The sequence below is a fragment of the Crotalus tigris genome, unplaced genomic scaffold (genome assembly GCF_016545835.1).
Source record: "Crotalus tigris isolate CLP2741 ecotype Arizona unplaced genomic scaffold, ASM1654583v1 scf7180000024411.593283, whole genome shotgun sequence".
Lineage (NCBI taxonomy): Eukaryota > Metazoa > Chordata > Lepidosauria > Squamata > Viperidae > Crotalus > Crotalus tigris.
Genome location: NW_024100578.1, coordinates 89,456 through 150,403, shown reverse-complemented (window position 1 = coordinate 150,403; position 60,948 = coordinate 89,456). Strand labels below are relative to the sequence as shown.

The window sequence follows — 60,948 nt, the reverse complement described above, 5'->3', positions numbered from 1 at the left end:
CTGTCAATCTATAGTATGAAATCTGATATTGCTAGTACAGTCTAACCAGATTGAAAACCTGAACATTTATATTACAAAAGTGCCTACCTAGTGGAACGCATGATATTTAAAATTGAAATGTAGAATTATATCTTTTACATAAACATTTGCTTTACTACCGGTTCTACCCCCAAGTATGAATGGAATTAATCTTATAATATATAATATCCAAGTATAGATAGTTGGCATCTTCACAGATAACTTCATGAGGATATTAAGATTCTTGTCTTATCTCAAAAAAGAAGTGGCAGCACAACATAAGTGGAACATCTGGTACCAATGTCACACAAATCCCCACTTCTTCTTGCATACAAAGGAAACTAGAAGAAAAGAAGAATGTGGAAGCCAAACATGGGATTTTTGTTTAGCATTTTTCACTCTGTTGTGCAAATTATTTACAATTTAGCTATAGTAAAATAGTGGAACAAGGGAATTTTGCCAACTGCCATGAAAAAAACATTGATGTTAAACAGGGGATCACATCAGGAAAAAAACTAGGCTAAACTTTCTTTTCCTTGGTTCTCTAACTTAATTATATGAATGGTAGCATTTACAACTTTTTTTTTAAAAAAATGTACTTTAAAAGAAGAAATATAAAAAATATTAAGAAATAAGAACATTGGGGAGGGGAAGGTGCAAAGGATTAAAAACAACTCCCAGAATAACTTTCTACATTTTGTAACCTAGTTGCACATTCATGATTGCAACTGCCATCTTTTTTTAACACAGCACATACTCCATGTACAGTCTTTTTGTACCCTTTCCAAAATCCAGATTTTTTTCTCAATTTTTCAGGAAAAGAATTCTCCTCCTTTTCAGAGAGACTCAGTTCTGAATTCTTTGCAGGCTTCATGCTGTCTATTAAAAAGCCCTGTAGCTTTCCCCACAAATTCTTTACATTTGTTTATGTCTATTCTATTCTCTCCACTGATTCCTTCCAATTACATGTCCCTGAGCAATTAATTTTTAACATCCAGCCTTTTTGTCTAGCTTTGCAAATCATTACCACTTTCTACCAAATCCATTTATTTCGCAATTCTACTGCATCTCTCTGAGTTACAATTTGATACTGAAAATATACCCTATTAGGGATAAATGGGGATAGAGACATCTTGGAATGATGGCTGGGCTTCTTTTCCTCTGGGATCAGTTTGAACCATTGTTATGAAATATAGCCCATAACAAGTGAATGATGCTATTTTGTCTCCTGAATTGTATTATTGCTTACAGGACTTCATAAATTGGCTCTGGTTCCAACAATTTTATTCATTCATTCATTCATTCATTCATTCATTCATTCATTCATTCATGTTCTATGATGCCCGTTTTGCAGAGGTAACTCTAGCGAGCAGAGACTTATTTGGAGACTCATTGTGGTAACTATACATCAATGCTCACTTTTTCATGTTAAATCAAACTTATTTTATGAATGCAACATTTCTTGCATTGTCAAGAAAGATCTCAGCATTCTGTCCACTGATAGAAATCACTTTACTGCATATCAGAATCTTATAAAAGAACAAACCTTCTCCAACTAATGTTGGAGATAACATGCAACCATAGCTTCCCAAATAAGTGGCCATGAATGTGTCTTAGAAGAGCACTTTTCATGATTCACACAGTTATTCAAAAGAGTGGTCTGAATTTCCCATTTCTTCCCAAGGTTTAAATAAGGCAAATACTACCAATGGTGAAAATATTCTCTTTATGCCCCTGTAATGGCAAGGAATTCCAAGGTGGAATGGGTATATTTTTAAAAGTCTGTACCTCTGATCTGCAAAGCACATTTTTTTTGGATGCAAGCCTCTGCAAAAGCCAGGATAGGAACAGAACAAAAACTACATCTAGTAACCAACCACATCTCAGGAAGGAAACTAGAAGTGAGATATAGCATCCTAGCACTTCTTCCTGTTTAAGATGCTGACACTGGGAATGAACATCTGGTCCTGTGCATAAAATATAACCCTCATAATTACTAATTATTCATAGTTATGTCCTGACATATTTATGAACATTCTGCCTTTTAGGTTAGGCAGCATTTCTATGCACATACAACTCAAGTTGCGCTCAGTTACAGGAAATACATTCACAATATATTTTCAAAGTTCTAAAACAAGCAGAACACTTTTTGCATTTAAAAAGAATTTATTAATAATTCTTGACAGCAAGATATGGATACCAAACTCAGACATAGGGTCTTTTCCTCTCTGGATTCTGAACAACAGAAAGAGCAATGGATCCTTCATCTCTCTTCCAGTGAAACCTTTAAAAAAATGTACCAAACAAAAAGTAAAGATTGATGCATGGCATCTGCTGTCAGAATTTTAATTATAAGCCATAGCATGGTACCTTTTCCAAGAATCTAGCGCCCTCCTAGCTCCTAGCTGGGAATTCTGAGAATCACAATATAGATGGTGATTGGATGTACATGGGAAGGTTGTTCTAACAAGTGTAAAATCGGAATCTCCTAAAATACTGATGCACCTAATCCATTAAAAATCATCCCGGGTAATTTTTTGCAGTACAACTCCAAGAATTATTATCAATTAATAAGGCTAGTATTATTTTGAGGATGCTACAAATTTTATAGTGTAGCTCCAATCTGCTCCTCCTCCTATTCCTCCAAATTTAATTACAAGTAATTGAAGCAATAAAACCAAATAATTTGGGTGCTCTGGGAAAATATCATTACTTTAATTACAAGAAAGTTGCCAAAAGATATGGAAACATTGTAATGAAATAATTAGAGTAAATTGCCATACCAAAGATGAATGGATCCCACCAGGAAGCTTGGCTGAATTAAATATTTAGCTAGATTTAGATTTAAGTTAACTTAGTTTAGCTTAAATGTGATCTCAATGTTAATTTTCTATCCCTGAAATTGCTTCTACCAATATCAAAACATATTCAGTGGACTATATATGTGCATCTTGGGCTAGTTTAAAGAGTCTAAAACAAGGAATAGAGCCAGGAGGAGGCAGGTCAAGAATCAGATTCTGTGCTATCCAGCCCTATCTAAATACTTATTCAGTTCCGGGGGGGGGGGGAATAACCAATTTATTCCAATAGATTTTGCTAAACTAACTTCTGGCAACTTTTGCCTTTGGTCATGCTAAATGGTTAGACTGTGAATTGTAGATCATCTATATGCAAAAAGCCGCAAATTCTGCAATCCTGCAAAGAAATTATGTAGACCAGATGAAGTCAAGCATTAGAGACTAGCAACCCTTGGCATTTACTGGGGCCCAAGACCTTTAAGTCCTTTTTGCTTATTACCAGAATTATCTTCCCTCCCCTTTCTAAATCATTGAATTGGGCATTGGTGAGTTGTGCTGCCAAATCTAGCACATAAGTGAATGTCTAAGGAACTCTTTGGAGCATTGTTCCATAGTAACGCTTTATTGGGAGATTAAAGTTTTGTGAGTAGTTAAACTGGCAAAGCAACAGCAGAAGCAGTAATGCCTGTTGGTGAGACCAGGCTTCAGGGAGCTACTAGTACAACAAGTTAAGGGAAGGAAAGCAGATGAAATGAAAGGAGCTTGTCTTTGCCTTCACATTGATCAGGTATGGGGCATGCTTTAGTTAGCATAGAGATACAATAGCCTTGCTTGTACTGGAACAGAGCATTACTTCAGCACATTACTTTGCTGAAAGTCTCAGCTAGGAAGATTGTTGAAATTCCTGCTGCTATACTGGATAGAGTGATAATCTACAGAACTTTACATATTAGAAACATGTAAGTCTGCACCTGAAGACTCTGTTCATTTTAATCTTACATAAATAGAAAATGGAAAGGACAATGATGCAGGCATTGATGAGAGTATAAAAGTGCATTAGTCAAATGTGGGCAACAGTGGATAGATGATAATATTTTACTTACTTAGTTTGCACTGGCACAAGAAGGCTGTCTCCGGCCCTTAAAGTCAGGATTTTTCTATCAATAGTAACAAAAGATGCACCTTCCTAAAATGGTGAAATGGGGAAAAGAGGCAGACTTTTAATTCTTTCTGGATTTAAAATGGAGAGGGGATGTAATTTAAAATGTAAATTTAAAAATTCACCAGTATGTCTGCATAAACAAATCTTGCCTGTCTCTTATTCATCTTTGCTCTATTTCATCAATGACAGTAGGCTAATTGTAGATACACAATTAAGCTGGTTGCTTTGGCAACATCGATACATTCTCACTTCTTTCCCAATATCTACTGCTTACAATAATGTGGATAAAAAGTTGGGAAAAAATGCTAGTAAATTTGTTAGTATATTTTTGTCAATCATCTATAACGTTAAATAACTCCCTTCCCCTTTAGGATGCTCTTAAAATTTTAAATTTTGAAAAAAAAAACACCTTCAAAAGATTAAGTACAACCTCCCCAGTTCCATAATAAAACTAGCAAAAAAGATATGCCTATTAATCTGAAGAAAAATGAGCAGAAATAATCAAGCCGGTTGATTCACTAAACTAAGTTTGCAGTACACAGATTGGTCGGTCTGCCTGAAAATAGAAGGGATTACTGCCTTCCCCCAATTTCTTTTTCTACATTTCTCATCTGATATTTGAAAAGACTAGTTTGAAAAGACTTAGTAATGTCTGCACCACAGAGATGGTGCAGACATTACTAAGAGGGAACCATTAATGTGGGAAAAGGCCATCTCGGTCTCATCAGAGAGATGTCATGTCAAGCTAATTCACTTCTGCAAGAAAAGAAGTCTGGCCTGAAGACAGCTGTACCTGATGGCAAGGAGGATCATTAGCAGTAGATGCTCAGGTCCCTGCCAAGCATTCAGAAAGACATTGTTTGGCTAACTTCCTATTTTTTGCAGGGTAATTGCATTTCTTCAAAAGGAGAGAACTGATTGCATACTCAGTGCAGTCAGCCTTTAGGCTTCCTATTTTTTCCTACTTTGGTTTCTCAAAGAGTCTTTTAGCGACTTGTAAGTTTCTGGTTCAGATTCCAAAGTGATCATCAAGCAGGGGAACTCAAGTACTTTAGATTAGAAGACTGCTACTGTCTATTCATGGATGAACTTAGTTTTTGCAGTAACTTTTCTAGAAAGCTTCTCCATTTGCATTCTTTTGCCAGGTTTTCTAGCTTCTGCCTCTGTTCATTCATTTATTGTTATTATTACTGTTACTATTTATAGAGAATTTTTTCCTTAGGGAAACAAGTGTGACTTTTCTGGGTTTAAGGGTCTCATTCAAAATTAGAGTATGTGGAAGGGGTATGCCTATGTACTTACCCACAGGTAGACAAATCAAGCAAGTATACCTATATTTTATTGCACATTAGGATGCAAAAGGTTACTGGGAGAAGGAAAGGAGAGGAATAAGTTTTACTCTCTGAGTGGTAAAACTCAAACAGTGGCCAAGGGCTGCAAGTGAGTAACAACTCAGAGGCTTCCACTTTTTGTGGGGGGAAAAAAAGCTATTTTAATTCTTTACAACACAACAGAATTTGGAAAGAAATTATATAAATATGCTCAGAATTCTTCCATCTGCTGCTCCATTTGTTAACAGGATAACTCTCTGGAAGCAGAACAGAATAGAATGAAATCTAGTGTGGCAAGAGAATCTAACTATAGGATATTCACATTTAAAAAAATAGGCCACGTCTGGCCAGGGAATGTGGGGGGGAAATCTGGGAAAAAAATCTCCTCAGTGTCCCCATTATGGCCAGAAGGCTGCCCTTTGTACTATTCTTAAGCCTCTGCTTCCTTCAGATCACATAACCTAAAGTAGAGCTACTATTAAGGGGTTGGAATAAATTCTAGAAGCCACGCTTGGTATGCATGCTTATGTTACTCTCCACCTCCAGTGGAAGATTGGAAAGACATGATATATAAGATAGGACTAGAAAGTTATTTAAACCTGGAACTGAACTGGATGAAATTTGATGGAGTGGGGAAAGCTGAGTTCAAAACAATCCTAAAAAACATTCCCCAATAGATCATTATCAAGGATGCAATAGGGCAGAAGTTGGGAATGTGGCTGACGGCTCCTGTCTAATGTTGCCCCTCTCTCTTCCTTCTTAGATGTGTGACCAAGAATGGACAAAAACTATGAAAGTCAGGCCACAGAAGAAGGGTAGCAATGAGTAAAATGTGCAACAAATTTCATGTCAGTCCACCTTTCTGCTTACTCAACAATGGGTGGATACAGAAAATCCTTTTTTTAAATTGAGGAAACATCCTTAGTTTCTGGTTAAATTCTCAGGAATGTTTTAAAACATTTTTTTAAAGAGGAAAGTAAACTTTGCAGCAGTAAATAGATTACTGACCAAGGGATCAGATCCTAATGACAAAACAAAACCCATAGTATAATTAAAGGGAAAATGAATATAGGGGTTTATCTAGGACAGTGGTTCTCAACCTGTGGGTTGGGACCCCATTTGGGGTCGAACAACCATTTCACGGGGGTCACCAAACAACACAGTCCGCCATTTTTCCCCTTTTCCTTAGCTATGCTACTACCTTTTATTCTATTGGCTTTTGAAAGCCAATAGAATAGACTCTCTTGAATAGAGTCTAATTCTATTGGCTTTCAAAAGCCAATAGGAATTGTCCAGGCTGTCTCTGCCCTGCTGAGCCTGCCAAAAAAAGTCCCATTCTGCAAATGGTGCTGCACCAGTTGAGTAGTCCTCGACTTACAACTGGTTGAGTAGTCCTCGACTTACGACCGGTTGGGGGTCGCGGCATTAAAAAGGTTGAGAACCACTGATCTAGGATATATGGATTGCTCAGGTGGAAAGGCCACTATGAAGAGGGATTTTTTTCTAGTGATCCTCCATTACTTTGTAATGTAAAGGAAAGATCAATTAAGAACAATGCATGTGTTGGTTCTGGAGGTCTGTTTGGTTTTTTTTATACAACACTGTACATGGCAAGTAAGAAATAAAACATATGTGATATACCATCTGCCATATCCATATATCTGCATTCTTTCCTCCCTCTTCAGTTATTCCTGGTCCAAATAGCATAACCTAAAAGACAACCAAGAAAATATAGTGAGGAAGCACATCGCACATATTCATTATATGCCTGAAATATATAATATTTCTTAGAAATAAGAAACTGTTTCATTGTATAGCAGAAAGTAAAAAGAAATATACCATATACCCTTGTAACATACCTCTCTTGGTTCAGTTAATGCACAGTTTAACTAGCAGCCTCATCAGAGATTATTCTAGACTATTCTTGAGTTATGAACTCAACCTATTATATCCAAAATGTCCTCCTTTCAAAGATTCAAAGGATTAACTTTTGCAGCATTTGTTTTTGCAATAATGGTTTTCACACCATTTCACTTCCCAGTAACTATGCTTACTGTGAGGAGTTTTATCACTTCCAGTGTGCCTGGAGGCTGAAAATAGCACCAAGTCCATGGCACAAGACCTGGTTTCATGCAAAATATTTCCAGGTGACCTTCACAGCTTTATTAGCTAAGAAAGTTTGTTCAGAATAGAAGATCCTGATTTAGACAGTTTTAAGTTGGGGAATTCCCAAATATTTGTTTAAAGGTGAATGGACACCACTCCCCCTTCAAGAGGTTGACGTAATCATTGGATATTTTCCATTGTTTCATTTTTTTTTAATTCTTTTGCTGCAACAATGAGGTTTTCAGCACAGGTGGGCCTGGCACAATGGAAAATTTCCAGAAACATCATTGGAAGACTAACAAAGAACATACCGTAACTTGCCTCTTTGGTGGATCTGAAGTCACATCTGGTACTGTTTTAGTACAAATAGAAAATAAGATGAAAATGTACCAAATACAGCATTAGGAGTTGGAGATCTAAAACTTGCAACAACTCCATTGTAATTATATCTTTCCTTAAGAGAGATTATGTTTCAATTCTTTGAAACTAAAATTATTTTATATAGAGATTTTTTTCAAACTAAAACTGTGGATTTATGGATTTCATTTTGACTTTACTCCAATGGTTGTAAAACTCCTTCCTCCTAGTTTTTAAAAAATCTTGAAATAAAATTTTATTTTACTGACCTTTCAACTCCTAGCTAAGTTATTAGCATCCCACATGGGAAAGGGTTGATTTACTATTTGATTTATTACTACTGATGTCTTGTAATTTGATTTATTACTATTGTTGCTTTTAAAATGTGAATATTTTGCTCACAATCTTTTCATCTGAACAGGCTATAAAAACTATTGAATGAATGTTCAGGAAATGTATTTACAAAAATTATATAGGAAAAGCAAGCACAATAATACAAAAATATTTAGGGTGTAGTATCATCCAGACTAGAAAGTCAGTTTTGTGTAAGGATTAAGGCATTAGGCTAGATATTAGGAGACCATGAATTCTAATCTCATGTTAGACTCAAAGCTGGTTGGATGATCTTGGGCCAGTCACTTTCTCTCAGCCCTAGAAAATAGGCAATGACAAACCAGTCCTGAAAAGTCTTACCAAGAAAACTAAAGGGACTTGTCCAGGCAGCCCCTGAGAACTGCATATGATTTAACGGAAGGGGGGGGAGAAATCATCCATAATACTGATAATACTCAACTTTATATTGCCACCTTGGGCTTTTGGGAGATGCAACTGACGTTTTATCCAGGGCCTTGAGACTCTCGGGTCTGGATGAGGCAGAACAGACTGAGGCTGAACCCTATCAAAGCTTTCTATTGAAATAGTGTTGTTTCTGGACTGGCAAATGCTATTCTAAAGGAGCAAGTTTACAGTCTGGGTATCTTTCTTACTACATAGCTCCTGTTGGCACAGAAGGTAGAAAGACCTTTGCCCAGCTTTGGTTAATACAGTATATAGTTTGCAACTTTACCAAATACAAGAGCATCTCATTACAGCAACACATTACAATCTATTTAGACTACTATAATCTGCTTTTCCTTGGGCTACCTTTAAAGAATACTCAGAAGCAGAACTGAGTTCAAATGCAGTAGCCAATGTGTTAACTGGCACTAATTACTGGGGGGGGGACCCCCAGTGATTTCTGACTGTTTTCAGTGCAGTAGAATATTTTTTTTCTTATTGGGATTAGAGAATTAGCAATCAACAGTAAATAGATTTACCAGTTTCTATCTTTATATAGGTGTAATGGTATGTGAGAATGATTTTGGAAAACCAGGCAAAGAGATGCTGCCTGGGGAACAGCAGATAAGAGTCAGCATAGCCCACAACTGCAAAATGGATAAAGCAAAAGTTTCAGGTGGGACATTCCCTAAATCAGTGATGGCAAAACTTTTAGAGAACGAGTGCCCAAAAACTGGCCCCACCCCTGCTCCACCCCCTGTCCTGCCCCCACCCCACCTACCTGCCGGGCCACTCACTGCCTCAAGGGCCCGCCGCAGATCGCCCAGGCAGCCCAGCAGCACCATGGTGACCATGCCCTCTGCCTGCGCTCCGCAGCCTCAACTGTGCACAATGGGGTGTGAGGAAAGGTCTTGTCTACGCTGCTTGACTGCCATGTCCTTGGCTGTGCTGCTCCACATGAGCCACACATGGGGGCAACTCTCCTCCAGGGGCGCTGCTGGTGAGGAGGGGCTTGTGGGGGGAGGAAAGGCTGGGGCAACAGCCCGTGTACCCATAGAGAGGGCTCCAAGTGCCGCCTCTGGCACCCATGCCATAGATTCACCACCACTGCCCTAAATGATCAGGCTGTAAAGGTGATGGTGACTTGCAAGATTCTGTTAATGTAGCTTTGCAATAGAGCCATGTTTCCTGTCTGGTCTACCTAATAATAGGGTAATGGAAGAAGAGGGTCAGTAGGTGAGTCTGGAGATTAGATTGCACATAAGGGTTAGTATTTATAGTTTAAATAGTCATAAAGAGACATAATGTCAAGTGTCATGGGAAGATAAAATTTTCTTCTTGGAAATAAATGTTTACCATGAGTATCAAAATCTACAGGTAATATCTACCTGTAAAATTGTAGATATTATGCACCTAGGCATAAGTGTGTGTGTGTGTGTGTGTGAGAGAGAGAGAGAGAGAGAGAGAGAGAGAGAGAGAGAGAGAGAGAGAGAGAGAGAGAATGTGTGTGTGAGAGAGAGAGAGAGGGGGTGGGGAGAAGCAGAGCAAAATGTCTTGGTCAAAATAAATCTTCCAACAAGATATAATTTCTTCACTTATAAGAGAATCTTATTTGATCTTTCTAGTTCAGAATTAAAAATATGATTTTTTAACCTCTGTTTCAAAATTGTTTCCAAAAAGACTCAAGGATTGCTTCAGAGCTATATTTTCTTGGTAATCATTCAGCCAATCTTGTAAAGAAAAAGGATTCATGACTGTGACATCATTTAGTGGGAAAGGAATTGCTCTTAAGATTTCATCTACAAACAGATCAAAAACAGAGACAGAAGAGAACAAAGTTATTGAAAAAACAGTGCTCTACATTGTAGTTTTTATTTTATATGATTCAAACAAATTAAGAGAAAATTGTAACACTGAAAGTAGTACCAATAAAAGAGAATATTTGTAGCTCAGGGTTGAAATGAGGGGTCCTTGGTGCTCTCTGAGCTGGGTTGTTTTCTTGCAGATGTTTCATTACCCAAACTAGGTAACATTATCCATGCTAAACTAGAATCCAGCTCAGAGAGCACCAAGGACCCCTCATTGAAAGCAGTTTGATAGTATCTAGTATGAGAGGTGATGGGTTCCCCTTCACTGCATATATATTCAGATGAACAACTATCAGTCACAAATGCCTAATTCTGAATATCTGACAAAGCAAGGGGTTGAATACACAACAGAGTAGAATTGTTTAGTGTCTTTCCAGAATGTAAGAAATATCTATATGTTATGGAGAAGCTAATTTCAACTTCAACTTGACATCAGAAATAATTTCCTAACAATAAGAGCTGTTCAGCAATGAAGCAAATTGCCTTTGGTGGGCCCTTCCTCTCTCTGGTATTTAAACAGAGACTGAGTAACCCTTTTGGGGGAATGGTACAATAGTGGGTTCCAGCATAGGACAGGGAGTTGGCTAGATCAGGGCTTTTCAACCGGTGGTATGCGTACCACTGGTGGTACTTTAGCACTTGGCAGGTGGCATGTGACCACTAGCCAAGTATAGTAGGGAACCAGCTAAAGTGGTGCCACACAGACCTGGAGGAGATCTGCTGGAGCTACAGGGCTCGGCAGAAGCCCAGGATCAGAGCATGGTTACATGCTGATTGGAGTTTCCAGCTCACCCAGAAGAGAAAAGTGGGAGGGGGACGGAGAGAGGAGAAGCTATAAAAGGAGCAGATTTTGGCGGAAAGAGGCTTTTTGTTAGTGAAGCAGTGAGGAAAGAGCGAGCAAGCAGCCTTGGAAAATACGTGGCGGTGAGTGAGCGAGCGAATGGTCTTTGGAAGAGACGGGGCAGTGAGTGAGCAGATGAGCAGCCTTTGGAAGAGACAGGGCAAGCCTGATCCCAATGGGCCTGCCAGCATGGCAGCGGGCAGGAGCGCCGGGTGAGCTGCACTTTGCAGGACGAAGCAGGTGGATCTATGCTGGCAGGCCTGTCAGCATCAGGAAGGCTCCGAAGAAGGTAACTGCAGGGGGGAAGGAAGCAGGAGGCTTTCCAGCAGGTGCCACCATGCCTGCAAACACAGCACTGCCCCTCTGGTTTCCAACCCTGAAATTCCAGAGTAAAGTTGGGTAGCCTTTAAGCACCCCTGACAAGCTGAAAATCTGCTGTAGTCTCAGCTGCTGCCCTCTTCCTTGGCTGGGTGAGACTGGAGTGCACGACCTTTAGTTGGGGATGGTGGCAGGTGGGAGTGCTAGGTGAATGCCGCTTTGCAGGACAAAGTGGATGGAGGTACTTGCAAGTCCTGCCCCAGCTATGGTGAGAAGCAGCAACTGTGTCTGTGCCCTGGGGCCGAGAAGGAACCGCAGGGGCATGGTGGTGACTGCCTTCTGGCCCACTGGATTTGGGGTTTTCCTTTGATTGGGGGAGCATGGCATGACTCTGGCCAAAATGCAAATCCCTCTCTAAGCAGGGATTGGGAGACTGAAGGCCTCTATCTTTGTAGCCATGCAGTTCTAAAATCAATGAGCTGCTTCTGGGGAAGAGAATCAAAATAGGGCAAAACAAGCATAGTCCACCATGGTTTATTGATTACAAAGTTTTCCTCGGGTTTTCCTATTCTTTCCTCGGCTGTTAAAATCACATTGGCAAGGTCTATACTGAACATCTGGCTGCAAACTAGTCAACTGGATTTTAGCCTAGCCCCTTGTGCAATCCCAGGCCACATTCTGGAGGTAAGAGGATGTAGTAACAGGAGAGAGCTGCAAAATTGATTCGTTATTTATTCTTGCCTTTAGCAGCAATAACTATGTTCTTTGATGACTTTGCTAGCAACCTGCAGGCTGTGAACTTTCCTTTCCCCCTTGGAAAAAGAATTCAGAAGTGCTAGATTTATTTTTCCTGCTAATTACAATATACATTGTTAGTTTTTTAAGGAGCTTATGAGAAAAAGATGTATCTGAAAATTAAAATTAAAGGATGTATGGATTGAGTTGTGAGACAGGAAAGGGAAGAACATGGACTTATGCACTTCCAGTTGCTGACAGGTGTGCCACTAATATTCTGACTTGACACCTGTATGCTTTCAGGGCCCAAAGTTTATCTTCATTCTTAATAGGGCTGTGTTGTGGATTAACTAAATTTTTTCTGGGTTCTGATTGTAAGATGAGTATTCTGAGCTATGGAGGCCTTTGATCTTCTTTTTAAATGCATAATAATAAAATAATGAGAACTAAAGGCTCAAAGGGAAGGCAGATTAGAAAGAACAAGACCTTTTGGGGTCTTCAATTCCCTTCCTGTTAAGAGTTCCTTAATGAGGCTTGTTCTTCTTTCCTAACATCAATTAAGGTAGTTTTTCCAGAAAATATGTGCTGTGATTAGTGATTTAACTATGTTTTCATTCTGGCTGTGTTTTAATTTATATATAATGTATGTTTAATCAAGGAGGGCTTGGAGAGATAGAAGTGGCCAATATGGAGGTTGCACCTTGCCCTCCAGATCTGTCTCTCCTGCAGATCTCTGGAGAGGAGGAGGGGTGGCAGGCGAGCTGTGTGAAGGTAGGCTGCCCCAACAAGTCAGCATCCTTACCACACACAATTGAAAATGAGAATTCCCTTTCGAGAAGGGCCAGCCTCCTTTGCAGGACCCAGGAGTGCTGGTCCCCTGCCGTCTCCTCTTGCTCTCCAGAGATCTGTCAAGACAGAAGTTGGACTCAGAGGAAACTGCTTCCTGCAAATGCCCTCCACCTCCTGCTTTGCTAGGAGGGGGCACAGGACAGGAAAACACCAACGATGTCTGAAATTGGGAAAAGAACATCTCTTTAGTGTGCTATCTACACACACACACACACACACACACACACACACACACACACACACACACATTCCAAGCTTAGAGACTTGTATCCACATCTGAGCTAGCAAATTTCCAATTATGCCTGGGCTTGAGGAGAAGGCTCTCTTGTTCTTCTGTGCATAAAAGTCCCCAAACCTGGAATGCAGTGTGTGTGCTTGTGTGTGTGCGCACGCATGCGCTTGGCAGCTAGCAGTTTGAGGAGGCAAGAAGTTTGTGGGGCACCGAGTTGTCCCCACATCTAGTTAGCCAGTGCTACTTGTTCCGTTCCAGCCCAGTTGTCTCAAGTCAGCTGTGTCCACTGAGCGGCGTTGAGCAGCCACACCCACCTGGTGGTACTCAAATATTGTCATATCCTAAAAGTGGTACAATCTCTGAAAAAGTTGAAAAGCCCTGGTCTAGACAATCTCCAAATTTTCCAGCTCTTACATTCCATGATTTTTCCAGGTATGTGATTCTTTTATTATATAGCACAGCTCTGGGAAACAGAATGGGTTGAAAAAATTAAATATTATTTTCCAAGACTTGTTGCTCTTAATACTGCTTATGCAAACTGGTTTTCTTTTATGGCTGAAATGCAATTAAAAAACAACAATAGATTATTCAATGTAGTTTGTTGTTTATGCTTAATGTTAAACGTAGTGAGTCTTATGTTCATAAGGATATGGAGGAGATATGTAAGAGAGTAAAAGAATGTTGTGACTCTAGGGCTTTACTTCAATTGACACATTCTTGATAAGCTAAATATCTCTATCTAAGGCAGGGGTCCTCAATCTTGGCAACTTTAAGACTTGTGGACTTCAACTCCCAGAATTCCTCAGCCAGCACTGGCTGAGGAATTCTGGGAATTGAAGTCCACAAGTCTTAAAGTTGCCAAGGTTGATGACCCCTCATCTAAGGAGATCATTGGACAAAGTGCAATGCTGAAAACCTCCTCAGAGTGTGAGAGGACCGCCATCCCCAAATATTTACAAATATAACCTGGAAGGAACCAGGCACAAGTGGCTATGGGGGAAAAGTGGAGGGGTATGCAGGTAATGGCTACTCTATAGTAGTAGCCTTCCTACGTTAATTGGAGAATGTCTCTTAATGATTTTAGAACTAAATCTTTGTCAGCCTATTTCAAATCACTCAGAAGTCAATCAGAAATTCTTAACTTATCCTCTGTCCACCCATGGCCCAAGCTACTCCATGCTCAATGTAGGAAACCCGCCTTATAGATTCCGAAAAATGGCTATCCAAAGAGGACCTTATAGGTCGTTAGGGACCTAAAGGGGAGAGAACCCACTATTCTTTTAAACTGATGTTAAATAAATTGATTGAAAGGGGAAGGTACAGCAAGAGAGTAAAAATAAAGCCCATCCTCTCTGGTGATGGATAGAGAAATCAAAGTAGTTTTTTGCAGGAATGGTATAATCACTGTTTTGCAAATGTATAGAACATGGAGGATTCCCCTGTTGTTTGGGACTCATACATAATGATGACTGTGGCTTGGGACAACTGGAGACCTCAATCTACCTGCTGAGTTTAGCTTGGAAAATAATTATTCTCCCTTTCTCTGGCACATATTTGATTACTGAATAGAGAAAAAAAGGCAACTTTTCCCATGCAATATTAATTTCATTTAGAGGAATATTAAAAGAAAGTAAATGATAGGGATGCAAGAAAAATAAAATTAAAGTTAAGCTTTAAAATTATTATCGTTTGCTGGATGAAAAATTATTTTAGTTCCAAAATCATTTTACATCACCTGGATTAGGCTTTCCAGTTTGATACTGCATTGAACTGAAAAATCTGAAATAAAAAAGGTTAAGAATTCTAAAATCCATCTTCTCTCACTTCAGATTGTATAGAGGGAAACAATTGAACTAACAGTGGAATCTCTTTGACTGATGAAATTATTACAGGATATACTTATTTATATTCAAGCTTGAAGGAAGTTTGTTATATTCATTTCCAAATGCTTCATATTAATATTTCTCTGCATTCTTTCCAATTTCCTTAATAAGTCAATTTTTGTATCCAATGAGCATGCTCAGTCCTCTACAGGGTACTTTGGTACTCCTGGTCTTTTGCCCATTAAGTTTATTGTATTTTGACAAAACTCAGGATTCTCCCAGAGTTATGGATATCATCTTCTAGAACATTTCTGGTGCTATGTAGACCATCTAAGGCACAGCTCTCAAAGAATTAATACTGGTATTACATGATGATATAGTCCAAGTATTTTACTAGTGTGGCTTTAGAATTAAAATGAGGCATATAGAAAAAGGGGGTAGCACTGAATAAACAATTAGGAACAAAATAAATGGTTCATACACATTACCTGTGGTCATACAGAGCACAGAAAGTTTATACAAGGAGGAACCTGATTAGAACTTGAACAGCAGAAATTTTAGAGAAATTTCAAGATAAACATCCTGAGAGGGAGAAAATAATGACCAGCCCTTTCTGTAGTGGCCAAGAAACCCACATAGATCTTCCAAGAAAGTCCCAGGAATCAAGCTTAATCTGAAGAAGACTTACTCTTGAATTATTGGAATAAGTTGTATACCAAGATCCTCACAGTAAAACCATCTTTCAAAAAGGACATCTGTTGATTCTCCAACATAATATCTGGGAAAAGAAAAAGAATATATATCATGTAGATTTTGTAATAAATATTTGATATCTTTAATATAGAAAAGAGAAGACAATTTGTTTTTTTAAAATAATGTGATATGTCATGAACATGAAAAAATGAGTGTATAATGCTTTTAATTTATTCAGACAAGCCTGAAAGGATGGAAAAACTGGCTATGTGTTATCAATGAGATTAACAGAACAAAAGTTTGTAACAAACTAATAGAATAACAGAGTTGGAAGGGACTTGGAAGTCTTCTAGTCCAATCCTCTACTCAAGCAAAAGACTATATCATTTTAGACAAATAGCTATCCAATCTGTTCTTGAAAACCCCCAGTGATGGAGCTTCTACAACTTCTGAAGGCAAGCCATTCCATTGAGTGATTATTCTTACTGTCAGGAAATTTTTCCTTAGTTCTAGGTTGTTCCTCTCCTTAATTAGTTTCCATGCATTGCTTCTTGTTTTGCCTTCAGGTGCCTTGGACTCCCCTCTTCTTTGTAGGAGCACCTCAAATATTGAAAGACTGTTATCATGTCACCCCCTAGTCCTTCTTTTAATTAGACTAGCCATACCCAATTCCTGCAATTGTTCTTCATATGTTTTAGTCTCCAGCCCCTAAATTAGAGTATATTTAACACACTAGATAACCATAATTATATGGCAGCAAATCTATAATCTCAAGAATGAATAGTTTTTTTTTCTTATGATAGGAAGTGCGATAATTTCCCCCAAGGAAGTGGCAGATGGAAGAGGATTATGAATTCTTCTCCCTCCAGTTGCATTAAAATCAAAAGAACTTAATTAGATGAAGTTTTCTGCCACCACATATATCTTCCTTTAACTCAGCATTGATAAAAACTGCATACAGAGAGAAATATGTCATTTTCTCCAGTATTGGGTTTCTGAATATTTTAAACCCTGTAATGCCCATCAAGGCCTGAATGCTTGTAGTTTGAGAAAGAGAATAAACTCCAAACATCCAAATATGATCCATTCCATTGCATACAACACTGGACCCAGATCCACTAATACATTATGGTTTTCAGAGGTCTGACTGCATACAGAACATCTTTATTTATTTAAATTTATTTGTCATATTTAGAAACCACCTATTTCCCTGGACTCTGGGATGGATAAATAAAATGTAAAACACTTGTAAAATGTTAAAAACATAACTGAATATAATTTTAAACTGAAAATTTACAGTGGGGTAAGAAAATGTGACATTAAAAGTACATTAAAAGGGGGGGGGATTTCAAAGTGTTAGCTAACTCTGTGCTCTTCTGTGAACACCAAGCAAGATGGCAGAGCCAGTTCTTTAGATATTTTTGAAATGTCATGATATTGGGGGCCTGCCTTGACCCTGGGGGGAGAATATCCAAAGGGCAGGGGCAACAGGAGACAACAATGTCTTTACCCCTGAACTGTATCTGAAGAGGGATAAGAGGGAAGAGAGGAGAGGAGAGAGAAAAGAATAAAGGAGGGGAGAAGGAAGTAGGAAGGTTGGAGGAGAAGAGGAGAAGTGGGGAGAAAGAGGAGAAGAGTGGTGAAGGGGAGGAGAGGAAGAAGAGGGAAGTAGGGAAGAGAAGAAAGGGAGAAAGAAGGTAGAGAAGAAGGAGTGTAGATACGGTGAAAGGGGAAATGGGCAAGCAACACCAAAAGTCATGTGTATGTATTTATTTCATTTTATTAAAAATATCTTATATATGAATGTTAAAAGAATGTATGTTAACATCTGATAAATATTACGGTATATGTATGGGGGAGAGTTTGGAAAAATAAAAAAATATTTTTTTAAAAAAAGGAGACAACAATGTCTTTTTGGACCCCACCAGTCAGAATTCTTTAATAGACAGGGTCTACAACCTGTCTGACCTGGGGGACAGGCTGAGGTGATGGAGGGGTAGACAGTACCATAAGTAGCCTGGCCTCATGCTGTGTAAGGTTTTAAAAATCATAACCAACACCTTGAATTGAATCCAGAAGCCAACTGGCAGCCAATGCAGCTCACACAGAAAAGGTGTCACATACGCCATTCTTTGTCCAAAATTGCTCATGCAACTGCAAGCTTCCAAATATTTTTGAAAGATAGCCCCATACAGCTCTTATTGCAATAATCCCCATCAAACCAGGACATGAGTGACCAAGCAGAGTGTATATGCTTAATTTCTTCAGTTGAATTAAACATGTAATACATAAAGTTTGGTTCTAGTCACCCAAGACTCTGTAGAGAAGTGAGAGCATCTCCCACAGATAGAACTGTCCATATGCTCATATAATTTATTAGTGGAGATAAAGGTTTTAGATTATTTTTCAACTCTAGTACCTGTCAGAATGGTTTATAACGATACAAACAGATTTATAACAAAATGACATCTCACCTCAGTCCATCAGTTTCTGTTTCTAATCTTCTCCTTTCAACAACCAGTCCCACAGAGTTTGCATATCTTTGTGGAGAATGTGGAATCCTGGCTGGTAAAAGAAACATCTGAGAACAAAATTAAAGTTGAAACATGTAGCAACAGCAGGAGGTTTGGTTACATCTTCTCTGATATTTCAATTGGTCTTTGTTCTCCCATTCTACTTTTCCTTGAATGCCTTGAATGATTGAATAGGAGTTTAGCAATAGGAGGAAATGTAATGGGAAGAAAGAACAACCTTAAGGAACTGCAGGAAGAGCCCCTACCAAGATAACAGTCAGATAAAAGAAATCAAAGTCTGGAGCAGACAAGACCCTCCTCTCTAATTCTCATGAAGTTAAAGGGGAGGGGGAGGATACATTCAAACCTGTTGTAACATTATAATAAAAACAGTATTAGCATTCATTTCCTAGTATGGTCTCGCTTGAAAGGCTAATGAGGATAAGACAGAGGCACCATGCTTTCTGTGAGATATGCTCAGCTGTGCAAAATGAAAAGTTCACATCTTGAATAATTGCTGGCTCAAAGAAGTATGTGCTGTTGATTGCCCACTCTGTAGGATTGAATCGCTGCTTCCTGCTGAGCAAGCAGACCTTGTACAGAGAATATAGGAAGAATATAAGTTAGTTATGAGGAAGAAAACTTAGCAAGTGAGCTAAGTTTTTAAGCTTTTAGTGAAAAGAGTTGAATATCTATCAAATTTTCCTTCTAAGGGGAAAATGGACATTAGCTTAATCTGAGGGCCTAAGAAAGGAACAAGAATAAATAAATGTTTTTTTAATGATAGTGCCTTAAGAAACAGAGGTGAAGATAAACAGAACATGTTTCTATAATTGTGACTTGCAGTGCTTTTGACATGTTTCTGTTTGTTCATGAAAATAACCTGATATATATTACAAAAGCTACAAACTTGTAGCAATGCTCCAAGAAAAAATTGAGAATTGGAAGAGCGCAGTTTATGAGAAAATAAAAGATTTATTAGGGCAAGTAAAAGAGACACTGCAGTAAAGGCTAAAAGTAGAAGCAACTCTACATAAGAAAAATAATCAAAATAACAAAGAATTGCCAAAGAGTAATAGTTAAGAACAAAAGATATAAAATATATTCTGAGCTTCTGGGGAAATAGAGAAACTATTTTCTCCCAAGGGAGGAAGAAAACAACACACTCCCCTTCCTAGATAACCTCATCAGTGGAGGCAGTAATGGCAAATTACAAGTTTTTGATACAAGTGTATCAAAAAACTACCCACACCACCAAGTGCTCCATTACCAAAGTAACAACCCAGCCTCCCACAAGAGAAGCTGTGTAAGAACACTATTTAGGCAACCATAAATACTCTGCAGCAGCCCTGAACAAATGGAAACAAAGCATGTATACAATGTGTTCCAACAAAATGGATATCCACACAACTTTATCAAAAAGTGCCTGACCAATCAACTGACACAAGCTGTGAAAAGGATAACATTGCCAAAAACATCTCAGAAACCAATAACAGACTATTACAACCACGTGGCATCACCATAGTGGCATCACTAAAGCCCTCCAAAACATCCTAAGTAAACCAAAAGACCCAGCAGCCCCAGAAGAAAAAACCAAGAGTTAGATACAACATATAACAGTCACTATGTAGGACAAATAGGTAGAAGACTAGCAGAGAGCATCCATGAATACCAACTAACAGTCAGAAGACATGATGAAAACTCCTTAAATTCACAACACATGGATATACTCAACTGGGAATCTGTGAGCATCCTAGACCAAGCCAAGTCCAAAAATGCGAAATAATTCCTGGAGCCCTGGCACTCAGACAAATTGGCTATCAACAGGCACATAGAATGAACAACATCTGCATACCATTCAAAAGAGACAATCAAAAAGCCCCAAATACCTCCTCACACAATCAACACCCATATGAGCCGAACAATCATATAAACAATACCCCAATCAAGGAACTACCAACACAGCCTAATACTAAATAACAGCTTGATCAAGGAACACACTAACAAGGCAAGCCACTTGTATGTAAACAGAGAGCAAATCCCACTCCCTTCTAGCACTGATGATGTTACCTAGTTTGTTAATGAAACATCTGCAAGAAAACTACCAAATTCAGAGAGCACCAAGGACCCTACAAACAGAGAAACGGCTGAATAGCAGACAGGAGGTTAGATCTTTGAATACCTGTCCTTTGGAAGAAGATAAGAAGATAAAGTAAGATGGTGGCATGAGGAACAGGAGAAACAGTCTATTGACCTCACCCCTAAGCTTTTATAAAAGGTATCTGGCTGGTCTATAGTTTACGATCACAACAGAACAATTTTAAGACTTATTTCTTCCTGATATTGCCAAAAAATAAAAAAATAACCTCATGGTTGCTCAACAGTTATTCCCATTCATCCTGTTTGCCATGGAAGAAGAAGGGCAAGAAGATAATACTGCAGGGGAATAACAGGCCTTGAAAATGATATTAGTGGGTTTCTAGAATCATACTGAATTATGTAGTTGACAGGCTATTGTCATGAAAATAGTTGTAGTTCATAAGTACTAGTAAAATGCCACTGCTTGGGAAGGCTTTAACATTAATACTGAGGAGACTAAATGTCTGAAATAACAACCTCAAATAAGACTTGTACCTTTAGAAGTAAGTGGAAACCCTCCTGTAAAGTAGCCTAATAAACTATCCAACATCTAGCATTAAATCAAATGAAAATGCTTGTTGAACTATTGTAAAAATTCCAGTAAGAAAAAAAGGGAAAAAAATTTAAGCCAACAAATAAACTTTTGTGAAGATATGAAAATAAAAAAGGAAAATGTAAGAGATTGAAAGAGTTAGCTCATCCTGAAAGTATACATAAAGGATAGCCCAGTGTTGTAGACAGGGTCCATGGAAAACAAAAGGTCAGAATAAACTAAGAATAGGAAAAAAAAAGTTTCTTTAGATATATTCAAAAGAATTGCATCTGAGGGTATTATGGGAATTATGGGTGAACCTTATATATTATCTTTGCAACTAGTAAAGTCCAGATGATTGGAGGACATAAAATATAATTAAAGAAGGGTGGGATGGGAATCTGGGACCTAGAGTCATATTAGATTGACATCAACAATTAGGAAGCTGTAGAACAAATCATAATAAGATCAATCTATAAGCACCTGGAAAACTGTGATAATGGACAGAGGATACCATCTCCAAACGATTTACATAGGAAAAAGAAATTAATCCACAGGTACAGACTGAAGGATATCTGATGATAGAATTCACATACCAGGCATGACAATAAATCTCAACTCTCCCACCAAGCTGAACAATATCAAAGAAGAAAAACTATAGAGATTTCTTTAAAGATAGCCTGGAGTAAATACAGAAACCTGGAAACAGTCAAATACAGAAACTTGGAAACTGTAAAAGGGATTCCCCACTCTCTTTTATAGTGAGTTCATTGGGACAGAGTCTCTTTGAATAATTTGAAATGCTAAATTGCTTTTTATGAGTTATGCTACCAATGGCTTGCCTACTATTTCTTGATTATTTAGGTTTGTTCTCCATTTCATTCTTTTCCCAGCCTCTCCCAAATCTCCAGACATTCAATCTATGTTCTGAAGTTTCTTATAGGAGAAGTTTCACAGACATGACATGGCTAGATAAATTTCACACATACATGCACATCTGCCTATTGAAGAACATACATTAGAAATATATATATTTTCACCAGGGGTTTAAATTTTAGTTCTTTTTTTCCCTTATTGCCGACCTTCAGAGTCAGAATCATAAAATCATAGGGCTAAAAGGTGATGGTCTTCTAGTAGAACCCCTATTCAAGGCAGGAGACTTTGTAACATCCTAAACAAATACTCGTCCAATCTTTTCTTGAAAATCTTGAAAACATTTTTTTCTTGAAAACCTCTCCTCAGGGTTTATATAATGATTCTGAATGGTCCAAGTACTGATTCTAGCTTTACTATCTTCAGCCCTTCTGCTATCTTTTTAATAGCATTTGTGAAAAAGTTCTTAGAATAGCTAATTAAAATTATATTGTGATATAATTTCACAATAATGATAATAACAATAATAATATACTTTTAACACTTCAGATTTTTCATTGTTTTTGTGCATGATGTGCAGTAATGGAAAATATACTGAACTGTCTCATGTAATTATTAAATATATTATTACATGAAAATAATATATATCAAAACAGAAAAATACTAGAATTACAGTTTGAGATTTGTTTGCTAGTTTATACACAAACCTATCTTTACCTCTCCTTCTTTAATGTGGATATCCTTGTGTTTTCCGTTTTCTATTATCTTCAGGCACATGTCTCCCTGAAGCTGGTAAAACAACTGTGTAGGAAGGAGGAAAAAGTTAGATTAAAAACATGGCAGTGTTTTAATATATTGTAGCCTAAGTTCACGCACAGTCATATCTGGAGCTCTTATGGCTAAAGCAAACTTAATGGCTCCTGGAAATATTATTCATAGTATGAACCTGGTTCACCTTATTGTTTTATATAGCATTCTGTATAATATCACAATAAGCCCACTCTGAGTTTTCTCAACTTGTTGATGTGACATAGTGTTGGTGTGACATAATCTAATACCTCGGGAATCATTTTTAACAGTGGATGCTTTATCAAGCTTCTATAGCAAAATGTGCAGCCCTGCAGTTTATATAGTCCAAGTAGATTGTGTTCTTTCTGGAAGCAACTGCAAGATGGGTCTTCCCTCAGAAAACCCATGTAGAGTTCAATTATATATTTTTTTCAACATGAGGATGTTACAAAGGGAAACTGTGGACTATGGGATCAGATAAGTAAAGTACCATATAATGTACATATTATTCTATAAATATATGGAATCAGAAGAAATTTTTGTTCTTTTAGCTTTTGTCCTCATGCAAAATGCAATATATAGAATTTGTACTATATATATATGAAGTCATTTTTAGTAGTCCAATATAAATTTTGCATACATGTTTGCTTTCTTCACTGAATAAATTATTGAGATTGTATTTATTTATAACCAGCTGAAGGAACACAACTTCACTGATGCAAAGAAAGAGTGGCAGGACCAGTAACCAAAGTATTCTTCTCAAATAACTCCTTTTAAGAATATGTTTCATAGTTCCTCTATATCTGCAGGTGGGAGATGCCGCGTTGAATGAAAAGCTGATTATAAATAATAAACTAGAATATATCTATGCTAATGCTTTTTTATGTTTTAATCTGTTTTATGCATAGTTGAATCACTGTTTCTAAAATAATCAGTTTAATTTGGAAACACAAGAGGGTCAGACTGAAATTCTTGTTTACTATTCAGTAAACAAGACTCAGTTTTAAATTTTTAACGTAAATACATTTGTCTTTTCCAACAATAAATAAATAAATGAGAAGATTCAATACATTTCTGAACAAAAGCTGATCTGCCATATCTTCCATTTTTATGTCAAAATGTCAAACTCTAGGTGAATTTTTGGTGTGAATTCATTTCATTTAAGGACACAATCCTTGGACAATGCTCAAGCTTCCTTTATGTTTGGTAGTGAATGTTTTGTCTTATTTTATTACGTATTATAGATAATAATACTGTACACATTATAAGTCCATATATTTTGCTTTCAAGGTGATTGCCGTTCAAGTCATAGAATTATAGCAGTGTAGCTTATTACTGTATTTTAGTCATGTTGTCTATATTTCTATTGCAACAAGATCACAGGAATTAATAATCATAATTCAAATCCAATTATACTATTCATAAATTCAGGAGAATGCAAACTTTTAAATCACTGTCAATTCACTCACCATTTTTCCGAATGCTTGTTCAAAACTAAAACGGCTACAATTAAGTATAGTAAAACAACTCATTTAATCAAAATGGCAAATTAGATAATCAATTTAGAGGAAAACTTAACATTAACATAGAGATAACTGGAGGAAAAATGGCCTATAAAGGAAGGATTTATTAATATGGATTACAAGGAAAGAGGAACTTTTTTTCTTCTGGTGACCCAGTTGTACAACAGCCTAAAAAATGGGTATGTCTGGCGGCAGTGTTTTAAAATTTTACTGTCTAGTATAACCCTGTTTGCATGGATATTTTAAAATGGTTCTTCTTAAATTTGTTGAGGTGAGCTATTTGTTATTTGGTGCTTTTTATTGCTGTAGTTAACAATTTTCTATAGTTTTATAGTTTATTGCATTACACTTTAATTTTAATGATCATTGAATATTAGCCTTATATCATAAGATAGAGGACTTTATAAAAATACTATTATATAATATATTTATGATTTTTCCCCAACATTAATGGATATGTGAATTCAGCTATTATTGAATGTCAGCTGCTGCTCATTTTTGTTCCAGGTTTCCTGGAGAAATTTGAAAAAGGCAAGTTTGGTCAAACTATATTTTTGTCAATGTACTATTCGAGACTCTCATTTTAAACCAAAACCACTGAAGGAAGCTAAAATCTGGATTATCGGTTCCTAAATCAAAGTAGGAGGAACTATGTGGGAATGTACTGTATATCTCTTCTTGTATAAGTGGGATGATGTCCCTTGGATGTTGAATGCATTTATGGATAAATGTATCAAGGATGCTTATGACATTAGGGGTGTATTAGCTGGAGAAATGAATACACAAGTACTTTTGGATGCAGATGATGCTATGTTGTTGACCAAAAAATTAAACTATATCAAATGTTACATAGATTGTATGATAGTCTGATAGGGAAAACAGAGTGAATGAGCAACTTATACATAAATGGTGAAAGATTAGACATATAGATGAATTGTATAGACTGGTAGGTCATTAAAAAGGGGAATTGGATGGAAATGTACAAAGGCTTTTAATAAGGTAGTATGTGATCTGTTGGGGAAAAAAAAAAGAATACTATTTAGTTTCTAGGGTGTTGGCCTAGAAACCAGGAGACTGTGAATTCTAGTTCTGCTTTATGCATGAAAGTCAGCTGGATGCCTTGGATCCATTCACTGTCTTTCAGTCTACTGAGTTGTTGTGGTCAAAATAGGAGGAGGAAGGAATATTAGGTAAATTTGCTACCTTGAGTTATTTATAGAGAACAATAAAGGTGAGATAAAAATCTAAGAAATAAAAAATAGCGAATAAATAAATAAAATGGCTGTGTACAAGATCAGGATTCTAGACATTTTGTTATATGGAAGTGCTGTAACAGTTGGCTTCTCATATCTGCTTTGGAGAAAGTAAACATACTTTGAACTTAACAAATCTATTTTTTTCTGCTTATGAAGATTTCATGAGGATTGACCTATTTGTGATAAAATTTAATTAGCCTACATGTTTATGTCCTTTATACTTGTTAAATCCCTATATAACGTTCTCTCTTTGTTGTAAATGTTTAATTTAACATTCAATTTCAGTCTTATATTTCATTATTGCACTGAATTATGTTTTTAAGAGTTCAAGGAATGGAAAGAAATATACTGACATCTAAGGGATACACAAAAAAATGCAGGCAAACCATGTTTTAGAAACACTAAGTACTTTTTTCTGTTTATTTGTTTATGGCTTAAAAAATAACTAACCATCTGGCTATTCAGGATAACATATTGAATTACTAAATCTAATTTCACAAGTATTTTGCTGAGCTTCAGCTATTCAAATAAGTAGCTTCAATTATTAAGAATGTGCAATAATGAATAACAAATGCTATCACAGACTTTTGGCAACCCATCCATTATAATAATCTGTCTGACACAAATAAAAATAACATTATTTAATCTTTAATGACTGGAGATTTCTGGATAAAGATGTACTTAATGCACAGACATGATGAATATATCAGTCATCTGCTGGACTGGCTACACTGGATCTCTATAGACCATTTTTACTATGATGATTAAGTGAATCCTTCTCCAATTGACTTTTATTTGATGGACGTTAACTGGGAAAGTAGAAAACTGTGACTGCAAGACTCTGCAATTGTAGTAAATGTGAGCTGCTTGCCAAACGCCCAAGTTGCAAATATGTTAATTCGGGGGTGGTGCAATAATAATATCATTAAGGATGGGTCAAAAGTCACTTTTCTGAGGCCATCGTAACTTTGAACCATTGTTAAATGAACAGTTATAAATCGAGGACTATCTATATATCAGCCTTTCCCAATTTGGACTCCTGCAGATGTGTTGGTTTATATAAAGTATTTCATAATTCTCATCTCACTAATTGGCAAGATGGAATATAATGTAGCTGAGTCATACAAAATTGGGAAAAGATCTAATCCAACACTACTTATTCAGATTTTCATGATAAGCATATAAACAAGATATACAAGCAATAGTTCTCATTTCTGCTTGTCTCTGAATTCTGTATTCTAAAACAAGCAAATCTAAATATTACTAGTGGCTATTATCCATTTGTTTTATTATTTTTTTAAAAAATGAAGAAGATACTCATTGCTGTCAATAGATTAATAAACAGCATCCAGAAAAGTCTTTGTATGGAGTGTATGATGAGCTGCTTCTTTTTATTCTATGCCTTGTCTAATGACAACCTGATTTAAGGAATCACTTTTGCCTGCAAACTAGGTGAGGCAGTTTGCAAGCGAATACTGTTATCTATTGCTGCCCAACAACTGAAAAGGGAGAATAGTGGTGAAGGAAGGGACAAATGCAGACAAGACACTTCTTCTGGCCAAAAGCAGCAATTTGCTTCTGCAATGGGTTGCCTCTCATGTCAATAGTCATGAATTTGAACCTATGCATTACCTCCAAGCATCTAACTTCCTGCTGTTTTGTTGTTTTAATTGCTGAAGCAGTACCAGAAAGGTAATAATTCAAAAAGTATTATTTCTTATTTGTGAGAATAGCTCAGGTTCCCTTGTTGGCTTCAGCATCTTCAATATCTTGTTTCAGATTAAAGAATTCCATCTGTGTCAACCATTTCCAGGGTCATCAGATAATGGAATCTAGATCCCCAAAGTTTCTTTCAGAAGAAACGAATTCACGTTTTAAGCTGCCATGGAAATCTATATTATTAGCAGTGGAATAATTAAACTGACATTATTATTAAATAATTAATAATTAAATAATTAAATTCAGACAGCTGAATTTCTTTCTTTTAACAGAAATAGAATATAATTGCAAGGGCAAATCTATAGAATATTTTGGCCAATTTTCTGTCATCTAGCTCATATATCAGCATTCTGTAAAGAAAAGGTTACTTTTTAAATGATGTTCCTTGACAAATCTGCATGTTTAATCAGAATAGCTTTTTAAAACTGGCAGGAATTGGAACAATCATTATGGTAATATATATATATAATATATATAACAAGACTTGCAATCTACATTATCTTCATTTAGATGTAGTAAACATGGACCTCAAATATAATGGGGACTGTTATTACAGCATACTGAATGGGTGATATGACTGAACCTTATACACACAGAGAATTCCAGTACAGATATTTAGAAGTAGTCATAAGACAAAGATGGTCTGATTACCTTATTCAAATTGAGCTAATAATTATAATGATTTGACAAGGGGGGATAGCACATAGAAATTTGTATCACAATATCAAAGGAACCTGATCAATCTTGGCTACTCTACACCATGATTCAAGATGGGAAACCTTTGTGGGTTCTGTCCCTGAAGCCAAACATTTTCTGAAGGCCTAAGCCGGAGCCGCATGGAACTCTTTGAGCTATCACCTGTGGTTCCAGAGCCTCCTCTGCCATTTGCAGAGAGAGAGAGACAGAGAGACACTTGCATGTCCCTTCTCTCTCTCTCTCTCTCTCTGTCTCTCTGTCTCTGTCTCTCTCTGTCTCTCTCTGTCTCTGTCTCTGTCTCTGTCTCTCTCTCTCTCTCTCTCTCTCTCATGCGGACTTCCCCCTCACAGGGCTCCTGATTGGTCCTGCACCCAGGTACCCCAGCCCATGGGAGAAGCGTGACCAGGAAGTCCCTTTCCTGGGCTGGCCCCATCTGAGGCGCATGTTGCCATGGAGCCACACGGGGAAGCCCCGGGATCCCCGCTGGGAGTGGCCTGCTGGAGGCTCCGCTGAGTGGGCCAGCCATCCTACAAGCCACAGCCCAAGGGAGAGCAGCCCCTGCGATCCCCAGTCAGCGGGGCCAACGGCTGGGAAGGCACGCCAGAATCCCGGCTACCAGGAAGGAAGAGGGAGATGCAGCAATCATAGGAGAGGAGAGCCTCCTCCTGGGGCTTGGCGCTGGTGGCAGCTTCCTTGTTCTCCTCCTCCTCCTCCCCTCTTCTTCCTGCTGCCCCATGGGCAGCTCAGGCAGGCGCTGGGGCAAGAGGGGCACCCAGTGGGCCAGCCAGGCCGGCTTAGAGGCTGGCAGGGGCCGGTCAGGCAGAGCAGCCACAGCATTGCGGCCAGGGCCAGCGGCCCGCGCGGCACCATTGGATGAGTGGAGGGCGAGGCCAGGCAGCATGGAGTCCTGGTTGGGGCATGGCTGGGGCAGCATCAGTGGCTTCCTCACCCTCCTCCTCCCCTTCTTCCTCCTGCTGGCCCCCCGGGCAGCTTGGGCGGGGTGCTGGGGCAAGAGGAGTGCCTGGGGGGAGCAGCCGGACTGGCAGAGGGGCTGGTCAAGCAGAGCAGCCGCAGCATTGCAGCCAGGGCCAGCGGCCCGTGTGGCACCAGCCCCCGCTGCGGCCCACCACGGCTACATCAGATGGGCAGAGGGCGAGGCCTGGCAGCGCGGAGTCCTGGCTGGGGCAGTGGCAGCGGCTTCCTCACCCTCCTCCTCCCCTTCTTCCTCCTGAAAAAAATCAGTCTCTAAAGAAGGCATCAGTATACCACAGGATCACCATTTCATGAGATTTGCCCATGGTACAGAAAAAAAAAGAGCAAGCTGCAAAATGAACAGATATCTATCCCAATTGTTCTACCCGCTTAATACCTTCTAGCAAAGTGGCTGTATTCCTGGTCCACATTATTAAATTTTGTTATTTGACAGGACTAAGGAAACGTGTCTTCTCTGTCATGTCCCCCACCCTCTAGAATAGCATCCTCTCTCTTCCCAGATATATGGATGGCACTTTCCTGGGGTTCCAAAAAGCTCTCGAGACCTGGCTTTGGATTCGGGTCTGGGGTTAATTTGTTTGTGTGGCCCTAATTGGAATTGTTTGTTATTCTTTAGCCCAGAATCCCTGTTATGTATGTATGTACTGGTATGTATGTATGTATGTATGTATGTATGTATGTATGTTCTTTTCTCACTGTGTTTTTAACTATGTTTTCTATTGTCTCACTTTGTAAACTACCCAGATCTACTAGCGTGCCTACTGTGATGGATTTAAATAAAATAACACACATGCTGCTGCTCTGTAATGGAAAAAATATGCTTAAAATCAGAGACAAATCTTTAAAAGTCCCCAGTTACTTAGTATTAAGCAATATTTTATTTTACTTATCTCGCAATGGTTTTGATAAGATAGGAAAGCATACTATAGAGCAGGGATCCCCAACCCCCGGTCCATGGACTGACATTGGGCTGTGGCATGCCAGAAACTGGGCTGCGCAAACAAGCAAAGCCCCCATGCGCGGGATGCAGGTAGCCTATGAAACCTCAGCTCCTCCAGGCCACTGAAAATCCTCTCTTTATGAAACCGGTCCCTCGTGCCCAAAATGTTGGGGGGCCGCTGCTATATGGTATCTTGAAGTTTTATGTTTTAAAACCTCATTAGCAATAGTTGTCTACTGCTCTCATTTCCTTTGTCTCTCCGATTTTTCAGACCTCCAGATAAAATCTCCATTGTGGAAAGTAAATAATTTGCTTATTCTGTTTATAACTGTGAAATGTTTATAATTATTTTAGTCAAGTTGTGTACATCATATTGTAGAACTTTTTAATTTATATATTTACAATGAAAACTTTTTCCTAATCTTACGAGGAAGAACATTAAGCTTTAAAAATTATGCACAACCAAGAGATAAATCCAAACCATTACCTCTTCTCCTTCTTCAATATGGTAATCTTTCCGTTGGTTTGGTCCACCAACAAACATTATATTGAGCTGTCGGTGATGCCTGCAGAACAATATTTTTTAAGCATCAACTTTTTAAATACTTTATTCAGTTTCATTGCTGTCCCTTTCTCATAGCATAGAAAAAAGTGGCATATAACAGTAAAAGTATTTTGTTTTAATGTTAATAACCATAGACAGCAGTAACCGTATAAAATACTGAAAAATTAAGGCATAAAAGGATAAAAGTATTTAAAAACTGTTCAGAAAAGGGAAGGATGTGGGATTTTTTGTTTTGTTTTGCTAATAGTGCATTGCTCCATTCAAATCAGAAGTAACTTCCACCCTGAAATTTATTTTCATGGACAACTTGAAGGAAGAAAAAAAATGCTTGCAATATGTGATACTTGCCATATGTAATTCTTTGCTTTTAAGTTCCTTGGGGAGAAAGACATCTTCAGATCTACCCTACCATGTTTTGTTTCTTTTGTATTATTTTATTGAGCATTAATGGGGTATTACCCTTATTGAAAGAACAGAGGCAGGTAAGTGAAGATAATGATGTAATCAGATAATCTACAAGTAAAATTCAACCTATATTGAATTCCCATTGGAATCATTCAGATACAATGCAAAATATACAGGTTTTTGCTGTAACATTCCTATGCTTCCTCTAGCTTATGCATTTTTTTTCTGCCTCTAACTTTTTTGGCATAATTGTATGGACTTAGAAGCTTACTGTATGTGTCTGTTTTTGATTAACTACAGTTAACTATGTTGTCCAAACCAAACAGCAGTTACTGTCAGCCCAAGACTAAGGAACAGTAGTACATAAATGTTATTATGACAACTTTTATAACTTGAAAATTCCATTAATTCAACAAAAAGTATTATTTTGTGTTTGTTGGAACTTATACTGTATATCTTTTTAGGAAACAATACATGCTTATGATCAGAATATAATATTGCAACATAAGATGTGTACATATATATGTTTGCTTTAGTGATTCCCTTCAAAATAGAAGTTGTTTTGCATATTAATTTGTTCTGGAAAAATCATTGTTTGATTAGATCTTTAGACAATATATATTAATTTATACATTTAATTTCTTCTTTCATTAAATAAACTGATTTAACTGTTAACTTCATATGACAATAAATGTAACACAGGTTAATGAGTACATGAATTGTATTTTTATACAGGATCTCGTTTTTATTGTTTAAAATAAATAAAATATATCAGTTGTGCATGAGTAGAAAAAAAAAGAAGACAGCATATGAGTTTTAAGCAGGAGAAGCTTGTAACTCAAGGCTTTTGCTTTCAGATATTTCTATTTGTTATTGTATCTTTCAAATCCCAGCTTATTATCTTCTCCATACTCTACTCTAGATTATATTATAACTTTTCTAACAAATAGTTGAAAAACAGTTACAGAAAACTTAGATTTGGAGCTAAAGAATTACTATAAACATGCACGTATATCGACAGACTTAGGAATTGGCAAATGCGAAGTGAGGAAGACACTAACATATTGTATATATGAAACCCAAGAATGTGCAATTTCTGTTTGCAAATATGTAAGGGCAGTTTTGCTCAAGAACCTCAGTTAAGAATAATTTTTGCATCATCATAACTGAATGTGTAAGTCTAGATACATGCATACTTTATTTATAAGTTAAAACAATTTGTACAATCTACAGACTATTTTGATATGAGAAATATCAACAGCTTCTGGGCTAAAACAGTACTTTAGAAAAGTATCTGCTATGGATTTTTGTTTAAATTAGAATCCAGAGTTGTCATTTATTGATTGATAAGTTTCCAAATATAAAGCAACCTTTAGGCTAGCTTAACAAAAGTTGACTATAATCAAGCATCAATTGCTTTGTTAGAAACAAATTTATCCTTGACTTGTACAAATCTTTGAAAAAATTAGTTGTATTAATAATAATGGTACCCTTCACTTACATAAGCTTATTGCATACTGGAGGCAGAAAGGCATCTTTGTTTTCTTCTACCCATTTCTTCACATTCACAAGTGTGTCCTCCATGAATTTATAGCAATATACTCCAAAGGAATTGGTACACGAATGTACGAGGTCTGGCAATCGTTTTATATGCTATTGCATGAGTATCTCTGTATAATTGGAATAATGGGTGTATGACAGTGCACTTTCCTCAACTGAGTTTAAGATCCAAAAGGTTATTTAGTTGATGACTTAGCTGAGGGGCAATCTCCAGAGTTTAGCCAATGATCAACTCACACATGAAAAAGTACCGTATGTCTAAGATATCTTCCTCACAAAAATTTGTTCAATTTTAATAAAGAGAATGTATTGGTAGAGTGAATTATTTTTGTTTCCTTTATTCACTCTCACACATAATTACATTATTAATATCTGGCCTATGTGTAACATAACATTTCAAGATAAAATGTTTCTAAAATTAGTTTTATTTTTATCAAATATAGCTTTCTAGAACGTGTGCATTTATAATATATCTTTTCTGATAAAAAAAGTCATACTATTTCAGATTTAGGTTCTGTGTAAGTAAAGAAGGCTGACTAAAGTCAGTGTTACAACTGAGTTTACGGAACATGATTATGGGAACATTTACAGTAATTGCCACCACCTTGGATAGTTAAAATAAGGGGACCAACCGTCCTCCTTTTGGGAGGACAGTCCTCATTTTTTGAGTTCTGTCCTCCCTCAAAAAGTGTCCTCCTAAATGTCCTCCTTTTCCATATACTGTCCTCCTTTTGGGAGGACAGTCCTCCTTTTGTGAGTTCTGTCCTCCCACGAAAATGTCCTCCTAAATATCCTCTTTTTCTATATTTGAAGACATATCTGCAGGGCTTTTTTTCCCTCATAGAACGCCCAGAAGGCATTCCGGGACCTTTTTTTGATGTTTTTTTTCAACTTTTGAAAGCCAATAGGAATTGCTACTGACCACACCAAAACACCCAGGCGGCAAACTTTGCACGTGCAAGTTGCCGGAACTTTGCAGCCCTCACTGCTACCCAACTACACCATCTCTTACTTAGTTCCGCAGATAGCTGGAGGAGACTGGAGCGGTAAGTTTCTCTTGATCTTCCCTGTTCGGTTCTACACGGGGATGCACAGGGTAGGCGGTGGTGCTGGGGGGTGGCTGCAGGGTCAGAGCCAGCGTGGCTGGTGCTTTGCGAGCCGTGGGGCCGGCTCTACGGGGATGCGCAGGGTGGGCAGTGGTGCTGGGGGGCGGCTGGGGGGACAGCTGCAGGGCCGGAGCCGGAGCAGCTGGTGCTTTGCCTTTGCGAGCCATGGGGCCGACTCTACGGGGTTGCACAGGGTGGGTGGTGGTGCTTGGGGGCAGCTGGGGGGGGCGGCTGCAGGGCTGGAGCTGGCACGGCTGGTGCTTTGCCTTTGCGAGCTGTGAGGCCGGCTCTACGGGGATGCGCAGGGTGGGCGGTGGTGCTGGGGGGTGGTTCAGGGCCGGGAGCTGGCTCAGCTGGTGCTTTGCGAGCTGCAGGGCCGGCTCTCCACGGCAGGGCAGTGGTGCTGGCGGGGCAGCTGTGGGCGGGGGCGCGGCAGGCAGTTGATCCTCCATGGGCCGCGCCAGCTGGTGGTCTACGCAGTCCTGACCTGCGCTGCCACCACCTCACCCTGCACATCTACGTGGCCATCCTGGAGCGCCTGGCTCACAACACCTGCCTCCGCCGCCCACCCCGCGCAATCCAGCCGTGTAAATTTTTGGACAAGTGAGAAATCGAGATTGAATGTTGATACTCTAGCTGCAGCACTTCCATAAAATTCAATATGAAGGATATTTCTTGTTCAGATATTTCCAATATATTGTTAGAAGATGATACATTGACAAAAAATATTCATTCAATGGAAAAGTACTCATTTAAATAATTAATAGGCATGTAAGCATAATTACAATATAAAATGTTATTGTTACAAATGTTTTTTATTATGCATTGATCATATTATAGTGTATTCTGTATTATTGTTGCAATAAATACAATGTTTCTTTTATTTACAATATTTTTTTCTTCAATTTATTCATGTCCTCCTTTTTGTTGTAAAAAAGTTAGTCACCTTAGTTAAAAGGAAATTAAACAAGTAACAGAGGATAAAATTATTGGAACCTACTAATTATGATTATCATTAATAGTTTGATTTCTCATGATGGATCCTCTAGCATCCTGGAGTGTGCAAGGAAGCTTTTATTACAACTGAGCAAGCCACTTGCTTTGAGGTTTCAAGGTTGCTTTTGTTGACACTGCAGCCACATTTGATTGTAAATGCAGAATAACTGATAGAGCATAGACAAATGAATTCCCATAGCATCTACTGATTTTTTCTGACACTCCTGGTTATCCCTTATTCCTTTTCCTCTATAATTAATTTAATGAATCCAAATAGCAGAAAGATCCAAAAGTGAGTTTCACTTTGTTATTGTTAAATAGATAGATTGGAGTTGCAGAACATGCTGCTACAGTATTACACATTTTTGTTGTAAGGTTACTCAAATATGATAGATAAAGCAAGTTTATAGAGCAGATATCAAGTACCATCCATAGAAAATTGTCCATTGTTTTTCTATGAAGGAACAGGCAGGGGATCAAGATGACATTTCACAATGAAAAGATAGGCATATTGTGCATATGAAACAGTTACTGATTATCCCATACTCTATCTTTAGCCAATATCTCTTGGGAAAACCTGGATAGCTGCAAACATGTTAGTATCCCAAAGGTGCTTTTTCAGGAGGCAATTGGACTTTCTTGTTTTTCTTTGAAGACATTTCGTTTCTCATTCAAGAAGCTTCTTCAGCTCTGACTAGATTAGGAGCCCTCAAACTTGGCCCTTTCATGACTTGTGGACTTCAACTCACAGAATTCCTCAGCCAGGCACGCTGGCTAAGGAATTCTGGGAGTTGAAGTCCACAAGTCATAAAAGGGCCAAGTTTTGAAGGATTTATATTCCTTGCAGACAGCTGGTCATTTGCATTCTTTTACAGGTCATTGGGGTCATCCAGAGGATTATGTGTGTCCTCAGGGTCACCTGAGTAGTGCAAATGTGTGTGGAACCTTCTGGCTGCAGGATATTTTCCCGTTCTTGTAGTCTGCAATATTTTCTGGAAATATGTTCATATTTTCATTCCGTACTATCTAGTCAGAGCTGAAGAAGCTTCTTGGATGAGAAGTGACACATCTTCAAAGAAAAACCAGTAAGTCTAATTGTTTCCTGAAAAAGCACCTTTGGGACAACTACGACCTGGATGACTGACAATCTCCATAGACAAGATGGATTAAAGTCTTCATCCTGGTTCATCCAAGCCGGGGATAAATAAACAACATGGCGACTGCTTTGGGAAGAAGGTTGCAGTTTATTGAAGAGCCAGAAAGATGGTTCTTGCAGGAAAGACCAGAGAAAAGAAGGGCTGAGCACATGGGTAGTAGGTTTTTATACCCTCTCTAGCCTTTTGTTTGGAATAGTTTCCTTTTTCTGTGGCATGAACTTTGAGACTATTTCCTATGTCACGTATTCTGACCTGAGTGTGCCTCTCTGGCACTCCTGTTGTTGGTGGGTTAATCCCATCATATATCCTGCTTCCCTGGTGCTAGGCTAATGACTCCTAGAGTTTGGGTGGGGTATGCAGATTTTAGATGTCTTTGTCTTCTCCTAGCTCCAACTTTCCTGATAGTTTACATTTGCATTTGTATAGAGCTGGCTTCTGCTTGGGACAGAGACTTGGGGACAGGGTTGGTTTCTGCTTTTAAAATCCTTTTGCGGAAATATATTTTTCTGCCCTTTTAATATTTCCTTCTCTGGGGAGCTGACTTCCCACAGGCATAAAACATGTTAGTGCTGCAGCAATAAATACATATGTAACAAAATATATTCTCAAACCATATTGACTCCAAGTGACTAAATCAATGCAATTTTCTTGGCAGTATTATGGAAGCATATTCCCTTTACAGTCTAGGATTTTTAAAATTTTCCATTTTAGTTAATCTGATATTTCCATGTGGTCCCACTTACATCTAATAAGACCAAAATGATTATAAAATAGAATTGATTTAGAATTGATTTTATTTCCCCACTGATTATTAACAATATCTGATTTCAGTTACTTGCTCCATGGATCTTACAGCAGCAATGTCTGTTCAGCTGGAAATTGTTTTTAGATCAAGCTTTAATAATTTAGTGTTTTTGTTTATACAGTAAATTTTGAGTGTAAAACTGCTATTCACAGAGCAGTTTGCTATTTGAGTTGACAGTAAATGGCATAATTGCACAGTAATTAGGCTGATTGCACTAGAAATTATCAGCATTAGTGCTTCAGTAACCCCCTTCAAAACCAAAGGGTTGAGGCCCTTGGTAAATCTTTTTTGGCTGCTGTTTGAGCTTGAATGTCTGCAATTTTGTCTGTGAGCAAAGGAAGACTCCCCCTTTTGCTCTGTGCGTTTGCAAAAGCTGAATTAGGGATCTGAAAAAAATGAATAATCTGTTAACAGTTTGAATTATCAATACTTGTTTATCTGCCAAAGAAGCTGGCATTATGTTTTATATTGTTAAAAGAAATAAGAAGACACACCTGGGGTGGACTATACATGCACTTTTTTATTTCTTGGGCATCTCGAGGGACAAAAGTTTTCACTGTTACTTTCCAACTGAAAGAAATTTGTCCTTTGAGAGAAAGTTCAATCTCCTTTTCTTTGCTCCCGTTTCTTTGAACGCCTGCGACAATGTAGTAAGACCCGGGGACGATCCTAACGCACCTATCCAAAAACGCTGGACCTAGGGCAGGCGAAACCGACAGGGCCGGCTTCCGTGCAGGCCAGATCGGCAGAAGCCCAACCCCCCTCATTCCTCATCAGTTTTCTTTTCCTTGCCTTTCTCGGCCACGATTTTTCGGCCCGTTTCCCCCAAAGACGCGAGTCTCCTCGACCCTCGTCCTTTGCTATTTAGAGCCTGTTTCGCCTCCCGCTCTTCTCCCTACCGGGGAAATAGCGATAAACTACAGGCTCCATCCCACCTTGATGCTCAAAACCCTCCCGCGCTGCAATGGACTCTCGTAGCGTCACGGCCGCGCCAGGGCCTTGTAACAGCCGTCGCCGTTAAAACAACGCGTCGGCTGAGGAAGGGGAGAAGGAAAAGACCGGTCGGTCGGCAAGAAATAGAACTCGTTGCCTCTGCCCCTCTAGTCGTGCTCAGAAATTCAGAGCAAAAAGAAAAACGGACAGAAACGAAAAAGTAGAATGTGTTGAAATGGCGTCCGCTGCAGTTGAGCCCTTGATAAAGCGTTCGGGAAGAGTTGATGTCAGGGCTCCAGTGGCGCAATCGGTTAGCGCGCGGTACTTATACAGCAGTACACAGCAGAGCAATGCCGAGGTTGTGAGTTCGAGCCTCACCTGGAGCACAAGTCTTTTGGGACTATTCGCTTTTGGGATATTTCCGCGCATTTATCTGCATCTCGCTTGTTACGCGCTGTCACGTATTCATTCTACGTGGAGAGCTACCAGGCGAACACAAGTAATGAGAATTGTAGTAATTCACGGATACAGAAGCGCTAACTTTAAAACTGCTTATCAAGCTGCAAGTTATTGTTAGTGAATCTTTTCATTAGTATAAAAACAATAGTTGCATTTAAGAATCAGTTAAGTATTCGTATTTCATATTTATAATTCTAGAGCAAAAATATTCAAGTGTTTTGATTTCATAGTACATCTAATTTTTTTTTTTAAGATATTACATAGGATCTCATAGCTAGATTCCAATTTTAGGTTGAACATGTCAATGGGAAAATTAAACCAATACTGAATATCGAAGTTTTCCCCCCAAAAATTCTGGAATTGACTTTTGTGTGTTCATTTTACAATTATTACAGATATACTTAAAATAATAACATAGGGTAGGTAATGGTTAAGCTATATGCTACAGAACACTAGTGTTTCTCATACAATCTGAAGAAGTCTATGATCAACATTTGAGAAAGAATACTTAATTGTTACTCTTTTAGTAGATTTAGGATCCATTCAATTTTAGTAGCCAAACAAGTACTCTATCCATGAAGGAAATGTTCATATGATAAATGTCTCCTCAAACACATTTAACAATAGGAAAAATTATTTAAAAAATAATAAATAACAAATATGTGGATATTCATCCATAGAGCATCTGAACTTTGACGGTCTTAACACCATTTCCTTCAACTATCACCATGAAAGGGCATTTTCAGCAACAAGTATTAATATAAGTGGATTTTTTCAGAGTTAACCAATTCACTCCAAATATTAATACAAGTACAGGAGATCCTTGATTAATGACCAGTTGCTTAGCAATAATTCAGAGTTAAAGTAGACCTCTCCAGAGCTACTTATGACCTGACTCCAAAGTTTCAACAACTACAACTACTCCCCTCCCCATGGTCATGTAATTGCATTTTGGATGCTTGACAACCAGTTTGGATATAGGGCTGTTTGCAGCCTCCCACAGACTTGTGACTGTGATTTTTAGTGTTTTTTACTCATTTCTGACCAAAAATGCCCACTGGGGAAAACGGGTGTACTTACCAACCACTGCATTTGCTTAATAACCATAGCAGTCACTTAACAACCGTTACAAAAAAGGTTGAAAACTCAGTCATAGTCACCCACTTATTGACCACCATGCCCGAAGACTATAATTCCAGGCTCAATTTAGTTGTAAATCAAGGACTACCAGCTGTACATGCCTCACATTAAGATATCTAAATGATACATTATGTGTAGCAAAATAATTGCATGGATGCAGTCAGAAATTAAGTTTGCCTAGAGCAGGCCTGAGTAACATGTGGCTTACCAAGCAGTCTTGTGAAACTGTTGGTGTTTTTGGAAAATTCAATAAATCTATCACTGCCAAATACTGCTGCTTCCTCAAATATTTTGGCAAGTGACAGCAGTTTGCAACCACCTTCTCTAATGACTTTCTCAACAAATTAGCAGAGATTGCAAATAGTCATCACATGATCACAGGGAACTTGCAGTCATAAGATCATGGGATGCAACTTTTACAACCAGTCGTAAGTGGAGAACTACCTGTACCATCTAATAGCTAATTAGTGCACCAGCTCTTCTTTTGTGGCCTGATTATTTTAAATTTATTAACATGGCTCTTTCTCCTTTACAAGGTGTACAGACCTGGCCTAGATGCCCTCACTTCTTAAAGTCTTTAAAGCTCGGAGAACCCACAAAGAAACATAGTAAGATGCACAATGCTTATTTAAAGGATCCAAAGATAGAAAAGTCCCATCCATTAAAAACAGAAATCATCCCTAGGAATGTTTTATTTTACACAAAACTGAAGAAGATAGTGTAATCTTTTTTTAAAAAATCTTTTAAGTGATTTTAGGTATTCTCTGACTTACAACCACAATTGAGGCCAAAGTTTCTGTTGCTAAGTGAGTCAGTTAAGTGAGTTTTGCCCCATTTTATGACCTTTCTTGCCACAGTTGTGAATTGCTACAGTTGTTAAGTGAATCTGGCTTCCCCATTGACTTTCCTTGTCAGAAGGTCACAAAAGTAGATGATATGATCCTGGGACACGGCAACTGTCATAAATATGAGTCAGTTGCCAAGCATATGAATTTTGATCATGTGACCATGGGGATGTTGCAACTGTCATAACTGTGAAAAACAGTCATGCCACTATTTTCAGGGCTATTGTAAGTTCAAATGGTCACTAAATTAACTGTTGTCAATTGAGGACTACCTGTAGTAAATGGACAGTGTGCACAGATTCACTACATGTCACTTTATTTTTAAAAGGCAATTCAGTTTCTATATTTTTTTCACATGAATGTAAAAGACTGCATTAAGTGGCACTATTTTAAAGATAAAAGTTAAATGACCAAACTTAAGGACAAAAGTGAGTGTTTGAAAAATAAATAAATCTAAAGGACGGTTTTCTGAAATAAAGGGCTGTCCATTATAATAAAGGACATTTGGTCACTGTAAACATTTCTGATTTTTCTCAGGCAGAGGTTAGTGGCAAAATTAAATGCAACAATTGCAGATACTAGGGAAACAATAACATTTTCATTATCAGAATTGCTCCACACGGGTCGAAAAGTCACCACCTTCTTCCCATATGCAACTCCTGTCAAAAACCGTTGGTTTAAAATGAAGAATTGCACAAACGACTCCTTCACACGCGTCTCGCTCTCCCTTCCTATACCAGGAACGTGACGCGCAGCTCAGAATTGCGCGATGAAATGAGTGGGAAAAGCAGTAAACGGGAGAAATGTCAATTGTGCCGCTGACTCTTTTTGCCTGCCTCCCAATTTCCCTCTTCTTTGTATGCCTCCTTCCTACGGTAACACATTTTCTGCCACCGATCTCCCGGCCCGCCCTTCCCTCCATCTCTTGGGCTGCGCCTCCGCCCCGCTCGCATCCTCAGGCCAGGCTCGGCCGGGTGAAAACAGCGCCTCGGCAGGAAGTGCTTCCGATTCGTCTCCGCCCAGCTTCGGGGGGAGGGGGGAGGGAGTGTCCAGACATTTTTTTCTTGGACGGGTCTCGGCACGTCGGAGGCTTGTGGCGTTTCCCAAGGCGCGGCGAGAGAAAGAAGCCATGAGCAAAGGACTTGCGTGGGAAGGCTCCTTGCCGCACTGCCCCGCGCCCACCGGGAGCTCGGTGGTCTCGGCGGGTTTTGTGGCTTGTATTCCCCCCTCCCACACACACACTTTTGTTTTCTGCATGCGGGCTCGTGTTGTACGGTTTGGGAAATAAAGAACCAGTTGAGTATTCACAGATTTAGCTATATTTGCGCCTACGCTATCAATACAGGTAGTCCTCGAATTACAACAGTTCGTTTAGTGACTTCTCAAAGTTAACGGTGAAAAAAGGTAACTTATGACCGTTTTTCACAGTCACGACCTTTTGTAGTATCCCCATGATCATGTGGTCAAAATTCAGGCGTTGGCAACTGGTTCATATTTATGACTTGCTGTGTCCCAAGGTCATGTGATTTTTGCGACTTCTGAAAGCAAAGTCAATGGGGAAGCAGATTCACTTAACAACTGCGTTACTAACTTATTAACTGCAGTGATTCACTTAACAACTGAGGTCAGAAAGGTCATAAAAGGGGCAAAACTCAGTTAACAAATATCTTTCTTAACAACAGACATTTTAGCCTCAGTTATGGTTTTAAATTGAGAATTACCTGTATTAGGTAGGTCAGGGTCGCCTATTCTTCAGGAGGTCTTAGAAATATATATTGACATTTGTAACATAAAAAGGAGAGGCAGATTCTGCTGCTCTCTGCCTTCACTTGCCCATTATGTTTCTCGATTGGAAAACAAATGAAATAAAAATGTGCGTACCATTTCTTGACTGAATTCAGATTTTCTAGTACAGTGTTTTTCAATCTCAACGTATTTACGAAGTGTGAATTTCAATTCTGGCTGGGGAACTCTAGGAATCCACACATTTTAAAGTTGCTGAGGTTGAGAAACACTGCCCTAGAAAACCTTGCGTGGAAATTGTGAGCTCCCTGATTTTTGAAGGGTGTTCACAAATCTCCTTGTTTTCCGAATAGAAATTCTTGAAAAGGTTAATGATAAAATTTTAATATTTGGAATATTTATATGTTTATTCTTGTCTTGTGCTATTTTGTTCCATTGTTATTGGATAGCACTCATGACATTGCTCCAAAATGGGAATAGAAGTATAAGTTTTGCTTCTTTTGTCCTTGGCATTTTGCTAATTTTTCAATATTATAAGACATCCGCAACACAACCTCAATTTTTCTTTAAAAAGAATAGATGAAATAAAACAGTAAAAACAACGGCAGAAGAAGTTAGAGTGGTATCCTTCTGTGTTTTCTTCCCTCCTCATCTTTTCCCAGGGGAAAGGGGTATCAATTTTGATACCTGAACAGAAATGAATTACAGGGCACTTACAGAGTGGTGTTTAATGTTTACCTCACAAACAGAGTGAGAGGAACGTTCTTCTTTGTTCTATTGAATGCGCAGAATGAAAATACGCAAGAGTGAATTCACAGGATTAACTGGTCTGTATTCTTTATTAATCACTGATACAGAAAGTGATTTGTCAATTTTCCTTACATTATTATGCATATACATATTAATAATTCATCAAAGCAAGTATGGCTTTTGCCATAAATGTTGGGACTGTTTGAGCATGGCAATTATTTGTATTTGTATTGTCTGCAATCTGGACAATAGATGGCAGTGTGATCACATGGATGGATAGGAAATTCACCCCCTCCCCTCCAAAACAAGGAGAAAACTGTTCCAAAGTTTCTAAAAATAATACAGGCTGCTTGCCAAGCATTTACAATGTTTGTTCCCTCAGAGCAAAAAACAATAGGCCTGCGTTCCAGTGGTTAGAGAAAAAAAACCCACAAAGTAATAATTGGATGGACCACAGGGATTGTATATGCCTGCATGCGTGTGTGTGAAAAAGAGAAAAAAAAATCCTCCAGACCAATGTTTTAAAAATGAACAGTTAGAACTAAACAATACTAAAAACTTTATAATTTTGAATTGTATTTGTTTTATTTCTGCATGTATTTAGCATTATTCAAATGAATAATGAATCCAGCTTGAAAATGAAGTGAAATGAAAATCCTTTTGTCTGCAGTTAAATGTTTAAACAGTAAGATAGCAAAACTTTTCTGAGCATTATAACGTAAAAAATATGCTTTTATTGACCATATTTTCTGCTAGTACCTTGAAAAAGAGATTTAAACAAAACAATGCTATTTTACATGGAGGAAAGCACACAGTGGGGTACTTCAAGGTTCTATCTTGCGCCCAATGCTCTTCAACAACTTCATAAATTATCTAGATGAATGAATGGAAGGGGAACTCACCAGATTTGCAGTTGATACCAAGCTGGGGCAACAGCTAAAATAGACTTAAGATTCAGAAAGATCTTGACCGATTTGAGCATTGACTCCCATTCAACATGATGCTGTTCAGTGATGAGAAAAGGTCCTATACTTAGGCAGGAAAAACCAAATGCATAGTACAGAATAGGTGGTACCTGCCTCACAGGTAGTAACAGAGAGAGATCTAGGCATCCTAGTGGACTACCACTTTAATATGACCCAACAAAGTGCTGCAGCTGCCAAAAAAGCCAGTGCAAATTCTGAGGGATAAGATCAAGATCATGAGAAGTGACAATACTACTTTATACTGTACCAGTGAGGCTACATTTGGAATACTGCATGCAGTGCTGGTCATCATGATACAAAAAAGACGCTGACATCCTAGCAAGTGCAGAGAAGAGCAACAATGATGATAACGGAACTGGAGGCTAAATGTACAGTTGAAGGAGCTACCGGTAGGTATGTCTAGGCTATTGAAGAGAAGAATTAGGAGGACATGATAACTGTCTTTCAGAACTTGAGGAGCTGTCACAGAGAGGAGGATTGATTTATTCTCCAAAGCATCTGAGGGCAGAACAAGAAGTAATAGGTGGAAGCTTGTTAAAGAAAGGTCCAACCTAAAAGTAAGGAGAAATTTCCTGATAGAACAATTAATGGAATAACTTGCCTCCCAGGGTTGTGAGTGTTCCATCACTGGGAAGTTTTCAAAAATCGACTGGATAACCATTTGACCACGATGGCATAAGGTCTCCTGTCTTGAGCAGGGCTTTAGACTGGAAGATGTCTGAAGTTTCCAGCCCTATGATTCTATGTTTTTAATAATGATCAAAAGACAAAGAAAAGAACTATCTCTAGCTTTTAAAAATATTTCAAGTCAGATTTGGCTCAAAATGATTGTGGATTCTTATTATTTGCTTACATTGCACTTTTTTGTCCTGCTAGCTAGAGTGAATACAAACAGATCTTCACGTGGATGAAATGTACTGGATTGCAAAATGCTGATGGAGAGGCAGAAAAAACTTCTTCCAATTATGTGCAACTATACGCATACAACTTGTTGAATATACCTACTTTTCTATTGTTCATTTTGCATGCTGGATGTGGTGTAGGTAAATAAGATATAATCACCACCACAAACCCTATGAGATAGTTTCTTCTCTTCAACATAATGATATCCTTTGTGGAAAACAAAATATACTGGAAATTTCTTCCAAGTTATAGAAAAGGATAGGATGGGCTATCTTTTAAGCTCTTAAGTTCACAGTCTTTCTGGAACCAAGATTCTTCGTATCTTTCACAAACATATCCTGTCACCTATATGCTATGGAGACCAATTCATTTCTCCCCCTCCTTTTTTTAAAAAAAGTATAGAACTATAACTGTAAAATAATAGTTTTGCAAATGCCTGTTTTCATGCATGGCTTAAAGCAGCTCTATACTCAATTAGATTTTAATGTAAGAGCAGCATTGGGTAAAATGCCAGTTATCTTGCAAAATATTCTACTATAGTTAATTTTCAAACATGAACAATATCAAATGTTATTATTTTTATTACTACTACTCCTTCAGAAGCATTAGGGCAGTGCACAAAAAAAGTTTCCCAAACCACACTAAACCTTACCCAACCTAAAAGCAATAATATATAAAAGGATAAGCTAAAAATTATGCAGAATAATTAATTCATGGTTGAAGCTTTATGTGTAAAGATGTTTTTTTCCAAAGTTATCAAGTTGAGCTGGGCTTAGACAAGAAGAACTTAGAGGGTCATCTTAGATTGTGTTACTTTACTGATTTCCATGGAAGATAAAAAGCAAGTTAGCTCCAGAAAAATCAGCAACAATATTAAAATGAGAAGATGAAGAACAATAAGCTCTTGGGCGAAGTGGCTTGGATTAATTTTTTCCTTTGAAGAAAGCTACGCCCTTTGTTTTCCATGCAGAGCCAAAGCCTCGTGGGGTTTAGTGTAAGCTAGTGCTTGGTGGAGAAATTCTCTTGAGTAAGACCCAGATTAGAGGCCACAGTTTGGAGGTAATACAACAACTTGTTGAAGCTAAGCTGGTGGGATGGGAAACATTCCACAAACTCTATTCTGACTTGAGAGTAATGCATATATTAACAGTGTTCCCAGTCTTACTACTATCTACTCAGAAGAAATCCTAGCAGCTTTAGGACAACCTTGGTTTTGCTGAACTTGTGATATAGGACCCCAAACATCACAGTGAAGAGATCGTATGCTAAGAGACCACTGATTAAGTCTTCAGAGGAATCCTCAGAAAGTGCACCCCCAATAAGATTCTCAGTTCACCAGAGCTACTAAAAAAACAGTACTCCTTTCCAAGGTCATATTTTCAAGGGGGAAAGTGTCTCATGCATATACTAGCAGTACAATTGTTTGTGATTTGTTTTCATTGAGGTCTAGAAATGGGGAGTTGAACCTTTTCCTTATGTGTTCTGGTTCTCGTGAAAATACTTTCCCTTCATCATGTTCTATGGGAAGAAGCTGTCTATCAATGAAACTCCCCCTCCCAAATCAAATACCAGTGAAAACCGTCCTATACACTTTGCTTTAATCCTGATTACTACTTTCTGAAGCTGTGAAAAAAAGTGAAACCCTGTTACAGTAATATAAATCCATAGATTAAATTTCCATGCAATCTGGTCTCACATGCAGCTAAGTATGATTACATGAACAACTAGATAATATCCACGAAGACATGAAAAAATGTCCTGTCTTAGTAAGGGTTACTCACAAAATAAATGTAGATAGGGTTTCAATATACAGTCAGTTTAGCAGAAAACAAATTACATTTGCACTAACTCCCACATAGTTTTCAGAGAAAAAGCACAGCATATCTCCCATCTCAATACACTTCAGCACTTTAGGTAAACTGAATTTAAAAAAAAAAAAATCACAAAGCGCTTCCCCCAGCTTTATAACATCAAATCCTAATCTGGATTCTTTCTTGCTTGGAACATTTTCTTAAAAAAGCAAATTCAGAGCCAAAGCTGGCCTGGAATTTACATAGACCAAATTCAAAGTTTAATTTAGTATAGGTGATCTAACTATGTGTTCCATCTCCAGCACTTTCCTAAAATATGGCTGTTCCAGAAAGAAAACTGGCTGCAAACTTTGGGGAATAATGATTACATTTGAAAAAAGTTTCTGTGTTGAAAGGTAGGTTGAAGTTGTGGGTTGATATATAATTCCATGTTTTTTCGCCTTCCCTCCCAAACACAGGAGAGTTAGCATGGCCAAAGGAGAGGCCTGCCTATTCTCTGACCATCATACTCATCAGAAGAGAAGAAACCTGTTGGCTGATTGCATATTTGACCAGAGATTATCTCATTTTATTTCATTCTTCACAGCCAACCATTTATTTAAAAATAAAGATGAGTGATATACAATAATGACAAGGATTAGCAACAGCCATACTTGCCTGACTGTAGTGAGACTGGGTTTTTCCACCTCTTTAGAGGTGTTGGATTAGAACCCCATAACTTTCTGCTATATGGCCAGGATGCATGGGAAATAACAGAGTTGCAATCCACAATGTCAAATCTCATAAGGACCCAATTAGGGAAACAGGAGGTTAATTGTTTAAAAAAAAGGGTTGGAAATCTAGTTTCATCTAGAAAGAGGCAGTAGATGGCAATATTGCACTCTGCATTATCTCCTGTGGCTAAATCAGGCCCCTTGTTTAACTCTTCCATTACTGTCTAAAATAGCAGCAATCCTCTAAACCAAAGTAATCCAAACTTTATTGAAAAATGTTTTGCAAAGCAGATTTTCAGATTATGTTAGTTGTAACTTTTGTAGCTTGGGGGAAACTCCCAAGTTGTCATTTTGGAAATTCATCATTTGAGTCTTAAAAAGAAAAACTGGAATTGGTCGTACAGTTTAATTGAAAACAAAGTTTGCACATGAAATGTCTGAAAAATGCTTGGAGCACAGGAAACTATGGCAGATAGCAGATTTAGATAGAGTACTCTCATCTGTAAAGTGTTAATGTTCCTCCTGGTGCCACTCCCCTTCTTCAGCTTCCTCATAGATGTGAATATTCAAAATTAAGATCATATGTGAAAGAGTGCAAGTCACTTCCTCTGCTGAATATTATGGAAGTAAGCAGCTTCATCACCAACCATCTTAATCTACAACTGTCTACAACAGTGTTTCTCTCAACCTTAGCATCTTTACGATATGTGGACTTCAACTCCAGAATTCTCCAGTTAACAAGTCCACTGTCCTAGGCTGTTTAGATCCCTTATGGCAAACTTTTTAGGCTTTGTGTGTCAAAAAATTTGAAAATGTCTAACTTAACACTCTCTCTCTCTCTCTCTCTCTCTCTCTCTCTCTCTCTCTCTCTCTCTCTCTCTCTCTCTCTCTCTCTCTCCCTCCCTCCCTCCCTCCCTCTCTCTCTCCCCCTCCCTCCCTCCCTCCCTACACACACACACACACACACACACACACACAAAGACAAACTAAAAAGAACCCCCCTTCCCCCAATTTAGGCCATTCTGAACAACAGCACTTGACAGCAGAACCTATGCTGGGCCTGAGCCTTGATTTCAGCCTTAGCGCCACTACTGCCACTTAAAAAAGGTGCTGTGTGCTGTTCCCTAGTATCTACCACATATCACGTATCTTCAGGTGATGTTCTCTTTCTGTTGACAGATCTCTGTGGCCTACTTAAGGCTGCTCTGGGTTACATGAACCTTCATTCTTGAAATGGCTTCACATAACTCTCTTCTGTGGCATCTGCAGTCTCCAAAAACAGTGCAAAGACATGCCTTGTTCTTGCACATTTTTTTGAGGCTACAGAGGCCATGCAATTTCCACAGAACCTGGAAGCGATGTGTGAGCACACTTATTCTTGCATCGCCTCTGTAACCTCCAAAATCATGTGAGAACGGTGGCATTCAAGAATAGGTTTTGGGTATTGGCATACAATGGCATATGAACCAAAACATTGTGAAATGTCACTTTTGACATGTGTACCATAAGTTCACCATCATTAGTTTATATTATGGAGAATGGGGAAAGAAGGAACAAGAATTGCAAGCCGCTGTGTGCCTAGAAGTAGCATCATCACATGTTTCACAAAAAGAGCTTGTTTTTAGTTTCAGCAAAATCAGAAATTAAATATAGATATAGGAAGCAAAAGCTAAATATTTGAAACAGCTCCCCCCACTTAAAAGTATCTCTTGGTGTGCAGAAAAATGAAGTATAGGAAAAAAAGTTCTGTTTCCTATTTTGTTTGACAGTGATATTTTGCATTCCCATCAGATAAATGTAGCTATTGCTGAAGGACCAGGAAGCACAACTCTAGGTGAAGTATAAATATTCAAAGAAATGTAAACATTTTCAACTGGGTATGAGGGCGGGCAGTGGAGAAAAGGAACTGGCAAAGTGGGACACTGCTTGGCAGGAATGGGTTTGAAAACCTAAATGTGTCCCCTTCCAATGCCACAATCTATGACTGTAAGTATATAGAGAGACATCTCCAGCCATGGTCTGACATGAACTTTTGTCTGAGGCAAGATAGTGTTGCATGTGGAAGTTGGCTGAGTTATACTACTACTGAGGCTTTTGAGGGGATCCAGATCAGGTTTTATTAATCTGCCTTTCAACAGAAGAGAATTGGGTGGGGAAGCCCAGGGACTAGCACTCCCACCTGAAGTAGCCCCCTCCCACCTCAAGGGCTGACCCTGGGTCCTTCCTGAAGAAAGATTTCCCTTAGGGCCATATTATATCTGCTGCAGATATAATAATCATTAACAACTCATGTTCTACAACAGGGATGGGCAATTAATTTTCCCAAAGGGCCATATGAGAAACTATTATGGACAGCTGAACCAATAGGTTGAACATAATCTGCTACCAATGCCCATGTGTTGAGGGAGGAGCTCTTTCTCTTTAGCCAACTAAAGGAGCACACTTGTGTTCTTCTCCTACCGCCTGCGGCACACTTATTTACATTTTATTTTCTCACTTCCAATTGACCTCATGCGAGTTAGATGGGGACAACCAAAGGGCCAGATGTGGCCTGGGAACCATAAAATGCCTTGATCTGCTCTATACACTATATAGCCTTATACACATTTGGTATGGCCATCAGTTGTATAAAACAATCCGGCAGCTTTATAGCATTAGACAAAACTTTGCTTTGTTTTTTATTTATTTGGATTTATACCCCCTACACACACACACACACACACACCTACCTTTTGATTGCCTAACCCATGTTTTTAGGATGAGGCAGGTTTTGTATCTAAATAAACAGCTAAATAAAGCAAGCTACAGATGCAGATGTTGAAGATATAAGGAAGGAAAAGAAAGCATGGTGATTAAGGGCAGGGCATAGCTGCTCAAAGCTCTGCTGGCAGAGAGCCAAGGCATTATTGTGGTAAATGTAATGGAGAAACCTATTGCTAAATTCAGAAAGTTGTTGTGACTCTTAAAAAGTTCCTCCCAGGAAAGAGAACAAACAGATGGAAATTAGTATCTACTGGAAGGATAAAATTATGACATTAGAGGGGGCAAAAAAGAAACACCATCTTAACTTTGCTATCAGTGGCTTACCATTAGCACATCCCAAATGGACGCTACACCATCAAGGGCATTTCAAGATGGCTGCTATTATCATCTTCCTCCTTGCACTCCAGCTACAAATTCCTTTCATTTACTTAGAACATTTATACAATGATTCCCACTAGGAACCTTAAGCTGTTTCACTGAAAAATCAGAATGAAAAAGTTGTAAGTTCAAACAAACTGATGTAACACATAGATTAAAATATTATCTAAAATGTCCATGCAAAATTTAACAACACAACAGAGAATTAAGTTCATAAGGAATTTAAAATATCACAGCTGCGTAAAAAGCAATTCCTTATATAAAGGCCTAGAAAAATAACCATATCTTTTCTGAAGCTGGAAAGAAGATAAAGACAGAGTCAGGCATATCTCACTGGGAGGACACCCCAAAGTTGCGAGGTGCCACTAACAAAGTCTGTTCTTAAGTAGTCAGTCCAGGCAGTATTGTCCTTGATCTTGGGGATGATGCGCATCAGAATGTACAGTATATCTTAACCTTGGCAGCTTGAAGATGTGTGGACTTCAACTCTCAGAATTCCTCAGCCAGCATGCCAGCTGGGGAATTCTGGGAGCTGAAGTCCACACATCTTCAAGTTACAAGGTTGAGAAACACTGCATTAATGTATTAAGTTTCCTTTCACTCTGCTTCTCTTTTTTTTAATATGAAGTTCTTTTTATTTTTGTACTTTCTAAAAAAGATTGTATCAATATACATTTCTATGTGTACTTTGTCTAAAATGGTAACTTCAGTATGAACCTTTTCTAATATATATATTTTAGCAGTCTTATTTTCTTTATAATGTTTTGCAGTATATTCTCTCTCTCTCTCTCTCTTTCTCTCTCTCTCTCTCCCTCCCTCCCTCACACACACACACACACACAAAATCAGGGTGTGCTTTTTCTCATAGCGTGCTCATTTTGCAAAAACATTTTTAATGTGATTACAAAAAGGTGTGCATTCATGCATGGGTTCAGAAGTTCAAGTTAAAATTAAAATGCAAAATAAATCATTTTGTTTCTCAGACAGTTCCATGACTGTTCCAATAGCCCTTTATTGTCAATAGGCTATTCATGATTTGAGAAAGAAAATGGGCTGAGTCAAAAGCATATTAGTGGAACAGATTTTCTTGCATTCTGTGCTCTTTCAAGTATCAGTCCCACCCCTGATTTGTATTGTTAAAAGAGGTGGCTTAAGTTAAAACACTGAGTCAATAAACATCACTCATCTTTTCCCCCTTATCTTTTGTCACTTAATGCTATTTAGGATATGATCCTATAGCCCAAACCACTCTGCTCAACCAACTGGGGATCATGAAGTTAATATATTTATTTATATGAAGATCTGTAGCAAGTGGCCAAATCATTCTGTGCCATGTAAAGGACTGTGAACACAAGTGAAGAAAATTGACAGTGAATGGCAAATAACAAGGGAAAGAGGAAAGAGAAAGGGGACCATATTGTATGTGATAGTCAGGAAAACACTGTGGAATTTCATTTCATTGTCAGCCAATTTCATTGCCAACCTACTAAGTGACCAGACTAAGAAATCAACTCCACAGGAAGCCTAGAACTACTTTTATTCAGACTGACTATAATAACAGAATTTTGCAAATGTCAATGTTTATTTATTTATTTATGAGACTTACCGCTTTATGTGCAAGCACTCTCTAAGCGGTGTACACCAGTAAGCAATGTATATATATATTTACATTGCCCCCAACAATCTGGGTCCTCATTTTACCTACCCCAGAAGGATGGAAGGCTGAGTCAACCTTGAGCCGGTAAGATTTGAACTGCTGACCTGCTGAACACAGTTAGCTAAAGTGGCCTGCAGTACTGCACCCTAACTGCTGCGCCACCTTGGCTCATATTTAATGTGGTATTCTTCCTTTCATACTATAGAACCATGAATTTGGAAGGCTTCTGAATATTCTTTTGTTTCCCAGGACTTTAAGACATTTCATCCCCTTTTGCTTAGGTAATGATTCTTGTATATTTCCATCAAGATCATCTTCCTTATTCTCTACAATATGTCAGCCTATCCTGCTTAATAATATTTTGTGAAAATAAAACCAAGAAAATGCTGTTCTAATTGTGAAGGGTTAAAACATGAGCTACAAATGTAAGAATATTTATTGTATGCATGCTATGTATTATGGCTGACACTCAACTGGAACAAAGCCTTTGTTTGATCAGTTTTTATCTGCAAGCTGCCCATTGAGTTTTGGAAGGCCTCAGATGGTAAAGACATAGTTACCTGTCCCCCAGAACACTCAAAGCCACAGGAAAAAAAAAAAATACTGACTTGCACTTTTATAGCTATCCTGCAGTCAAGCATAAGATCGGACCAAAAATAACAGGGTAGCTATTGGCATTGCCAGAGCAAATGGTCGCTCAGTTAGCCACAGATCACCAGGCAAAACAAGAAGGCTTCTAACATAGCTTTGAAAAGGAACTCAAACTTTAGCAGGCAAGCATGCAAACAAACAAAAAACACTGAAAAAGAATTCCAGTTCAACTTCATATCACCAAAATAAAAAAATCCACCCCCAGAACAATTTTTGAGAGTTGCACCATAGTTATGACATGATGGCTGCTATCCAAAGAATGTGTGCAGAAATTCCATTGATTTGAATTAGAATCAGATATGTTTTATTTTCTCTGAATTAAGCCTGAAGCTCATTTTGATTCCCATATCTGTAAGATTAAAGTTAGATCTCATGAGCCAGATGGGAATAGAACTTAAGCAAAGCTTTTTTAGTTTCAGTTGATTCATACTCTGTCCAGGTAGACTGGAGTTGAATTGACATGTGTTCATGTCAATTCAACATCATCTCAGTCAATGTTGACCAACCTTTTCTTTTAAGATAGAAATTGACCAGGGAAACAAGGTTTAGATCTGAATTTCATTACATGAATAATATACTGTAAGTAATTCTCTCATGAGTACACATACTCCATAATAATATAACTTGCCAGAAAACAATTCTTATTGTATGAAAGCTATACTCTTGTCCATAAAAAAAATCAATGTTTTTTATTCATTCATTCATTTATCCATCCATCCATCCATCCATCTATCCATTCATTCATATGAATAATCATAAACTATAAATTTTGGTTGCAACCAAGGAATTACATGCAACAACCAGTATGGTTTCCTCTGATCCAGATTCATAGATCAGCAAATCTTGAGGGTTGACAAGAAAAAAAAAGTTAATTCAGTCTCTTTGTCTAGCTGGCCTGATAGATGTCATAAAGAGTTTCAATGTAATTGCAGGTAAGAGAACTGAATGCTGGTGAAATACATATTTTGTATAATGTGTGAAATTATGAAATGTATATTTTCTAATTATGCAATTATAGAAAGCTGTTGGGTGTAATAGGTAAAGACAAAACCATTATATAGTAGTTGGGATATTAGCTTTGGTCCAGAGAGACCCAAAGTCAAGGTCATCCTCAGACAGTAGATGGAAACTCAGTGAGAAATTTTTTCGGCCACTTAAAAAAAAATCAATCAAATTGATGATCTGTTTTTACATATGCCGCATGTTGTTACGATGTTTCATATGTACCTCATAAAAATGACTTTATAGAATCATAAAATAAATATTCAACTTAAAGTCTTACTTTTCCATTCTTTCTGCATATTCTGTGATGCCTACTGAGTTTTGGTTATTCAGCATTCTTAGACATCAATAATCATCTTCTGATTCTGAATTTCCCATTGTGCCTGGGACATGGGAGAATCAGAAAGCTGAATTATATTCTTAACAAAATTACCATTTTGCAAATAGGAGATACTTACACTGTCATTTGCTATTTTATTAGTCTCGTCATCTCAAACTGCTGTTTTTGACTGCCCCTATCCTAAATCTTGTTATTCTGTGAAAATCTTTGATTGTCTGCCCCAAGGTTTCTGAAATGTTTGCCATTTTGATGGCATGTTCCTCAAGTCTTTTTACAAAGTATCTGTAGGGGAAGGGCAAGCAGAGCTGATGAGTGAAGTTAAGTGCATCATCAGTTTACAGTCTTTATGTTCCCACAAATGGTCCAAATCCAACCCCTCTTGAATTCCATTTACCCGTATCTGACATCTATTTAGTACCAGACTTTAGTTAACTACATTCTTGTCTATAGGCTTGAGCTGTGGTGGGATTCAAATATGTGAACAATCGGTTTTCTGTGTGGATGCCACTTCTGGAAGTCCATTCTGGGCCTGGGCAACAAAAAATTAGCTACCGGTTCTGCTGAAGTGGTGCAAACCAGCTGAATCCCATCACTTGGCTTGAGCAATAAATCATTTGAGCTGCAATTTAACGTATGGTTCTGATTCTTTGCATCTGACATTAATCTAAATTGGCTAGATTGACTAGATTAAATTAAGCAGGTCTCAAGACGTAAAGATGAAAAGCCATCAGGCTATCCTTCCTTTTGGAAGACCTGTTAGACAGCTGAAAATTAGGACCCAGAAGGAAAAGTTTCTACAAATTGCGAAATAGCCTGCCCACAAATTCCACAGCACTACAGTATAATGATTCAAAATAGCTTCTAGTACAATACACCAGAGCTGGTAATGAATGGACTTACTTGCTAAATGCAAACAATGGGTGAGACCAAATGTGCACAGAGATGATTCTGGAGTGATAAAATAAACCTTTTATGGAAGTTCACTCAGTTTTAAGATGGTAGTTTGTAATCAGGCCATATGGTTTGATAGTTTCTATAGAACTGCTACAATAAAGAAATAATGATTAAAGCAAGCTAAAGGCAAACCAGATGCTTTTTATGGTATTCATTGTTATCTTTTAAAAAAACAATTAAAGCAGTATACTATTTAAAAGAGAAGGCTAAGGTTTTGATCAAATCATACTACTGAAGCAAAGTGTCATATTGAATCAAGTGGTCTTTCAAGGTGCTTTACTGATTTGGTGACTTTTCTTATTGCCCTAAGCATTGTTAGAGATGATATACATGTTTGAAATTTCATTTCCATATATAAAGAGCACTGGGGGGAATTATGTGGTGATGATGAACTGTTTGACCTTGTCATGAATAGCTGGTGAATGAATTCTATCACTTCATTAAACTCCCTAATTGTCACAGAATTTGGGATGGCAAGTCTAACATTATTTTAAATTTAATTTACTCATTCAACTCAGTTTAACTGACAGCACCAAACTTTGCACTTTCTGCTGCCAATGGAATATTGTATTTCCGTCTTGGTCCCGCCAATCTAGCTGCGAATTCAACTCAGCTTCTAGCCCTTCAGGGTGATACAGCATGAAGTCAAAGCTTATTTCTAAACTTTCTATTATATGGTCAGTCTCTCAGCATTGAGTAAATAGGAGTCAGAGGTTGACACTAATATTTATAAGTTGCTAGGGTGAAAAGCTACTACAAATGCCACAGTGAAATATACTACCAAGCCTGCCTATCTTGGTAATATATTTCACTTTGCCAGTTAGTTTGTGCTGCCTCTGAAACTGAACTTTGCTAGCAAGACACAACTCTGACATTATGAATCCTTCTAGTGATAAGCAGGTTCTTCCCAGGAGCAGCAAAACTTGCCAATCAGTTATTCCAACCTTCTTGGCTCTACAAAAAAGTCAGGGCTTAGAGAGACAACAAATTTATCCCATCCACAAGGACAAACCAATAACAATTTTTCTGAACCCTGTCCAGAAAAAGCTAACTGCTACCTAGCATGCCCTGCCCAGATTGGTACCCCAGTGAAGCAAGTCATGAGGAAACTTTTCTGGAACCCTTCAAACCAAGTGATCAGAGTTGCAAACTTTAACTCCCCCCATTTAAAGGAAAACCCTTTCAAAGGTAAACCCACAATGGACCTTCTCCCATTATATCAACTGTTATGCTCTGAAAAGACAGTGGAAAGCAAAGACCCTAGTTTTTTGAATAACTCTAAAATATTTTATTCTTAAAATGGAATAAGACATTTCTACATTGTTTTAACACAACTGAAACTTTTTTCTGGAGAATTTGGAGGGCTGCTGGACTTTCTTTTCATCTTCCTGCCATCTCTGGCTAAAACATATACCGTGAGAATAGTTCAAAAGGTTATTAAGATGGATTTGTGTGGTTACTATCTTCTAAAGGGCCCTCCTATTTTCATAGCATTTTTCAGAGGAAAACAGCAACTTAATCCTTCTCCATTATAGCCTATGAACAGACTCTTTTTAACAGACTCTCAAATCATTTAAAATCAAACCATTTTCCTCTCAAATCCTGAATCACAAACTCAAAGCAGATCATTCATCTTTTGGCTGTCAAATCTCCAATTTGAATCAAACAACGGCCAATTTGCACAGGTTAAATTTTCATTGCACTTGAAGAACATTTTAGAACTTTGATATATATAACACTTGATATTCTGTCATTCATTACAATGTAAGTCACATTCATTCATGAACTAGGAATTGTTTATATAACGTTTTTGCTGCTGAACGGATAATTGAATAGATTGCCCATGGACAGCTGTTTCCTGAACTCAGCAAGCCTCCATCCTGGAGAGCCTAGGTTGCCTGCTTCTAAATGAGGTCCTGTCTGAATTTTCAGCCATCACGCTTCTTTTCCCCTGCTGGAGGAACTCAGCTGAAAATTGAACCCTGGATCTCTAGCACTTATTGTGTCTAACATAAGAATAGCACCCTTATACTAGGAATTCTTAACCTCAGACACTAGAATATATTTTAAAAACATTCTTAGATGAATTCTACAGATATTCCTTCAACCATCTCTTGCCTCAAGCTAGTCATTCAAGTGTATTAATTCACTAGTATCACTTTCTGCCGAGCTTGCCCAGAGTATATTGAAGAGTGCAGACTAAAGTTATAATAATATTAAGCAGTTATAGCTCTGAGAAGTATGAAATGCAAAAGGCATCTTGGAACTTCCCTGTTGTGATTTAGGGGAAAAAATGTTCCAGTGGTTTAAAACCTGCAAAATAACAGGAAATCTCTTAAATTGTACTTTCCATTTCTATAGTCAAAAATGCATTCCAAACCCCTGGCTATAAACATAGGGAAAAAGACTGAGTGGTCACAAAGGGCTATGTTTAACTTTGATGAAGCAGCATTCTGAAACTGGGAAGGTTCTGAACTTCTTTGAACACGGAATTCCAATGATAAAGAACTTTTCTGATTTTGATAAAAGCAAATTTAAAAATCCCTGATCCCTAGGACTGAAGTACGCCTGTCTCGTCCTTAGTTTTTAAAAGGATTGCATTATTCTGAGAGCTTTGCTTATTAATTAGCTTTGCTAATTAAAAATAATAAAAATAATAGCAGTATGCTTTTGCCTGTATTGTTATAGCTTTGCACAATTTTTATCTGAAGGGAACTTTAATTATTGCTTTAAATAATATTTCTTAATACACGCAACTAGATAACTTGCATTATTTAAATAATATTTCAAAATAAATGCAACAAAATACATGCATGAGATAACTTGCTAGCTTCAGGCTTTGCAAAGTTTAAGTTGTGAATGTGTAGCCAGCATGGGCAAAGTGAGGTGAAATTCAATACATAGTGAGATTCAAGTAAGGATGGCTGTTACCTATTATTAGATAACAGAAACGCAAGAAGAAACCATGTGGCTGTTTTTTTTCTAGGAGTTGGATTGTTGCCTAGGAAGCTTGTAAATCAGACCTTTGTATAGTAATCATCAAAGAGCTGATGGTCATCACAGTTTGCCCAGAACTTAAGGGAATAAATATGGGTATATAAAGTATCTATCCAAAGTTAAATAGTACTTACGACCACTTAGAAACCTCTCTCTTTAAGTAAAAAAATATCCTACCAGGGGATGGGGAGGGAGCAAGTAATTTGAGCATGGCTATTTTCACTGGATTAGAGATGGTTTTCTCAAGCTATTAGTGAAAGAGTAAATATATTTTGAAAGCTAGACAAAGTCAATGGGTGGACAGCTTGTTTTGTAAAACATATAAATCCTTGGAGTCCTCTCAACTGATTTTAGCCTGAAGTGCTGAAGAAATTACTATTTCCTGACCTTCTTAGCTCTCATGGTTCTTTCTGAAGTCCAGTGCCTGCCAGTCTGGCGCTTAAGAAGAGGCAAGCTAAGGCAAGAACGTCTCATAGCTACAGGGAGTGGAGGGGTCCTTCTCTGGGGCTTTTACAGAACTTCAGAACAATGAAGAATCTTAAGCATTCATAGAATATTATATGTTTTCATTCGCTCTCATCTCTCCTGTTATGACTCTTAGAAGCTGCGGAAATGAATATGTGAAAGTCTGCCCACCATTTTCTTCTATTTTTTAGATAAAATCATAGGTGAATTTTGGCCTTGCAATCTTTCTCTCTTTAGAAATGACTTTCTTCCTTTGTTTTCTGAATGGGAAACAAGACCACTACTGTTGTGTTTTCGGCTCGTTGGCAATTGACGAAGACACATGGTGAAAACAACAAGCTCTTTATTTCTCTCTCCTACAATCAAAGCAAGCAGCAAAAGGCACACAGACCTTTTATAGTGCCTGAAACCCGGACAGTGTGAACCAATAGGAATTGACCATTTTCGCGCCTTGCACATGAGCACAAGGCCGGCACCACTCTGTCTGGTCTCGGGCAGCTTTTGGTTTGCCCGGGACCATTTGCAACAACTCTGAGCCTGCTTTCAGCTCTTGCAGGCTCAGGACACAACACCTACCATCCCCCAAAATAACATAACCTTTCCCAAATGGATTCTTCCATATTTCTTGGTAGGAAAGACAAACAGTGGAAGAAAGCTGAGATAGTGGAAATAGTTAACATGGATAATCTAGATGCTAAAGAGAATGGAGTGTTGCCTAAAGCAGGTGATTTTCAACACATATTAGGGAGTCATTTCTACCAAATAAGGAATTATTTCTCGGAAATGGTTTGATAATAACATAAACATACTTTAATTGAATCAAAGCATTTAGACAGTTAGAAAGTACCTTGTTGTAGGTACTTGTTGTTGTTTTACTTTCATTTTTAATAATCTCCAAGCCTCAGATTCAACTGCTTTTGCTAGCATAAGACATATTATTTTAGAATGATGCTAATAAAAATAGAAGACAAAATTTATACCTATTTGTGGAGTCCTTAGTGCTCTCTGAGCTTGGTTGTGGATTGATGAAGTTATCTAGTCAGAAAATGAAACATCTGTAAGCAAACAACCAAGCTCAGAGAATACCAAGGATTCCACCATTCAACTCTCCACTATAAATTCTCTTCTATTTATATCTGTTTAGAGCAGTGGTTCTCAACCTTTTTAATGCCGCAACCCCCAACCAGTCGTAAGTCGAGGACTGGTGCAGCACTGTTTGTAGAATGGGACTTTTGGAGGGCTCAGCAGGGCAGAGACAATCTGGACAATTCCTATTGGCTTTTGAAAGCCAATAGAATTAGACTCTATTCAAGAGAGTCTATTCTATTGGCTTTCAAAAGCCAATAGAATAAAAGGGAATAGCACAGCTAAGGAAAAGGGGAAAAAAAATGGTGGACTGCATTGTTTGGCGACCCCCGTGAAATGGTCGTTCGACCCCAAATGGGGTCCCGACCCACAGGTTGAGAACCACTGGTTTAGAGCCCTGCTGAACATATTTGTAACAAATTTTCTGTGAATTGGCCTAATTCTAATCTGGTATTCTCCAAATATGTAAAAACTACAAATTCTATCATTTTTACACAGGAAATTCACTGGTTGAACTGCTGCAGGATGTTGAGTCTCTATAACATCTGGAAGGCACTAGTTTGGGAGAAGGCTGGCCTAAACCTTTTTCAAACAAACATTCAGAGTGCTAGTCTCTAGGTAATACATTTTAAATTAATTTTGAATTTTCAAACACAACTCACGTGCAAATGAATTCTAGAAGAAAGCAAAGGAAAAAAATTCAGTTGCTCTTGACATAATTTTATATAAATATAAAGGAATTAAGTAATTGTGCTCAAGAATGAAATTGAAGTTCAGAAGACAAAAATAGCATCTCATTTGGAAATGACACCTTATACAAGAAAGAATGTGGCATGGCCTGTTGTAAAGACAATAGAACGTTCCCCTCTTATGTTACTGCCAGTGAGCCTGAAAAGGCTTCAATCTTACATCAAAGCACCTAATATTCAGGCTGAACTTCTCTCTTCACCAAGAACTCAAGAGGTATGGATTCTACAGTGTATGTGTTTTCTTTCAAAACAGCCTTGACTCTTGACCTTTTAAGGTTTGTATGTGTGAAAGAGTGTATGTTTGTTATTACCACCCTAACTGGTATGGCAAAGTTAAACTCCTGGCCTCTATGAGAGGCTTATAGAGGGCAAGCACTTTATATAAACACCCTGGCGACAGGACTAAGTCAATGTGCACTCAGTAAGGGCTGTAATCCCTATCAAGTTGACATGTTTTCTCCTTTCCTTTGTCTTAGGAAACACAGAGACCATGAATGGATTTGAAAAATGGATTAAAGGAAGAGGAGGGGCCACTGTTCTATTGCCGAACACCTGCCATGCATCCCAACATTTCTTGGCAAAGCCAGTTGCAACACTGAAGTGCAAGGACACCTGGGAAGATGTCCCTGATGTTCTTCAGAGTGTTAGATAATGAGAGGACTGGTCTAATCCTCATTCTTGGTTTATATATGTGAAGGAGCTCTCTATGTTTTTTTAAAAAGCTGCAGGTCCATACTTCTGTGTCTGCCATTAATACAGAATACTTTCCCCAGCTTTGGATATCTGTGCACTAAGCCATTGAATTCAGAGCTGTACAACATAATTTGAACTAGTAATCAAATGCCAGTTTGATTAATAGTTCAGTTAAATTTAACTGACTGATTACAGGAAGTTCTCAACTTATGACCACAGTTGAGCCCAGAATTTATGAAGCAAAGTGAAAAAATTGTTAAGTGAGTTTTGCCCCATTTTACAACTTTTCTTGCCACATTTGTTCAGTGAATCACTACAATTGTTAAATTAGTAACAGAGTTGTTAAGTGAATCTGGCTTCCCCATTAACTTTGCTTGTCAAAAAGTAGCAAAAGATGATCACATGACCCTGGGACTCTGCAACCGTCATAAATATGAACCAGTTGTCAAGTATGT

At 38.1% G+C, this 60,948-nt stretch overlaps 1 protein-coding gene and 1 non-coding gene across 2 annotated transcripts; one reads left to right on the top strand and one right to left on the bottom strand.

The window, feature by feature from the left end:
- Positions 1-2,164: 2,164 nt before the first annotated feature.
- HAAO (3-hydroxyanthranilate 3,4-dioxygenase) lies at positions 2,165-32,569 on the bottom strand. Its single transcript, XM_039329741.1, has 10 exons — positions 32,353-32,569; positions 30,369-30,447; positions 22,683-22,766; positions 18,383-18,489; positions 15,904-15,993; positions 15,128-15,171; positions 10,203-10,348; positions 6,951-7,019; positions 3,920-4,002; positions 2,165-2,302 (listed from the first exon to the last, which is right to left on the bottom strand). The coding sequence occupies exons 1-10, from the start codon at positions 32,433-32,435 to the stop codon at positions 2,224-2,226; spliced, it is 864 nt and encodes a 287-aa protein (XP_039185675.1). The 5' UTR covers positions 32,436-32,569; the 3' UTR covers positions 2,165-2,223.
- Positions 32,570-37,700: 5,131 nt separating this feature from the next.
- On the top strand, positions 37,701-37,794 carry TRNAI-UAU. The gene is made up of 2 exons: positions 37,701-37,738; positions 37,759-37,794. It is a non-coding gene; the product is annotated as a tRNA-Ile (tRNA).
- Positions 37,795-60,948: the final 23,154 nt, after the last annotated feature.

Bases quoted from the DNA above. Each gene is read 5' to 3' on its own strand.
- HAAO (XM_039329741.1), bottom strand. From the start codon at position 32,435: ATGGAGGACACACTTGTGAATGTGAAGAAATGGGTAGAAGAAAACAAA. The intron at 22,767-30,368 runs GTAATGGTTTGG...CTTCCTACACAG, and splicing joins ATATTGAAGAAGGAGAAGAG to TTGTTTTACCAGCTTCAGGG. The intron at 2,303-3,919 runs GTAAGTAAAATA...ATTTTTTTAAAG, and splicing joins CTTGTGCCAGTGCAAACTAA to GTTTCACTGGAAGAGAGATG.